At 43.5% G+C, this 60,948-nt stretch overlaps 1 protein-coding gene across 1 annotated transcript; it reads right to left on the reverse strand.

The window, feature by feature from the left end:
• Positions 1–20,397: 20,397 nt before the first annotated feature.
• On the reverse strand, positions 20,398–56,075 carry KCNK17 (potassium two pore domain channel subfamily K member 17). Its single transcript, XM_090046707.1, has 5 exons — positions 55,750–56,075; positions 35,198–35,312; positions 25,527–25,693; positions 23,775–23,943; positions 20,398–21,664 (listed from the first exon to the last, which is right to left on the reverse strand). Exons 1-5 carry the CDS (start codon positions 55,954–55,956, stop codon positions 21,402–21,404), a joined length of 921 nt encoding a protein of 306 aa, XP_089902833.1. The 5' UTR covers positions 55,957–56,075; the 3' UTR covers positions 20,398–21,401.
• Between the last annotated feature and the right edge of the window lie 4,873 nt (positions 56,076–60,948).

The following is a 60,948-nucleotide window of genomic DNA, read 5'->3' on the forward strand; positions in this document are numbered from 1 at the left end:
CACAACGAACTGCAAGCGTGCTGTGAGCATCCAGCAGTTTCTAGGCAGTTCCTAGCCATGATCTGCTGCTGCCTAATGAAATGGCAACTAAAGCAGAGTTTGCGCACCTCCCAGGGAGTGCAAACAGAAGTGCAGCTCCAAGTTGTAACTCAGAACCATCTCTGCAAAGTATTCAGAGTTACAACGTTTCCCCAGACAAAACAGAAGTTCACTATTAGTTCGGGGGGGGGGGGGGGGGGGGGGGCAGGGGGGAAAACTAGCTGTGGGCTGGGAGCCTGTAGCCAGGTTCCCATAGCAATGGCTGGGCTCTCTGCCAGTGCTCCTGTTTTCCAAATGGGAGCAGGGAAAGGCAGTATAAGGAGCTTGTTATTGAGGCTCCCCAGCCAGTGCTGATGGATGGGGTGGATGAGTTGGAGCCCCCACACCTCGGGGTTGGGGAGCTCCAATACATCTGCTCTAGTGCACCTTGTCATGCATCCAAAGTTGCATCTCAAGCCGGTCCAGAGATGTGATACTCCCCCTCTATGCGACATTGGTCCGGCCTCAATTGGAGTACTGCATCCAGTTCTGGGCGCCGCACTTTAAGAAGGATGTGGCCTGCCTCGAGAGGGTTCAGAGGAGGGCCACCCACTTGGTTGGAGGGCAACAGGGCAGGCCTTATGAGGAGAGGCTGAGGGACCTGAACCTGTTCAGCCTCAGCAAACGGAGGCTGAGGGAGGATTTGGTGGCTGCCTACAAACTCGTTAGGGGAGATCAGCAGCAAATAGGAAGGGCCCTATTCCCCCCAGCAGCACCTGGGGTGACAAGAAATAATGGCCACAAGCTGCTGGAGAATAGGTTCAGGTTAGAGATTAGGAGGCACTATTTCACTGTTAAGGTGGCTAGGACCTGGAACCGACTTCCTAGGACAGTGGTCCTCGCTCCTACCTTGGGTAAATTCAAAAAGAAGTTGGACGAACACCTGTCTGGGGTCATGTGATCCCAGCATGTGCTCCGGCCAGTGGCGGGGGGTCAGACTAGATGATCTATTTAGGTCCCTTCTGACCAGCAACAGGCTGGGAGCTTAACAGACACACGTTACAGAAAATGCTGCTTTTTGAAATGTCTTCATCTGATACTTCATGCAATGAGGGGTCAGAGTTTCACCTTATTGGCCATTTTTGAAGATGTCTGCAGCTGTGCATTTGTGCTTGGTCCCAGCTATAAACTGCTTTCTGACCAGACCTGGCAAAAATTAGCACTTTTGTCTGCACCCCTGTCATCCTGGATTGTGGGCAGTGGGAGTCAGGTGCCTTTGTGGCCAATCTACATAATTTCTCAGTCCAAGTCTTGGAGCTGAGCAGGTATTTTTAGGCCAAAATAGAGATGCTTATTGAAACTAGTGTTGAAGCAGTTCTGCCACTGCTGGAGTGGGGCTTTTTTTCTTGATCCCTTTATCTTAATTCTGCCTAAGTCTTGTTTAGGTGTCTCCAAGAAGGATTTGGATCTGGCCCCAAGTCATTTTGGGAAGTTGGAAACAACTTTCTAAGTCACTAGACTCAGATCCTTAAAGGTATATAGATGCCCAATTCCCAGGAATAGGGTCCTCAGTACTGCTAAAATTGGGGCCAAAGGCACCTGACTTTTAGAAAACCCTCCCACCCCCTTTCCTCCTTTCTCAGCTTTCCGTTGGTTTTGGACAAAGTGGTAAAACTTATGGGAAAAAGAAATACCCACAGGTCTAATATTGACTTGAGTAAAGCCCAATGAGATATTTGGGGAAAAACTTGGAAAAGAATCCAGCCTTTTGCTCTAATAGGCTAAAACATACTACGAGAGGCTAAATTGCCTCAGAAAAGAAGCTTTATGTCTGTGAACTTAATCACACTACTTGTGAAAAGGAGTACCAACATCTTTGTCAATGCTTGAAGATCTATTAAGTGTAAAAATGCTATGAACAGGCAAAATGTTTCTACAAGGCTTCCTTTACAAACAGGAAATTGTAGACAGTGGAGCTGTTTAGTTTGCATGGTTAATAGGATGGACTAGTGAGATAAGCTTTTCCCTATGAACCAACATACCTAGCCTCATGTTTCCAAACCCTGACACTTTAAACCCAGAACCTACATAGTAACTTCTTTGTGCTCAGTATATTATTCCTGTTGAAAACATAAATTACTATTTCTCTCACGGAATAATGATAATTACTTGGGTTTTTTTCTCCCTTAGAGATTGGAATAGTGAGAATAGAAGAGCTCACTTAATCAGCAAGTGCTCCTAACTGGCAACTTTTGTGAAACAAGGAAACAGCTTGTTGCTTCTAATTATTAAAATGATGTGTGATCCACTCCTTCCTGAAGTTATTTTTAAAATGTTGTTAAAGGTGGATAATGTGCAACTAAGGGTAATAATAATAAAAAACCCTGAGGGTGGGAAGGCATTGACTATCCTGGTAGGTAACTGGTGATAATTACTATTTCACAAGTCTCCTGGCAACTGGCAAGTACCTCTAACAACTTTAGCAACTACCTTATAATAGTCTCTTAACAGAGCTTATGTTTGTATAAATAACCATAGATTTTGATGTGCATATTCATGGCCCTTATTTTTGTATTATTATATGCCTAACAATCACTGTCAAGGATCAGGGCCCCTGCATTGTGGCAGGAGTTAGATGGACAAGTAATAGGATAGTCCCTTCTCTAGAGAATTCAACAAAATTCTATCATTCAATGAAAAGCAATAGGCAAAATAAAGAAAGAAATACAAATTCTTAGAACTGTATTAATCTCTTGGCTACTTTGCCTATGTGGGCAGGCACACAAGAACTCTTTCACTGTCTGCATGAGTGTTAATCTATCTGTGCTAGTTTGTTCATACACAGAAGCATAGATGCTGACTAAGATCATTTAAGTTACTGTGATAACTACATTCTACATCCAGGTCTACATTGTAGGCTTCTAGGCTAAGTACAGACATTCAAAAAGCCTGAGACAGAATTTTTCTAAGTTAGGCAGTTTTATGTAAGTGGCATAGTTTAGATTGGTAACGAACAGAACAAACATTCATTCTTCGGTCCATGGTGCAAATCTTAGACCAGGCTCTGCCATTTGTAAACCACCTGTGTGCTGAACTTCTGTTGTGTTATGGGTATAGACCAGTTTTCAATTACATATACTTGTAAAAGTGTGCCTGCCCCTATAGGAATACCTTTATTGGTTAGAGATGTGAACAGATGTGATCTCTGACACAGCTGTACTGACAGACACCTGTAACATAGATGAAGTTTATTCAATAAAGCTGAATATTGTTGATTTACTTAAGTGACCAAGCTTTTATAAAGTTTGGCATTCTCAGCATAACTGCATCCATACTTAGACTATGTTAATACTTAGGGACATTTCTAAGAATATATCAGTAAAAGTACTCTGTGCTACTCTAACACTGTTAATGGCTATGAAGGAAAGCATATATAAATTAGCGTCAATATAGCTGTACACATGTATAAATTAAGTTCAGTGTAACAAGCTCAGGCAGAGTTAGGAGTGTATAGTTACTCTGTTAGGCTACAGACTTCCAGTTAGTTTGTTTCTATGTGAGCTGCTGTGTTTGTTATGACTGAAGTGTAGATAACATGTACCTAGATGAAGGTGTGTACCAACACAGCATACTGGTATTCCTACAGGTATCTCTAATATTAATCTCTTCTAGCCATAATTTATTGCAATGTAGGAAAGGATCACCCTGCTAGACCATGGTGGTTATCTTAATTCCCACTGCTTGAGTTTAGAGGCTTCTCTCATACAGAAAGGATTTGCACAAAAATCAATTTCTTTTGAAGCACAGAAAGTATTATGAGAGAAGAGGTAAGATTTTTACCTTGAGATAGAGAAAATGGAAGGGAGGAAATGTGAGCCCAACATACAAGATTCACAGAGTACCCTACAAGTCCAGTCCTGCTGAAATTGTCCTGAGACGTTTGAAGAGAGACTCATCTTGTGTGTGGGCAGGGGTGAAGGCTGCTCACACAGTAAGAGTATCACAACCTCCCATATCTGGGATCCTTGCACTTTTCTGGTGACCATGAGGAGGAGGCCTCCCTGGGTCCACAGTCTCAAATGGAGCGACCTTGTCACCTACCCTATATCTTGCCTGATCTTATGCCTGCCCATATATTATACCCACTTGTCTAGTTTGGCAGTCTGATCAACATGAATAGAAATATGCCCTACTCTGACTGTCAGGATTCTGCCATTGACCTTTGCTTTTCTTGTTAGTGAGCTGACTCAGTGGATAACCAGAGCCCACCCAGCCCAGGCCATACTTTGCTTTGCCAGCAAATAGCTTATACACCTTCCTATCACCATTTCCAGTAAAATCTTCCAAGCTTACCTGTATTTGTGTTCACATCATGTCAGGACATAGTAATCACCACAGGCACCACACCTTCTATGAGATATAAAAGTAATGCACGGTCCAGCTTTTACTCAGATAACACTTCTGCCTCACTGCAGGTTTACTGTGGAAAAGATGGTTTGTGGTGCTAGAGTCCATCTGATGGGTCCCATCCTCCAAATTAATAGAGATGCCCAATTTTCAGGTTGGACCTCACCGTGCGACTTCCCTAGGCTGAGGTTATATCTTCTCATCATCTAGTGTTTTCTATACATGTGGTCATTGCAGGGCAAGGAGTGATGCATTATCATTTTTACTCTGGGAGCAATTTTTGACCATTATAATAAAGGCTGCATGAGTAATTTCTTCTAATCTAATCACATACACTCATTCTCAACATTTTGCAGCTTTCATAATTCAAGGTAAGCTCTTCTGATTTTTGCCCCAAAGTGTTTTATTTTGTTTTTAATTTGAAAGTCGGGGGGGGGAGGGGGAAATCAGTTAAACTACTTCTGAGCAAAGGACAACGATACAGAGGAAAAGCTTCCCATTCTCTTTTTTTTGAAAAAAAATCCAAAAACTTAGTTGCAAACTTTTTGTAGGAGAACAGTTGACAATGCATTTGTACTGAAACATAGAGTACTAACCCCCTTTTCAGGGATGTGATTTAAGAGCTTCCCACTTGGAATTTAATCTACATTTGGCCTAAATATGATTCTTTGAAAATCTTATGCCATACATGTTCTGGTCATGGTGCTTGAGGCTAAGGGAGGTTGAGCTGTACATATTCTATGTAAGGCTCTTGTACAACAGCTTGGGTCAGGCCTGCCAGGCAGACTCCTGCCCTGAAGCCCTTGTCCTGACTCTGTTGCTATGAAATAAGTCCATCTGGCCTTCAGCCTTTCCCTCTGATTGGTTCTGGGGCCGCATTTAAGGACCTCCTGATCTGGACTTGGTTTACTCTTAGGCTTTGCCCTGTGGATTATCCTTCAGACTTAGTAACTAGGTTTCTGATTTCTGGCTCCTGACTCTGGCTTGGCATTTTGGCTCCCGACTTGTTACTTCTGACCCTTACCCCTGTAACACCCGATTGTACACCTGTCTCTACCCACTAGGCTGGCTGGCCTGGGGGGACGTGACAATCAACATATCAGTGCACTGAATAGGTACTAAGGCATGGACAAGTCTGGGAGCATATCTGTGCAGTTCCGCAACATATGAAAGGTAAAACTTTTAAAAACACCTATATGATGCAAGAACCAGTCTTCCACTTCAACAAGACATAGGCTCTTGAGAGCTAAAATTAGGATTAGGCTCATAAATCACATGGGCATTTTAAACAATCTTACCTACAATTCCTCTGAACTGTGCAGCACTTTAGGCTTATGGGAGAAAAACAATTTACCATAGATTTCTTAAGGTGCATAGATGGGCAACTCCAGTGATTTGCAGCCAGAGAGTTCTCAAGTCTGGCCTTAATATACCCTAAACCTAGTTCATGAAGAACATTTGAACACCGTGTCAGGAGTAGGACCAGGATGTGGGTGACTGGGGCTTGGCCAGAGGTTCACAACCCATGGACTCTGGGACAGATAGGTCAGGAAGCAAGGGCCCCAACTAGAGTCAGGGGATCAGGAGGCCAAAGTTTGTAAGGAACTCAGACACAAGTAGTTACCACAATAGAGCTTCAAGTCAGGGGAGTCATGAGCAGTAAGCAGGGATACAAGGGGTACAGAGCAGGCAGCTCTAGTTGTAAGGGACTGGAACATGAGTGATGCCTAAACTAAAACCATGAGTCAGGAGCTGGCTGTCAGAAAAATCGGGTCTAGATGAGACTCAGTCTGGAGCAAACAGGGTAGGAGCCAGTAAATCAGCATGAAGAAAAGAGGTCAAGAGGCAGGATACAGGAACCAGGAACAAACAAGCAGAAACCAGAAGCAAGGATAAAGTCTGGAAGCCAACAAGCAGGAACAGTAGCCTCCTGGGCATGGAAAGTGCTGGCTGCTTATAAGCAGGCAGTTGCACCCATGTAGGCAACTTGGTCCATCTGGAAGCAGTTAGGCCACTTGGGTAACCAGGGCTATCTAGGGGCAATTTAATTTGCTTGCTGACTTGACTCCTGGCTCCTGACATACACAGTCATATATAAACTGTCCCCATTTCTGAGTGCACAGGCTCTTTTCTGCTATCATATCTCTGATGTGACTATAACAACTGCTGAGTTGCGGTAATAATGTACCCAGTAGGAAAGTTTCACACTCTCAACATGAAAAGATGATTTTTCTAGTTACACTAGGGAAAGTATATTGCAGCACAAGACAATCTGTTAAAAAATGCAACCTGTCCATATGTAAGCTGGGCCTTTCTAGCTCCTTCCCATTCTTCACTGAACTCTGGTTTTGAATGGTGTAGCAGGACTCTATAAATTGGTGATTCAACCTTCTGGGCCAGAAAAGAACACAAAAAACCCCACAAAAGCTCCAGGGTCAGGGGAACTTTCTGCAACACCACTCAAGAGGAATGAGGAAACCTCATTTTTTTTCCTTAGCTCTTTGGACATTGCTCAGGTTCCTGGTTCATACTCAGGATAAGGGTTAAAGTATAATCAGGGGCAAATTACCATGAAAAGGATGATTCAGCCCTCTGTTCTCAATAGCCAACATTTGTTTTCCTGAACAGAACACAAAATTGCTCAGATTAATAGGGAATCTTAAATTGTTTAGGACTTCATTTAATGGTGTCAGGAACATCACCTGTTGTTGAAAGGACTGGGGTTGAGTTATTCTTACATACCAGTTGTCCAGCAAAGACAGTTTTGTACAAGAAAGGACTTGAATGACTTGTCTATGACACAAGTGTGGCGCTCCTATGCCTGTGTTATTCCTGTGACAGCCCCAATATTCTTCTACTCAAAGCCTGATTCCCAATGTACCAACATATAGTCCCAGCCCCTCCAATCATCAAGAGAGTCAAACAGAACAGGCTCAGTAGCCTGACAGAATTGGGACAAGGAAAAACAGTATTGCTCCAATCACATGGTTAAACATACCAGGTAGGTGAAATCAAAAAGAAATGTTATTGCTAATAATGATTAAATAATGAACTTTGAATGAACTATCACTCAGATAAAAACACACAGGCTGCTGTAAGCTGTATCAACAGAATCTTAGTTTAAATGAGTCACAGGACAGCGATTCTGCTCTGCACACTTCCTGCACTGGGCACAGTGCCCAATTGTTCTACTAGCCCCTCTGGTCATATGACCAGTGTGGCTAGTAGGACAATTTGGGACCCCTTGGAAAAAATCTACTCATTGGAACTCTCCTATCATTTTGAACCATGGGTCATTTAGCAGGACCACCATTTTGGATGGCCAAGATTAGGACCATTGGAGGTGGGGCTGCCTCCCAGATCTCTTCCACATAATCTGACTGCCTGACATGCTTATAGTGCCAAGCATCTTGGTGACTCCAGCAACTATAATATCCCCCCTGCAGAATGCAAGTAACTGAAGTCAATACAAGCTTGCTGATCTACAGCTCTCAGACCCTTGCAATAACAACTCCAGTATCCTAGATCCACTTTGCCTCTCCTAAATCATCTTTTGCATCATTAATACCAATGAATTACTTTGTACTATACTGGCATCTACAGGATCCAGCTCAGGATAAATCTATGCTGCACAGTGTAGCTTACCTTGAGTATGAGTATTCCTGCAGCAAAATGTTACTGTGGCTTGTAACAAGAAGACAGAGGCTTCTGTACTTAAAGAGTAGCAGTGGGCTAAGCTTTTGGTGTGGGCAGGCAGCTGGGCAAAATCTAGCTGCACTGCAATAAGCAACTAAGGGGAAGCTGTCCAGGCAGCTAGGAGGTATAAAGTCTGCAGGAAGCTGGGTTAGGAGACAGCAGAGAAGGGCAGGCTGGCCTTCAGGCAAAAGGGGAAATCCCGGTGTCTGTCTGGGAAGCTACATGACTGGAAGGGGTGGTGGTTTATATAGAAAACCAGTGCCTGAAGCAAGGTGGGGAATTTGGTCTGGCATACTGCCAGATACTGCCAAGGGATGGGGGAGATGGCCATAGGAGACAAGCTACCCAACAGAGCTTGAAGGAGAAGCTATGGGAGGAAGTACAACTTATGATATGGCATTTGCCCAGAGTAGGGGTGAACTTTCCATTTGGAAATGGGTTTCTTGTATTTGTGTTGTGTTTAAGTCTGCAACCAGACAACTGGGTTGTGAATGGAGGGGAGGATTGGAGGCCATGCAGGGAGGCCTGGGATATACTTTGGGGTCTGAGCCCCAAGAAGGTGCAACAGGGTCAGGCTGAAGCCATGGAACATGTGAGAACTGAGGGGGCCAGAACCTGTGCCGTGAGATACAATGAGGCATGACCAAGAAGAAGCTGGGACTGAGAAACCAGACCAGAGCAAGTGAACTGAGGCTTAAGAGTCCACAGCAAGAACAATTAGCAGGCCAAAGCCAAGAGGGCTGAAGTCTCTAGCGGTGACTGGGAAAGCTTGGCTAGACCTACGCATGAAATTTAAACGACCAAACTAAAATAACAACAATGCATCTTGCACAAGAGTGCAAGATTGTGACTAGGACCATGAGAAATAAAGCACTCGCAATTGGTTTCATCTCCTGCACTAGTTGCAAATGTATCCAATGTTTTATTATGCTAAACCATTCAAAAACAACTACATATCTCTACGTGACTGTACTCCCCTTGTTGACACATTCTCCCTTGATTAAGACATATTTATCAGAACAGGCATTTAGTGTCTCTGTGGGGTTTTGCACATGTGTTCATAGACCATCACTATTGCAGACTATTGTAGGTTCAGCCCCATTGTTAATACAACTACCCAAAGACAGTGACCTGTGATCAGTGCCCCAAGGTATTCTGTTCAGTTAATCAAGACCCATCCCATTTGACTGAAGTGTAACCTCTGTACTGACCAAAAGCTTGCAAAAACAAGCTTCACACCTGGACAATCCAAAACAGGATCTGAACAGTTAGCAATTATAATATGATGGTGCCTTCCTACCTTGCTTTGTTCAGACTTTAATTGACCAACTATCAAGGAGGAATGCTTTTAAGTTACATAACTGAACAGTATAAGAATGAAACAGAGTTGCCAGCGAAGTGTGCTCTCCAGGAGAGAGAAAGAAATCATTCTGCACCCAAATGATTACTCCTGCTCTGTGAAGGCTGACAAGACTGAAAAGCGCTTCCTGCTTGCACTGGTGAGAGAGACTTTTGCAGCTATGATATACTAGGACTTTTGTGATAGTTCATTTATTGAACATTGGGAAGGAGTCTTTTTCTGTCATTTAGTTATCTAGCTCATTTGTAGTATAGTTATTAAAGCCTTTCTGTCATTAATCGAACAAAGTGGCATGTCAATCCTTAACTGCATTAGGTTCAATTCCTGCTTTTGACTGCAACAGTACAGGCTTGGATCAAGAGTAACATCTGCGAGGCATGGGCATGACTATAGGGGAGGACAGAGACCACAGTTACAGCCAGTAAGGTGACTGGTGTCCTAAAGCACTGATAGGTCCAGGGGGGACACAATTTAGTGCCTGAGAGTAAGAGTGGTGCCAGCTGGGCATGTGAAACACCAGACAGCCAAACGACTGAGGCTCACTCTGGGACCCTGGGGCAGCCTTTTCAAGTATTACAAGATCCATCAAGGTATAGTAGGAGAAGTAAAAAAGGGAGGATACCCCAAAGAGTCAGTGGGGCAGCAGCTGCTTGGCCACCAGAGGGTGCCATGGCCACCCTCAGGGCCAAACCTGCAACATGGCCTCATTGTTGCTTTATTTGTCCATGTTTAGCTTATGGGTACTTTGTGCTGATCTAGGATTCCTTCCAAGTGAATTGTGGGAGAACTTGTTTATGTGTTGGGGTGAGAACTGCATGAAAAGCATACATAATCAGATGATCTTACCGGCATCTTTGCTGCAAGCTGGGCAGGTACCATCCTGAGCTAAAGCACAGCTGGAGCTTTTGACCACATGCCCAGCACTGCAAAACAAGGGCTGTGTGTATGGATTGTACAGGAGTTTGGGGAAAAAAAACCCATATTGGAACACAGGTGAGGACCACAGTGTAACAGTATCCTGAAAGTGAGGCCTCATCTAGGCACTGTAATAATCATAGTAAGAAATAATTCTTGCCCTGAAGAGCTTCAATTTAAATAAGCAAGACAGACAAAGGGAGAGAAAGGCTAGGTCAGTGGTTCCCAAACTCTAACAGACTGCACACCACCAATTTAAAATGATACCTTTACCACCACCAAGTACCACCAGCAAATTTTTGTTATATAAATTATAATAAATCCATTAATACATACCACTGACAGGTTGTCTGCATACCACTGATGGTACCCATACCACAGATTGGGAACCCTGGGCTATGTGATTGTTTTGTGGTCAAATAGCAGGCCAAGGACAGACCTGGGACTAGAAACCAAGTCTGTTATTTACTAGCCTAGTGGGCTACTCACTGGATCACACTCCCATTGCCCTAGCACAGCCATCTGAGGTCATGACTCAAATAATCGACAGTAAAAGTCACCATTTAAAATCTGGATGCAAATCTTTTCATGTAGGGTTGTATTCAGACATACACAACTTATCTCAATTCATTGCTAGCCTGTGTGTATGAAGCCCAGCACCCAGACATAACCTCAACAATAAACCAACATATGTGAACCCAGTATTCACAAACAGCAAATGGTGCAGCCCAGCACTTCAAAATAGCTCTTCAATAAGCAGTGAATGTGCCTGGCTAAGTGTTCACAAGTGAATTTATACAAAGAAACCAGGGTACCTCATGCTTTTGAATTAGCAAACTTGCCCAGGCAGCCTCTGCTCTCCCAAAGAACCCTACAATAACAAACAAAAAGAGTGCCCATATAAGGTATCAGGCACTGAGTAAGGAATATTTTTTTGCAAGTTTCTAAACAGTTATTTAGAAAGGAAAGTGCTAATGGAAGTGATGGAAAATCCCATTTCGGCTCCTGTTCCAAGGAACAGTGTTTTCTGTCCTGTCTTTTCTCTCATTTCAGAATCTCTGAGGCCAGTAACAATAAGAACATCAGCCTTGGGTCTGACAGTGATAAACGAAGTGATGAAGAATGAAAGGCATGTTTAAGGCAATTACACATGGGAGCTGTTCAAAGAGGATCTAGGAATTTTACTGGCATTTGTCTTTGGCTGGACAATGCTGTTAGCCTCTCCCTTCCACACTCAACTTCTAACGCCTGCAAGGGGTCAATCAGAGTGAATCAGACTTAGTCAGGGCCTAGTATACTTTAATGAGATTTTCCATGTGCTTTGTTTCACCTGCCTCTGAGGCAGGTGAATAGCCTCTTGCCAGACCAGAAGTTACAGGATGCACGAGAGCTGGATATGACATAGCTACAGCAAAGATCATTCTGGGATGGACTGCTTATATAAGCATATGCACTGCTAGTGCCCAGTCTGAGCATAGGGAACGGTCTGCCTTGATAAAGCAGAGTACATTCCAGGGGTAGAGGTGAGAGAGTTCGTAAAAGGGATTTTCATTTTCTAAAGTTTGAATGCAGGGGGCCAGGTGATACCTTTACTTGGTGGATCAAGATGAGAGGGTACAATCTAAAGCTTTAGGGGCCCACCCAGATGGTAGTCTGTCTCTACACCTTGGTTGCAGCTCTTCAGAGGTGTCCAGCAGATCCCTTTAAGCCATTCAGGTGACACCTTCATGAAATGCTGTGTATCAGTTTGCACACTCATTCCCTTTTCTACCAGCTCACCCATTCCTTTCCTCATGTCCTGACCTGGTAACCACTACCTCTCGCTTTTACTCACCCTGTCTATCCAAAAGTCCTCCTGATGCTGAAATAACAGTGTTTACCCAAGGACCTGCAGTGGTTTAACCAAACTGATTTACATTCAAACCAGATTCTAATTTGTGTTAAGTCCATGCTATGCTGCTGTGGCAATCTGAGCTTTCGCCCCCTCTACTTGCATGTTGGCTGCTGCCCTCCTGGCTCTTTTCACCATCTCCAGAGCTTTGCTGACACTATTGATACATTAGTGCACCAACAAGCAGACAAACCAAAGATGCTGACTTGCATCCCCTCTGGCCCCGTTTATATACAATAAGAATGACTCAAGACTAAAAATGCTTTGGCTGTAAGAACAAAAGGGGCCAAGCCATTTTCAAATCTACTTTGGAGAGCATGTTTAATTCCTGGTGGCACACAATGCCTACATTCTACAGTCGATGCTGTTACCTTTGAATAAATACATTCTTCCCTACCTATTTCCCTTTAATAAAAGTTGTCATCCACGTCTTCTTTACCCGTGCAGAGAAATTAAAAGGAGTCTTTTCTCTTCATTATGACTTCGCCCATGCAGTGTAAGCCCATGTTCAGTAAAATACCAGTGGCAAAGCTTTCCAACAATTTTCACAAAGCACGTAGAAAACCCATTTCACGTTGTTCTTACAGTTTGGCTACATGGGAGCCTAGATGAATCAGTATGCTAGGTAATACCAAACAAATGAGATTGCCAAACAAGCCACTTTGCTTTAAACGTCCCACATAACACATTCCAAGAATTACACAATCTCAGCAGAAATCCACTGAACTGATACCAGTACAAAGAGGCTGCTTCCCCAGTGTTTCTGATGATATCTGAAGATCTTTCTATTTACAAAAAGGTGGAGTTTGACCTTAAATTAAATTTTAAAATATTTACTGTGGCCCAGATCCACAGGTGATATAAATCAGCCTAGCACTGACTTCAGCTGATCAGCATAAATGTACACCATTTGAGAATGTGGCCCATTCAAATCTGTACTAATTTACACCAGCTGAGGACCTGGCCTGTTTAACTCTTTTTTTCTTTATCTTACTCCCTAGACCTTTTTCCTTAGCATACAAATTCTACCTGTGACCTGCCTCCCAGATACATCAGGCTTGGTCAAGAGTCTTTCCGTGAGAAAACAGTTACCCTGATGTCTGACAGCACCTTTTTTCAACAAAGAATTACTTGTTGTCACTGCAGGATTTAAGCTCCTCTTTGCTGATACCATCTTAAGAATGTATGAAACACTTCACCTTTAAGTCAGTTCAAAAAGACAGAGCAGTCCAAATTGCCAGGCAGGAAAGATAAATGATAACACTATCAGATGAACTCCACCTCTTCATCAGAGGACTAGGCTAATATAAAATAGTTCAAAAACTCCACATCAGAATAAAAAAGAACATAAAACTATCAAAAAAAGTTCTGAGATAAGAGGGATAAGAAAAAGTATTAAACTATGGGGGTCAGGTAGTTTAGGCCTGAAGGGTAGGCAAAAGAAAGGCACAGTGGCACCTTAGAGACTAACTGGTTCAGAGAGTTATGAGCTTTTCTAGGCAATCACCTATTTTGTTAGATGCTATGAATAGACTATTGGTTGTCGCTTAAGAAAATGCATGGCTTTCTGAACCAGTTAGTTTAACGTATCACCCTGCTCTACCTTCTGCCTGACTTCAGACTTCAGCCCAACACTGATTTTGGGATAGGAAAACAGACCATATGTTATAAAACCTACAGTCAAAAGAAATCATTTGCACTTTTAGCATTTTGTAAGAGAAATAATTAGCTTGGACTGAACCCATCCCTGGGAGTGTTTGCAAACCAAACATTGCAGGGTTGGCAAGTGCTTGAAAATCAAAACTTGAAACTGATCTAAAACAAAAGCAAAACTGACTGGTCTATGTCCATCGATGCAGAAAGAAACCATTTTAATTATCCTGGGGATTATGGATACTACAGCTAAATAAATAATTTTTAAAAATACATCAGGCTATAAACTGATACGCTTTTCTGTTGAATAAGAATTGTAAATAAAAAAATAGAACCAGAAACAGAAATAAAAGTGGGTTAAACCTGTTTTTCGAACCCTTCCTGGTTACACAGAATACTGATTTACAAAGTTTACATTTATGTTTTGTTTGCCACTGAAGTGTGTCTGAGACTCCATATTCAGCCACATATAGCCTAGACAGAGCCTAACATCAGCCACCTGCTGACATTTTAGATACATGCAGGTATTTTTCAGAGCACTTATAGAGATTACTGCTCAGTTACTGGCAGACAGTGTAAAGTGTCTTATGTTTCTCAGCTGCAGGTTGGCTGCTGTAATCAACAGGAGACAACACCCAGTTTAATTGACTGTAAGGGTGTTTACATAATGCTAATAATATTCAGTAACACTTACATAATACTTTAAAGATCTTTTTAAAAAAGACTGCACTTGCACTAACTGAAACATGCTGAAATCACTGCTGTGATACATAGAGAAAAAGCTGATGGACTGCATTTTACAGAAGGCAAAATTGAGACTTAAAGAAGTTCAAGGACTTGCCTAAATGGAACCCCAGTCTACATTCGAAATGAATAAATACCTCCTCTAACCACCATGGGCTTGCCATTTAATGCCTTTATTTAAGCACACAGCTACACATGTCTTCTTCTGGTGTAGCTTATTCTCATTGGGAAACTGGTGTAAGTGGCATACATATATATGCATATCCACTACAAGGGTTTGATGGTACAAATACTGGGAAACCCAATCTAGGACAGGCAGTTTGATGGAGCTAGAATTAAAACCCAGGGTTTCCTAGCATGTGGTCCTATGTTCCATCCACTGAACTTCACTGTTCCCCTCATAAAAATATGGATCACGTTTGAAGTGGTGTGTAATTCTGTTACTGGTTTATTATATGCAACCGTGTGTGTGTGTGTGTGTGTGTGTGTGTGTGTGCGCACGTGCCTGTGTGTAATTTCACATAACATCCAGCATGTTCCCTGGTGAGAAATACTTTTTGCTCATGATACATTCCAGACCCTGCAGCAAACCAACCAGTTTTCAAGTGAGATCTAAACAAAAACATAAATCTTCTGCCTGCTAGTGAGTGGCTCTCTGGATACAGACTTTAAAGCCAGCAGGTGTGTCCATCAGTCACACTTAAGCACCATGTCACACAGTGCTGTGTACCTCTGCAACCAGATGTAAGGTCAGTCACCTCAGACTCTTCTTTAATCAGCTGGCTTTGCTGAGAAATTTGATGAGAGGGCAAGGTTATTGGACTCAAGTCTCATTGGTGGCCTCTGACAGCTCCCCTTTAACTAATGAGCACACAGCATAGAAGAGGCTGGGTAGAGAAACTTGCTCTGCCACCTGGATAGTGCACAACTTCACTGCATGCTGCATTTCATTTGATTCATGAGGTCTGCTGGGCCAGAACAGTTGTTTGAACTGAATGCTGGCAGCTGTCTCCACTATGACTAGCCAGATTCTTGTCTACTTAACTACAGAGAACTCAGTGGAGTTGCACCAAAAATGAATTTAGTTCACTGAACTTTGGCAACAATTGCATGTCATGATTAGAGTGTCCTGGATCCTTCACTTTTAATTCTTCTTTAGGTGCCTTAAGCCCAATATTTAAGAGCCACTGGCATTCTCAAAACCACCACTTTGCTATCCCCTAATGCTGCAGGCGCCTAGTTTTCTGATTTGTGACATGTGCATCTGTCCTGGTGGTCTGGGAACTCATCTGGGATGTGGGTGACCTTGGTTCAAACCCCTGTTCTTCCTACTTCGTAGCAGATGAATTCCAAAATACCAAGCTATGGGGTGTTCTGGGCTGAGACTTCCCTGGGGGAGATGCTCTGCTTTGTATATCCACTCATCAGAACAGGCCTCGATTCCAATAGTCCCACGTTCCAGGTAAGTGCCCTCACTGCTGGTCTACAGCGTGAATGATTCCCTCATGACCAGGGCAGCTCTCCTCTACCTTCCTCCCCCCCTGTGGGTGAAGGGACTCTTTTCTCTCTGCTCTTCCTTCCCCAGTCTTGTCCATCCATGCAATGCCAGGCCTGAGAAAGAAGCTTCTGGAGCTATAGGAGGTGAAGCAAAAGGGAAGAACTGATGTGGGCAAAAACAGCACATGGAATCTGGGCAGACATGGCAGCAGAATTGATGGAAGGGCCGAATTAACTGGTAGGCAGTGGGGACAGGCAACTACAGGAGCCAGAACCACATGACTACATCTGAGAGAGTTGGTGACAATAGGACACAAACTTGCAAGGGGAAAAATCAGAAAAATTAAAACACAGATCAAAAATACAACCTACCATCTCATTTTAAAAAGAATGCCTCATGATTTGTGTATCATTAGTTTTTAACCTTTTGGGAGGTAGCAAATACAGGATCTTAGAGACTTCAGATCTCCCATCCAGACGCTGTTCAGGCCTGATTCTGCTTAGTAAGCGAGATCTGATATGGCACACCATTTGGGGTGCATCCAGACATATTACATTCATGAAGAGCCTGAGTGATATTCATTGCTTAGCTTGGAGCAGTTCTTCCTTAGTTTGAAGCCCAAACCCAATTAAACGCCTAATTATGGTCTGTTGACAGGGACCAAATAAAAACCAAGCTGCCAGGAACTGTTTAAAAGAGTCGTTGTACAATGTGCTTGCTTTCCACCTTATTTGCCTTGCACAATTACTTTCTGACTGGGCTTATACCTCATGGAATCTGTTACCATTTTAACATCCTAACCCACAGCATGCTGATTTAAACTTGTGTTTGGAAGGCATCGTGCTTATCCATTGTGTCTGCAAGATTCCTTCACAATGGGAAACATTGGGAAAATGTTCTAAATGGGAGGATCCAAAAGAGGCACTTGAGAACATGATTTAACCAGAGAAAAACTGAAGCACTTTAAAGCATTGGTTTCAGACCCCAAAGTTTTGTTTAAAAAAGAATCTGAAGATCACACATACAGTTTAAAACCAAGTACAGTATAGCTCTTATTTTCTGAACATCAGTTATCCAAAACTAGGGTATGCCTCTTGATTATAGTCACATTCAAAATTCTGTACATTATCTGTACTTACCCATGGCAGTCATACGGTTAAGTGCTGCACAGCTCAACACCCACTTAGTCCATACAGTATTTTCCCAACTCCCTCAATCTCATATGCCTTCTCCTTCAATACTCATCTGTGTGCCTGCTTCAGCGGGGCCCCTAGGGCTTCATACCATACCCCTGGTCTTGTGCGTCAGCATTTTTCACTGCCCGCCTTCACACAAATTTCTGTGAAGTCTTTCATGTCCCTCCTCAGATACATTATTGTTTCAACTTTGTCCATGAGCTCTGACCAAACATAGAATGTTTAAAAAAAATTAAAGACAGTATGTTTAAAAATATTTACCAGCAGATATATGTGATGCTAACCAAGATCCATGAAGAGCAATAAAGCAATAAAGAGTTGTTCCCAGCCCCTTCTGTCCACAGAAATACTCTTTCTTAGGGGATTATGAGGGGTGTCTTCTTCTCAATCCTTCCTTTCTCCACCTACAATTTTTCAGATGGTCTTGTTTTAATTTAGGGGTTTAGGAAGCTGAAGGCCCTCAGCCCCTTCTAGGGTTCACTTCCTAGCTGTAAATTCCAGTGGGCAGAGGTAATGGGCTCAATTTTCTGTTCCAGGAAAGCTCTGCTGAACATAGGAACAAAGAATAGGGGGAAAATATGGAGGAAGGTGGATTAATATTAACTGCCCTGTTTAGAGAAGGCTGCCTTGTGTTGCTGCAAACTTCTGCAACTGCATAGCTGTTAATGAGGTGAAGTCTCTATTAGGAGTGAAAGTCCTTTTGGACTTGTTGAAGGAGCTAAGGTAACAAAGAGAAGAAACTGAAGCCTGGTTCAGTTGTGGAGTAGAGGAGTCTTTGGGACTCCTCTGTGCAGAAGAGGAAATCTAGGCCTTACCATGGAAAAAGATGCAGTCCCTGGAAGACTGTAAAAAGATTGGAGGCAAACTTCCTCCGTGGCTCCATGACAAGGCTTCTGGGCACTGAGATAATATAAATACTGAATAATGACAGCAATAATATGGCCTGTTCCCCCCAGAACAAACAGAAAAAAACCCCAAACCAAAAACCCAGGGGAACAGAGAAGAATACACTTATGAAAGACAAGGTTAAAATCACTAATGGAAACTTCACAGTTATTTGGAAAGAGACTAGCTCAAGAATTCAGCCACTGAGAATTCAGGACCTTTTGGAGGCATTAAAAAATAAAAAGCAGAGAACATCTGTAATTTTCCAATGCAGATTATGGAAGACCCCGAGTCAGCGGTGACAAGAATGATAACAGCACAGTGGTTTGTTTTCTTTATTTTACCCTTGAGCAGATAACCTTTCATATTTTAGTAGAGCAGTCTATTTTTTAGACACTCTGATGATATTTTTCACTGTGTTGCAAAACTTCCCCTTCTTTTCTCCTCTCTGGGAACAAATCCATCCATATCATTTGACCACAGCATAGTTTCAGAGAAGGCTGCACAGGCCAAAGACATGGCATTTTGTGAGGGACTCTCAAGTATGATAATATACATCATATGCATTGAAAGCTGGCTTGCCTCTAATAATAATGGACAGTGTATTGAATTGGGAAGGAGGTGGAGTGGGATGCTACTGGGAAGTTCTCAGATACAGTGTTGATGTGGGGAGTCATAAAAGAACACAGACAGATAGATGGTGTTTGGTCATGTATGTATTAGTAAACCAGAAGATCATTTCTGGGCATCTTGTTACTAGAAAGAGTGAATACAGGTTAGGTGTGATGGCTGCCCATTGGGGATGTTATGATCACAAGGTGGGATTTCTGAAAATACCTAAAGCAGCAAGGCAGCTGACTCCTATTGAAATTCAATGGGAGTTGGATGCCCAATACGTTTAAATCTTTTTTAAAATCTTACCTAGAGGCCACAAATATTGGAAGAAATAAAAAGGGAGCACAGCTAGAAACAGCAGGATAAAAATGTTTAAAGGGATATTTAAAACAAAAAGCAAGAAAATCTCCTTCAGATGGAGCTCCCTTAGGCTGCTAAGCAGAGGAATGGTGGAACGCCAGAGCCTATGATATTTCAAATTAGAGTCAAGAAAGAGCTTGTGACATGGTTTTTAGCCTTCTCCAAAAGGGGTTCTCTACTTTCTCCCATCTTGTTTTACATACTGAGGTCATGTGCTTAGGGAGTTTTGCACTTGGAAGAAGGGAGAGTAGACCTGCTAGTGAAGTAAATTATTATCCTGGCTCTGACCATACTACTTAAGGGCAGACAACACCCTTGAAATGTAATTCTAGACCAGCCCATTATAAACAGCAATAAAAACATAACATGTGAGGATCAGTGAAGAACACAATACTAAATTACATGGAAAACACAGAGAGGTCAGACAGTTTTAAAAGCCGCTACAGAATGACCCAGTGCCCAGTGAACTTGAGCCCACCTATTTGATACCATGGTTCCAGTTATACATTAACATTTTCAGTCAGTTTCTAACTCCTGCCTTGATGCTCCCGCCTACTGAAAAAGCATTTCAAAGAGCCTACACCAAAGGTATGTCTTGATAATACCCTTTTGCCAAGCAATCTAGCTTCAGCATGAAAGATTCCTTTCCTGAACCTCCTTATGTCACTGATGCCAACACATGCCAGCACCTCCACCTCTCCCATTGTAAACTGTAAAATCCTCACACACATTCTACAGTCTTTGATCCTGGGAGACTGTGAACAGTCCTCTGAATTGTCATGCACTCAGCTATCAGTATTTCTAAGTAATGACTCCTATTTCCCACCTACCCCACCAAATCCCACCCCCGTTTTGCCTCTCTTCTTTCCTTTGTTCTTGTGGAATCTAGATCCCCTGCAGACAGTAGGTGGTTCTTCCAAAAGTTCAAAACTGGTTTATAAGGTCAGATTCTCAAAATCCCCAATCCAGGATGCTGCCAACATGAGAAACGCCACTTGTGAGGATCATGAATGGGCACGCTGATACTAATTATATCAGGTACTACAAGCTATGGACCTTTTTTAAACAGCTCAGAGTGCAAAAGACTTCTGAGAAATTATATTAATTAAAAATGCCATTGTTCAGGATCAGATTCAGCATTACATACAGCAGGACATGCTGCTGCTTAAGCCAGCAAAATAAAAAGTAGCAGATCGCTGTCATCTCTGTGCAATGAGAATATCACAAGAATTTTTTTTCTCTATATTCCCATTAAGCTAAATCAGCAGCAACCTCATCTATTTCTGGATCAAATGTAAGTTTTGTTATCACTGGGCCATGGCCAGGCTCATAACAACTGGCTTCTGGCTTCCACTTCTGGCTTCCAAAATGTTAAAAGGAAAGTTTAACAATAATAAACCATTGCATTTAACTGGTGACATTTGGGGACCAGACTAAATTCTTTAGTGGATGATACCACAGAAGGATTCTGTAGATGAATAAACCAAATACCATAATAAGAGTCGTTCATCTTTAACACTGATATAGCTCTTTGATGTGGTGGTTTCCCTCGTCCCACTGGATATCCAGTTGCATGCTACGCCTCATTGCCATATATTAGGATCTGGTAGCAGAAGAATGTTATCCCTTTTGGCAGGTACAAGCATGAAAGTCATGGAGCATAACTTGTGACAACCGATGAATTGTTTGCTTTTAAAGTATGTTCCTCATCGGGCATTTGAAGAATGTGCTGTGTGGTGACCCATATGCTATGGCACTGGCGGGTGCAGTGATGATATGTGAAGTGGCATGCATGAAATGGGAGACTTCTGCATGTGAAAGAGAGAACAATGGATCAGTGCCGTGTACCAATTTCAAATGCAACTTATACATGTGGGTGGGACCTTAAGTGAAGCCTAAAGAAATCTAAATGGGGGCTTGGAGTTTGGATGAGGTAATGCCTTATAGTGCAAGAAACTGAGCTTATAGTATTTCTCTACTACTTGATTCACAGTAGAGGCACTCCAGGCCCAGTACTCTAGTTTCCATTCCTGTTTGACTGAAGTACAAGGATTTCCACTCCAGCTGTTCTACACAGTCACCTCTGCTGGCACATACACATATGATGCACCAAGGAGGTATCCCTTGGGAAAAGTCCTTCTAGAGGAGCTGCGCAAGTGCTGTTCAGTCTGGGCCTTTTGACTTTGTGTCCTTGGTAGTGCAGCTCTCCACATCATCCAGCCCCAGAGTACTACTTTTGTTGCTGTCTCTTAAATCCTGCTCTACCTCTTTCTTTTTCTTCTTGCAGCACTGGCAGAGGTCATTAGAGTTCTCTAGCACATTGATACAAATGTTGATGACCAGTGCTAGCCAAGCCATGCCAAAGAGGATCCACAGAGATATCACATTCTTGTACCAGGCTGGATAGGTACGGTCTGGATTCATCCCTAGAAAAAAAGAAACCAACACACTTAAAGATGGGACCAAAAGTGCCTTAACGCTCAAGCAGAAGCACTGGAAAACAAACCTATTTCATGGATACATAAGCAACAGACCCAAAACATTACAAACAGTAAATGTTACCATAAAGAAGAAAAACAAACTTCCATAAGATCCAGTATAAAAATAAATGGGCATGAATGTGGTTAAATTGATATAGTCCTGTTCCAGTGATATTTGTTAAGAATTAGTTTACTGTAGTAGGATGGTTGTGCATGCTTGAAATACCCTGTTCCATTGACAGGTGTTTCTGCTGGGAAAAGGCTAAGAGGTTTATGCTTACTAGGTGCAGAGAACTTGTTCAGTTTTCTAGGATATATCCAAGCAAGTCTTTTGCAATGAGATGGGATCTCAGGCATGAATTGGGCAGTGCTCAGAGGGGAACTGCAGGCACAGCCAAGCCAAAGGAGAATGTTTGAGCTGAATGTTATGTTACCTTTGTTTGATTTATTGCTTACTTAAAATTTTTTTTGGGGGGGGGGCAGGGCCTGCCTTTATCATCTGTTGCACAGTACCTAGAGTAATAGGGTTCCCATTTGTATTACTGTACAATCAACAGATATATTAAAACCAAACTCCAAAGTCTGGCTGTAACCAATGCATGAAATATAAATGAAAAGTAGATCGGATATCTGCTTACAGATTCACACACAAACAAGATGAAAAGCACAGAGAACAAAGTGCCTGGATTAATGTTTTCACTATCACTGCTTAGCTTTTAGCTTTCATTTTTAATGGGAAGGTTTGTCATTTTCAGCACCAATGATGCAAACATGAGTAAAAAGAACCCAAAATGTTAGAATTAAATTAAAGACACCAGCAGAGGAAAGCTGTCAGGAACCTCTCACCTGTGACAATATCAGACATGGGACTGAAACATGTGCACACATAACTGAACTAGTTTTTAACCAGTTAGAGCAGGTACTGAGAATGGTGTAGCCATGGAAGCAGGGAGCTTAGTGTGAACTGCAACATCCATCCAAAATATTGGGTGCATACCCTGGAGTGAGACTGTGCTGAGCTCCCTGCTGTTGCAGTTCCACTGCTACTGCTTCCAGAGCTAATCTGCTGAAAGCTGTCTCAGGGATGCCTACAACAAACTGCCACCATGCCTTTGCCTATACTTTTGTCAACAAAACCTATGCCTAAAGATTTCCATCACTGAGGTACCTGAGCACAAAACAAGAGTTATAAAGAAAAGAAAAATCCAGTGTATGCAATAAAGTGTTTTTCTGTTTTTCAAGGAGTGTGAGTGTATGTGAATGAACATGCCCGTGTGTTTCTATTACCCATTTGTTTTTAATGGGAAAGACTTTATCCAAAAGGTGTGCCCCGTGTTTTAGTATGAACACAGTTAGACTTGGGTTCAGTCCCATTTCTTTTGGCAAGGGGCTCTGGCTGCTGGGAACACTCTACCCAGTGACTGGCAGTCTAAAACTAGATGTGTCTTGACCTACATTATTGAATGCAGCTGTCTTGGGTGGAGACAGGTGGAGGTGGTCACAGTCTCTTAATGGCTTTGCAGATTAGGATCATGATGAGGCAGAATGCTTCTGATACTAAGCATCTGCACTGGAATGCCCCAACATTTCAGTCTCCAAACACTAACTACTAGCAGCTTGGCATTCTGACTAGGTAGGATCTTTCAGAGGCACATCTGCACCTCAGCAGCAGCCTATTCCAGCCAGGACAGCACCAAGCATGACCAAGTCACTCACCCTTCCAAACTCAGAAATTCAGTGTGGAAGATGCTCCACAGTCATCCTGCCAGGGTGGAGGTCTCAAGAGCATCAGCAGAGGGAGGCCCTGAAGCAGCCTAACTGGTATGTTTCTGGGTTCACAGAATGGGTGCCAGGACTTGGGGGATGTCACTGTTGTAATGTACACCTGCCCTAATTCACACTAGGGTCAGAGTGGCTAGAGGTCAAAGGGTTGCTCACCCACCTTGAAATCATTAGCTGCCTCTTCCTGCCATGCAGAAGAATCACTCTATGCAGCCTGGTTATTTCAGTTCTATGACTTGTATTTGGCATGAATGATGAAATCCCAGTGACTTACCAATCACGTAATCTCCAAAGCCTATTGTGCTGAGGGTGATGAAGGAATAGTAGAATCCTTCTTCATAAGTCCAGCCTTCTATGGCAGAAAACAGTAAAGGCGGTAGCAGGAGGAACAGCAACAAGCCAGTAACCAGTGCACAGGTCCTTGTCAACAGGGTGGCTGCCTTCTGGTATGACAGAAAATTATAAAAACACCAGCTATAAGTCTGGAAGGGTGGAGCACTCAGAACAGGGAGGGTGAATTTGTTCTTACTCAGCATGATGCTGGAGTCAACAGAAATATAGATCCTGTCTTGATTGGGCACCGATGCTACGAGATATACCTGGCTTGCTTTATTAAGCACCAACTCCAGTGACATCAGCTGAGTTTCCTGGGCCAGGGGCAAAGAATTTTGTCCATGCTAGGTAAAAGTAACTTTTATATAGAGACATCACAGACCTTCTGCACAAATTTCAGTCCAGTTAGAGCTGTATAGCATTTATATCCTTTGACAGGATTACAGTGCCACCACTCATGATGGCAAAAATCCCTTTGAGGATATTATCCAATACCTCTGTGACATCTACAGCTGTTACTTACATAGGAAACTAGTATTAGGAATTTATTTAATGAACTGTTAGCTACTTTTACTGAAGTTTAACAGCAGGTGACAAGAAGTAGCAGCCAGTACCCAATGACAAGTCAGACTGCCATGGCTCACCAGCGGTCCCTTGACCATAAATAGAAAAAACTTTTCCTATGCATATCATGGTTGTCAGAACTTATCACAATAGTTTCCTGTTGACAAAATTTATACTTTTCAAAACTCATTAGGGCTGGGAGAGTAGACTCTGCCTCAGAGAAAAATTCTTTTCCACCCCAAATATAAGCTGCATTTTTAAGATGTTTGGATATGAAACTTCTGATGTCCATATGAAGGATTCAGTACCTGCATGTCAGGGAGGAATGGCTCTCTACATTAGCTGGTAAGCAATAGCAGAGAAATAAATAGCAAAAGAATAGGCAGAATTGGATTTTATTTAGAACAGTACATACTATACTTAATGATGTAAAATGTTAGTTTAATTTTGAATGAAAAATCTAGAAACTAAAACAAAGCACTCAGCTCATGCCCTAGTTTAGGTCAAATGAGTATCTTTGCAGCTTCACATCTGTGTGTCACTGAAGCACAGATTTTGGCACAGTTCAATATGATTTGCAAACCCTATGCCAGTAAGACTCAGAACAGGAAGAGTGGGGTGTGCCACTGCTGATAAATGATATTGACAGAGAAGTGGGAAAAAAGGTGGAAGCAGGTCCAGGTCAGATCTGGAACAGCATGTTTTGCTGGAAGTCAGAACTGTGCCATGCTAGCAAACCTGGAGAGGAAAGACTGTCCTGTCTTTGGCTTAAGCCAATATCTTGTTATCAGGAGCACTAAATTCACAGCCACTTTCAAGCTTACTCAACCAATGCTATCTGATTAGTCTGGAATATAATTCCAGTTGAAGTTAATGACAAGCAGTTCAAATGTCAGGGAGTGTGAAAAGCAACTAAACAGTGGCAGCTTTATTGCCATGAGGGAAACCATTCATCAGAATATTATACCTAACTTGGCTGCCATAAACTAAGATTAAGGCATACTAATCAGTGTTTCCCTTATCATTCATGTAATTAGGCAATGTATCCTTGCTAGCAAGAGCATCTGAAAAACTAGACAATGTCTTCACCTTAATTTATGGCCCTCATGCTTATGGCCACATTGCTTACCTTCCAGTGGAACTTCTCCTGCAGATGCCTGGCACATTTGTGAACACCAGAGAGCATCAGCTGCCCAATTCGGTTTAGAACAACCAAGTTCAAAGGGATCCCAAAGAGGGCAAAGACAATGCATAAGATTCTAGCAATTGCAGTGGTGGGGCTCAGGTTCCCATAGCCTGCGGGGAAACGAACAAAGTGGTAAATCCTGTGCCCCTCCACTTCTATTGTTCCCACTCAACTAGACCTCCATCTTCTACAAGAGAAATGGGAGAAGGTCACTGCTCCAAAGGGACCCTTCTATATATAGCTTTTATTACTACCCATTGTTTATAACATCCTCTCAGAAGCTGGAAAATAAAATTTCTTTCCCTGCCAATTTCTATTTTCCATTTCCATGTGCCAGTCACTGAATTTCCCGCCCTTATCCACCACCTGAGCCAGAACATGATATAAACATGAAACTTCTGTTTACTTATTTGAACTGCAAGCATTATTGATATCAGTGTGGCATTGGGAAGAAGGTTTGTTTGGCTAGTGCCTCTGCAGAACCATGCAAAGGTGATCAGGATCATAAAAGTAGTATTTTTTTCTTTAGCCCCTATACAAAAAGTGGGCTTTTTTTGTTTTAAAGATACAAAAAAAAATCTGGCTCATATGGTCTTTGCCTCATAAAGAAAAAAAAAAGACAACTCACTTGTGCTTGCCTTTGCAGGACTCATGTAAAAACCATGAAGGAGGGAACAGGGCAGAATTTTCAGAAGCACCTATGTGCCTGAGGAACACAAGTTCCAGACATGTAAGGCCTGGTCTACAGCTAAAACATTGTCAGAAATTGCCCTCTCTCCGCACAAGTTTGCATGTATCCACACAAATATTTGATGGCCACTGGCAAAACCTAACCGGTGTTGGTGAATAAAGCCATCTGCCTGAAGAGTGCAAAACCTCTAGCTGACACAGAACTGCTGGCTCAGTGCCACTGTGGATATGCCCCAGTGATACAACAAGTGGTGTGCCCAGGGTTCCTATTCATGGTGCACAGTCCCTTCTTCCAAAAGCCTTCTGCCCTATGAATGTGTGCCACCAGCAGAGCAATGAAGTGTGCACATGCTCTGACAAGACAGATGACGAATGCTCTGATGGCAAAATTATGTACTGTAACTATGGCCTAAGCCTAACTGAAAGTCTTTAAAATACCCTGAATGATTCGCTAAATGATTTGCTTTTAAATTACACTGCAATTGACATCAATTGAGACTACAGGTAAGGAACAACTCTTTAAAGAGAGAACTCAAAAATTCCATTGTGGTAATGAGACGGGGGTCCCACAGAAGCAAAATTATACGCAATTGTGTAATGCACTCACATAAGGGGACAAAGTTACAATCATCCAGGCAACTTTAATCGTGATGTTGTTTAACTTTGTTGTTGTTTAAATTTGTACCAGTGGAGTCACAGCACTGTTATTACCTGATGTAACCCCCTGAGGCAGGTGTGCTGCCTTGCACAATGTGGGATTTGGTCCTTCAAGTAGGTTGTATTACTATATTCCTCTCTGAATATTAGGGGACTGTACCCAAAGGATTTGTACCAGATCCAAAAAACCAAAGCAGAACACAGGATAGGGAAGGCACCTGTCCTAAACAAACCTGCTCCTGGCATCTCACAGGGACATTCAAGAGGGTTAATCCATGTTAAGTGAAGGTCTAAATTTGGAGTGCCTTAGTTAAAACACATCCCTGTGTGGATGTTCTCATTCAGAAGTAAAGTTCACTGTAGCTTAATTCTGCTTAGGAGGCGCATGCTAAGGCCATTTTACTCAAGACACTTTATTTAACTTGCTTTAAATTCACACCTTCTGGTGACTCGATTAAACTTGTGTGTCCCTGTGTATACATGTGCACTTACACTGCTTCCGTAAGGGATGCATTAGCAATGGGGGTTCCTCAAGAAGGAATGAATACAGTAATAAGTGACCCTCCCATTTTCACTATAAAGCCCAGCTGCAGTTGGCTGTTTTACACAAATGAACTGAAGTCTAACTGGGTGAAATTCATTCTGAAGAGCAATTTGGAGGAAAAAAAGTGATTTTGTTCATCCCAAAGCTTTCTGTGAACTGCCTGTGCATTCATGCAGAAGTTTTAACTACAAAAAAAACTAGGGATATGGTGAGAGGTTAGCTTTTCATAACAATGTCGTACTTCTTTCCAATAGAGCAGTAGCTATCTGAACAAGCATCTCTCAAGAGTGCAGTATCCAGCTTGTTACAGGTCGCAGTCTATAAAGAGGTGGGGAGACTAGAGTCTCAGCTTCCCCTGCTGCCACAGTTACACTGGAAAAGAACTGGATCTCAGGTGTCTGGCCTCCTGCTTGAGCTATACAAGTACTAGACTACTGAGTATTCTGAGACGCGGCTCTACTTCGTATAAAACAATAAAGTAATGAGAGAGGAAGAGAGACTGAAAGACCTTCTTAGCTTGGTTGCTGAGGAACTTGCATGGAAAGTGGGAGATCTGGGTTCAAGTTCCCACTGGCAGAGAAGGAAATTGAAGACAGATCTCCCATATCCAAGGTGAGTTCTGTAGACACTGTATTATTGGGTAAAAATGAGGCAACGTCTCTTCCTCTGGCAGTTTTATGGAAATTTAGCTTCTCATTTCCTTTGCTTTTCTTACAAGTACCCAGGGCCATTTCATTTTAGGTCAAATGAAACGTTTCAATCCAACACAATTTGGGGGATTTCTTTAATTCTATGTGGATGGAGAGAACTCTCTTCTTAAAAAAAAAACAACAACCCCCTCCCCCCCCCCAAACTTGGTGACTGAACTGAAAAACACCCGCACTTTTGCACAGCCTTAATCTGGATCTCACAGGTTCCTGGCAAGTTGTCTAGACAATGGGAAAGATTTTCAAGTGCACAAAGAGCAAGCAGGAATCCAACTCCCAACCCTAGTAGGAATTAGGTCCCTATTGTCTCTTTTTACCTTTAAAAAACTCTCTTAAGACTACACGAGAGAAATAAATCCCACCATCTTTTCACATTTCTGTGTGGCTCTTCTGTGCCCGGTTGTCACCAATGCCAAGTCAGCATTAAGAGGAGCCATCTTTAGCATTTATACAGCTATAGAAGTTGAAGTTCTGACATAGTCATTATCACTATCTTTAAGCAAGGATTTATACAGACTGTTGTGTCAGTAACCCTTATTTGTTGCTTCTGAAGAAATGAAACAATGTTTCCTTTGAAAAGAAGTGGTGTATCTGTCTGGATTCACATTGGTCACTGCTTTTAAAGGGAAGTAGTGCAAAGGCACCCAAATATAGCCAAGCCTGCCAAACAATCGTCTTTAGTTGACAAAAGATCAAGGAGGATATTGCAGATATAAAAGGAAGCAATTAAGAAAATCCAGGAGCACAAATGTACAAAGGAAAATAAAAGGATGAGGTTGGGTGGTAGAGCTGGTCAACTCTGCCAACTCCAAGCAATCAAAAATCATGAATCAATCTCCAAATATACCATGAGATTGAGCTAAAAAATGAGTGTTTTTTAAATAAATTTGGGTTCTGTACCAGTCTTCTGGTCCTTCATAATTCAAGTTTTCAAACCTTTATGGACAGGCATGAGCACTAGACACTTACTTTTGGGGAAGAAAGAAAAAAGGAAGGTGATATTCTCATATAATCACATGGCTCCAGAAGCTGGGACTTTAAGACACACACTAAATACAAGAAAGGACCAGGAATTTGAAGCAGGTGCACAAGCTGGTACAGAACCAAAAGAGGGTCTCACACAAGAAAGAGAAAGTGTGGTGGGTGAGGGCAGTAGATGTGACGGTGGAATTTTGCACACATGTGAGAGAAGCCAAGAACTGACATGAAAGATAGCAAGAAAACAGTATTGCAGATAGGAGACCATCAAGGCCTAAACTGGGAGTTGGCTGCAGGGACAGAGCGTGGAGAGGCTGGAAAGGATAAAGCAGCAAGGTCTAATGGCAGCCTGCATCTGAGGGGCACATTGCATCCAACTTCTACTCTCATTCAGTATCCTCTGATCTCTTAGCCTCATGGCTTTTTTCATGCTACTGCTTCTTGGGACAGTCCCTACCTATCTTGTCTTCCTAACCCTTTCTTAATCCCCTCTTTTTATGGAAAGCCTCCTACACTAATCTCCCCATGCTGGTGTCTAGTACAGGGGTGGGCAAAGTCTGGCCTGCAGTGGCCTCCATTTTCTAGCAGCCCTGCACACATTCCTGCAGCCAGCAGAAGCCCCCTCATCAGTGCCATGACAGTGTGGGGCCAGAGTTTCCACGGGAATCAGCTCCAGCACTGCTGGCAGGGCGCAGCTGGACAGGGAGCTGTTCTGGGGCTGGGAATTTGCGGTGGTGGTCCAGAGCTGTCACCACTGCAAAATCCCAGCCTTGGCCCTGCAGCAGCTCTCCACCCAGCCACACACCCTGCCAGCGCTGCTGGGGCTGGTGTCCATGGAAACCCTGGCCCTGCGCTGTCATGGCAGCACTGCTACTGGGGTCTCCATGGAAACTAGCTGCAGTGATGTGGGTTGGGCTGCTGGAAAATGGAGTCAGGCCACTGGCCAGATCCACCATTTTGCCCACCCCTGGTCTAGTAACATCCTCCTAGTGAACTCTCAACCTTGTGAGTCATACTCCTCCTCCATTTGACTAAAAGTTCTTTGGAAGGGACCTTGTCTCCTTACACATTTTGAAGAGTCATCCTCATTCTCCGTATGTAGTGATGTCCGGGGTGATGCATCCCTTCTCCAGAACTTCCCATAAACAGCAAGAACAAGGGCTCTCCAACAAAGGATTCTTGAATGAGATTTCAGAACCATTCTCTTGTATCTGCCCCTAAATCAGTGATTCTCACCCAGGGGTCTGGGGTACCCTGGCACTCCATGACATCCTGTGAAGGGTGCCACCAGGCATGAAGAGATAGTTTAGGCATGAAGCTATAAGGTGACAAGTGCAGGCTCAGGCCTGCCCCTTTGCGACTGTTCCCCTGTCCCCCCTGCCAGCCTCTGTGACAGGAGGGAAGCACTGTAATAAATAAATTCATTTTTGAAACAGGGTGTGCCGCTCAATTCACAAAAGTTATGGAGGGGCGCCTCAAACCCAAAAAGGTTGAAAACCACTGCCTAAGGTCAATACACTACCACCTAATGAGCACTGATATACTAACACTCATGCCATAGTGCCAACACGATTCACAGGGCTTAACCCAGGGATGAACAACATGCAGGGTGTGTGTGCTGCAGTTGGCTTCCTAGCTTCAGTGGTGCACCGTAATTCTTTATTAAATCACTTTACTACTTGAGGAAGGGCTTAAAAAGCAAAACAAGGATTCCCGTGTTATTGCTTAGCAGCAATTTGTTAATCTGCACGCATGCCTGCATGTATGGTTGAGTTTCCTGCTTGCAAATGTGCTGGGGGTTCACAACTAAACACAGCATATCTCAATGGGGGTGGCCATTCATTGTACCTTGCAAGTGGCCCTCAATAAAGTGTACTCCTGACCCAATCCCACCCAAAGCCATTTATATGGACAGCTGTTATAGCATTTGCCATCCACAAACATCCAACACTCATGAGCCAGGCCCTTAAAAATAGTGAAAAAATCTCAGAGATTATAAGATTTCAACAATTATATAAATTAGGGTCTTCTTGTTAGGGTCTGATGTTAAAAGTCATGTTTTAAGTTTTCCTGCACAATCAGGAAAGGTACTTTTTTATAAAACCTGAAAGCTGAGCTGTTTACATATTGAGCAATTTCCATCAGACAGAACTTCAAGAGAACACTAGCTATTACAAGAGTCACTTAAAATCATGTGAGACAAGGATTTCTTAGAGTGATATATTTTATTGGACCAACTGCATGGCTGGGATAAAGTTAGACAAGCTTTTGAATGCAAGAGGAAGTGTGTCTTGCATTTGAAAGCTTGTCTAACTTCATCCCAACCACACAGTTGAGTTGGTCCAATAAAAAAGATACGACCCTTAGAAATCCTTGTCTCTTGCATGATTTCTGAACCAACACAGTTACAACATTACTCTTATACTACCATAAAATCATGAGCATGTGCAACACTGCTTTTGTCTGTGGAAGAGAGCTAGTGCATGATTTCAGATTTCACAGAATCATAGAAGTAGGGTCGGAAGGGATCTTGTAGATCTTCAAGTCCGACCCCCAGCCTGGGCAGGAGAAAAACTGAGCTCAAATGACTCCAGCCAGGTAGGCATCAAGCCTCTTCTTAAAGACCCCCAGGGTAGGAGCCAGCACCACTTCCCTTGGAAGTTGGTTCCAGAACCTAGCCGCCCTGATTGTGAAGTTCTTACGGATGTCTAATCTAAACCTACTCTCCAACAATTTGTGGCCGTTATTCCTTGTTATGCCAGCGGGTGCTAGGGGAAACAAAGTCTCTCCCAAACCCTTCTGGTCCCCCTAGTGAGTTTTTGCCACATCAGATGCCAGATTTGCCACATCAGGTCCCCAAACATTACAGAACATGAATTATAGACACTACAATCATCCATACTTTGGTCCGTCTTGGAGGCCACAGGCCAAGGGCTTTTCTACACATGGACATTGCTGGTACATTTGAAGAACTATATGCCTCCAGTGTGGATAAAGCAGCTCTATCACTATAAAGGTATTTAATACCAACACATCTATTCCCATGTTGGAAAGGCAATGAGCTACACCAGAATAGGCACCTTCATAATCAATATACTGGGGGAGCTAGGGCAAACCTATAGGAGAGGAGACACTCTGGCTGGCAGCCACAGTCTCCTTGGAGGGCCCAGCCTCCAGCTGCTCCAGCACACAGTCCTGTAGCTTGTCCCACACTGCTTTTTGTTGCCATTTGTTTTTTTGATACCAGGAGTCCCTTGTGCCAAATTTTGGCACCATGTTGCAAACTTACACCATGTCTAGCGGTTGCACATACACCTCAAACCGTACATCCACACGTCTGGACATGCCCCATTAATTCATTCATATTCCCCTGGAGCCCTCCCACCATAGGAGGCCTCTGGCTCCAGCCGCGATTCAAATGGGGCACTGCTTCTGTTAGCCTACTCTCATTTACAAAAAATAAAACAGGGAACAGATTTAGTTTTTAGGCTTTCTCCTCACTGGTATTTCTCTGTTTCAGAAAGAATGTAATGTTACAGTCATTATCTGATTAAGAGGAACTGGCTCAACCTAATTTAGGTCATGGGGTTTTGGTTAAAATATATATTTTTTAACTCTTAGGTCATAACAAGCTGGCATCCATAAATAGATATGGTTTCTGTTTAACACTGGACCATCCAGTGTTTTCACAAAGAGTTATGCAGACTTGTTCTATCCATTGAAAGTACCAACATAGTGTATAAGTAGCCACAGTACCCAAGCCCCTCACAATCTTTAATGCATTTCTCTTCAAAACATCCCTGCAGGGCAGGAATGTACTACTGCCTCCATTTCATACATGGTGAATTGAAGCACAAATAAAAGAAGTCTGTAGTGGAGCAGAGACTTGAACTGAGGTCTCCCATCACCTAGGTGGGTGGCTTTAATCAGATCTCTCTCTGACCTTAAGGAAAGTGCAAGTGCCCATGTGCGTAACAAAGGAGAGGCAAATGCACACATACAAGTGCACAGTCAAAGAGAAAGAACAGTGCATGTACTTGCATCTCTGTTTATAAAACAGGCTAGCTCACTCTTACACTTCAAGTGTTCTTCTGAACAGTCATGATAGACAACGAAAGTGTTAGCATGGCTGTACCCCTAATAATGCCACTATATAAACCTTAAAAATGTTTCAGTCTAGGACGCTGCTGACCTTTCTAAAAAGACCTTACTAGAAAAGGCAAGTTAGTTTTGCTGTGTGCGGCTAAGCTCAATGTGGCTAAAATAGTTAGGAAGGTCAGATAACGCTCTTCTACTGAGATAACTGCTCAAAGCCTCTAGCAGTCAGAATACCCAAAGATCTCTAGCCCCGAACTGTTGATTCCTCAATCTAACAATGCTATGTTGCCCTCTTGCGGTATGTGTGGGAATCAACACACTCAGAAGAGTTTTCAACCTCATATTTAAAATGAGTGAAAATAAAGACATCAGGGCTCAGATGAAGGCTTTAGTCAGCCATGGGAGTCCTCTTTATAACACGTAGAAAAGCATTCTGTCACTGCCCTTGTTTTAAAGCTTCAATATTTCTGACGTCAATGCATTTTCAGTAATGAGCAAAACAGTCACAACAATGCCCCCCATCTGCGTGACTCATTGATAGATCTGGGTTTAAAAATGACTCAAAAGCCAAAGAGGGATGAGAGAATCAATTTAAAGCTGAAAATATGGACCTCTGTGCAACTCCTTTGATATTTTAAATCCTATTTCATGGCTACTGAAAAACCAGCTCATAAAGTAAGAACAGGACTTACATCCACTTAATAACACCTAGACACAGGCCCACTGTCATTTATTAATATATTTATCATCCCGTGCATGAATCCCATGTTCTTTTCCCCATTCCTATCCTCTCTCTTTTCCTTTCATTTCTGTGAATATCTTTGTAGTGCATCATGTTTTAACTAAACTGCAAAATCTTCCAAGTATCTGCTCTTTTTTACTAAAGGTATGGATACAAGAACAATTCTTCACAGTGTAAAAAGGGGTGTTGCTTTATCTTCTGCCAGCTGTTCTAGGATAAAAGTACACTTCTATTCTGTGTTAAGTGTGGTAGCTCAGATATTAATGAAAGAAGGATAAATTATTTCAGATTAGCTTACCATAAGCTAAGAGCGTGTATACAGGCACTTACGCTAGGGACAGACTTTCAAAAAGCCTAAGCCTGAATTGATTCAATCTTTGCAGGTTAGTCTAACATGGCTCAGCTAAATCAGTTTTGTAACTAGATGGACATCCCAGAAATGCAGGCAAATGCCTGCAGTAGCTCAGGCTAGAAGCTAGGGGGCAATAAACAGCCCTCCCTTCCCTTCCACAGAACTTTGGTGAGGGGAAGTATGGCCAGGCTCTGGCAGGATGCTCTGAATAGCCCAGCAGGGAATTGATAACAGTGTTTATCACCCCATTAAGAAAACAACAGAAGCACATTACCAGCTACCTGTTGATGCAGCACAACATGTGGTCTGCTAGCTAATAAACAGATACCTCTCAGCAATGTCTCCTCCTCAAAGCCCACTCTGTTACTTTCCCTTATTTTCTGTTTTGTCCCCCTTCAGTTCATTCATTCGCACCTTTTGGTAAGGGGTTTAGAAATCAAATTCATATCACCCATTCTTTAAGGTGCCAGAATTAAATGGGACCACATAAGAATAGTGGGGGCACAGAAGATGAGACTTGATTGGTGTTTGAGGGGGCTATACAGTTGCCTGAAAGAGCTGATAGTTCAGGAGGCCTCCTTTCCAGTCCTGTGCTTCTAAATTGCTTGCATCTCTGCCACACAGATAAGCAGGCCCTTCCATGCAGCTGACCTTGTGAGATGGACAGAAGCTCATGACAGACAAAGGGACTGGGGATCTGCATACGGTATGCTTCTATTTAAAAGCAGTGCCTGGGGAAGAAAAGGTCTTGCAAGGTGAGAGCACTGTGTATTTCTTTGACTGCTCCACCTTATTCTGTCCATGTTCCACCCATGTTACCCAGTGCAAGCAGCAGAGCAGTCTTACCAATGGTGGTTATTGCAGAGATGGAGAAGAAGAAAGAGCCCACGAAGTCCCATCTCCCCAGACTGGTGGTGTTGCCCTGAAGGGTGAGACCACTCTTGTAGGCTTGGATGATACCCTACAAAGAAACAGCAATGAAAATGGGAGAGATCATGAAGAGGCAGTATGAGCTGCACCTTTGTTGTGACTGGTATTTATGTGATGAGGATTTAAACTAGGGCCCCCTTTGCCCCTGCCACATTTCTCTTCCTAAACTGCCTCGGCGTGGCTATAAGCTCTGAGGGCTGCAAGGTTGGAGGCATGTCCACAGTGCCTCCATGGTGGTGCTTGGTGCTGCAGAGAAGCTCACCAATATCTGCCCATTCCCTCTCCGCATGCACCAAACCTAGAAATGCAAAGGGCAAGTTGCCTCCACTCCTTAGATCTCTGCCTTCAGAGGGCAGCAAGGAGTTGGCAAGAGGAGGTAGAAGGCAACCTCAGGATGTCTTTGCAGACTTAGTTCTGGGTTTGACATGTGTGGAGCAGGAGTGGGAGAGCAGGGCTGTGCTTCTGCACAACAATGCTCTCAGGTGTCCTGAGAAGCAGTATAGGGAGGTTATGCAGACTCTGAGCAAAACAGGTGGGAGGGGATTTTAAGGCCATGCCCATTCTCTGGATGGTTCACCAGTCACCCAGACTAGAAACATGGACTTTCAATGTGGGCTACAGCCTAACATCTGTGGGAGAGATGAAGACAGGAAGTTTTCAGACACAAATCTAACTAGGAAGTTTTCTTGCAGTTCAACATTCCTCGTCAAGCACATTCACTTTCCTACCCTTTAAGTAGGGGAAAGGCAGGGGATTCCAAATAATAGGAGGTATGGAACAATAAGGATGCAAGTACATGCACCTGATACACCTCAGATCTGTTTCTCCCCACATCTGGGAGGAATTCATATAACATAAGAAAGCATAGTATACTTGCAAGAAGGAAGCTATATAGCAAGACCAGTCCTATGATACGGGGTGGCTTGTCACCACATCAGACACTGAACAAAGCTCCTGTTGTAAAAACTGTCTTGTTACCTTTGTTAAATTAGTCACATGAAGAGTATGATTCTGCTCGCACTGACACTAATGAGAATAAGGACTAACTATGCTGAAGTCAAAAGACTTATGCCAAGTACATCTTGATACGTTAACTGTATCAGTGAGTACATCTCGGCATGCCAAAGACAAAAATGCAGCTATGTTTTTGATAACATGATTCTTAGCACCTACCTAAAACGCTTTACAGGTATTACTTAATCCTCTTAGCATATCTGCGAAATGGATTTCCCTCAATCGCACCATTTAATTCAAAACACAAAATCCATCACCCTTGAGCCAGGCAGAGTAGATCTCTAGGGTTACCATCCCCTTTACCTGCTCACAGTGCAAAGGCTGGTAATAATGCTCTTACTGTTCCCTTTCAGTTCAAATTTGGGCCCAAATTTACTTTTTATAAAAATAAAGCTCTTTTAAAATAAAAATCTGTACAGGTCCATTTATTTTTCCTTCCCAGAGCCCAAAAACCCCTTCCTCAGCTTTCTTTCTCCTTTCATAAAGGTGACAGTTTGGGCATGAACAAAGAACAACTGTTTTAAAAATACAGTATGCACTAACTATAACAGAAGGGAATATTAGAATTTTGTAGTAGCCACTACATTTTAGCAGCAAAAAAAATGAGTTTTAGTCTGCTGTAAAAGCACTTAATTGCTAACAGAATCAGAAATGCACCAAAAGCATTTCCTGAGCACACAAATAAAGTAAGTACAGCATTTTAAATAATGTGACTGGCCAGCCAAAGGGCCTGATTTATAAGGGTAAAAAATTTGCAGATATGTAATGCAAATACTGCAAACAGAAGTACTTTGGTTTTCAAGCCCAGTCTCCCAAGTCCAAAACTAATCACTCTTGTGCTGTGCTTGGACAAAAGGAAAAGAAAATGGGAGGGCAGTGTTGTTAGCTCAGGGTGGTTTGCTTTGCTTTGGCTTGTGGAGCTAGGCCACTGCAATGTGACATCTGTTCTTGAAAAGATTTCTGTTTCTCTATGTGTGAGCTTCTTTTTCATCCTCTGGAATGCTCTCAGTAAAATCTTCCACTATTTCTTCCTTTCCTGCCCATTTCCAGGAAGGGTGGTTTTGTTTCTTCACTCCTAATACCAGTCTTTTCCAGGCCCCTCTGTGATAATCTCTTCTGGCCCCAGAGCTGTGAACTAGGAATGGGAATGTTTCGGATAGCAAACAGTTTGTTTGCCAACAAAAGCGGTTTCAGATGACCTGATGCTATTTGCAAAGTTGAAAAATGGTTTTAGACTAGATTTGTAAAGAGTGCTGCTGTTCCTACTCCCTTTTAATTCAGGGATTAGGTCACTTGTCCTCTGGGAGACTCAGTTCCCCCCTTTCCTTGAAGGGACATGAACCATCACCTACCAGGATAGTATCCTACTGGCATATATCTGGCATCTGCTTTCAGTTTCTCCTTTTGACACCGTGCTGCTTTGAATCAAATACAAGACTATTCACTGAAGCAGAGAGAGATCATTTGAGACTGAGTCTGAAGCCTGCTTAATATCATCGTCTCATCTTGTTAATCCCCCACAGTCAGGGATGACTGTCTTCCATGCCTGTCTTATCTCTGTGTCTGAAGATGGCTGATGAGGCCTATCTAGGATCGACAGACTCTACTGCAGCTCGGAAAAGAGCGTCAGCTGTCAGGAATGGGACCCATCCTGATGGGTCCTGCTCAATAAGGCAATCTCTGAAGCAAAGTGCCCTATTCCAGAATGAAACCAGGAGGTGGATATTCTTAGTTTGTAGCAATAGAATTTTTGGTGCCAGCTTGTTAATAGTTCGAGCTGATGTCACAGTTAAAGTTGAGCACGTGCAGATACAATTTCCAGCAGAAACCTCTGGAACGTCTGCCCTGCGGCCCTCGTTAGACACCACAAGCACGCGCAGATGAGTCAGAACGCCTGGTGGGAAATGTGCAAGTCCCAAGGTGAAGGTGAGTGACTGGCTGGAGTGACAGGCGAATGTATCAAGTGAGACAACAAATTGATTGGAAGACCTGTGATTGACAGTGACTGACCCAGGATTGGTTGGTTAGGGAAAGTGGTGTGATTTGAGTGAATAAAACCAACAGTTTGGTGCTCCTGAGGGGTTCAAGTGTGGTGGTTTGAATGTTGTGTGTTTGTGGTGCTATGTGTTGTCTGGCATTTGAGAGAGAGCTGCATGTGCCCCGCGTGTGTGCAACACTAGATCGCTCCCTGCGGAGGGTGAACAGCAGTGTTGCCGAGTATCCCAGTTTCTGGTGACCTTCCTGCCCCTCAAACCATTTGGAATTTTTTACCTTCTTGGACTGATTGGCATTTGGATTGCTACTGTTTTAACCTTGGCTACCTGTTATTCCAACCAGTTCTTCAAGTTGATTGCCGTTCGCTACTAGTTGATATTTAGTAAAATATTGCTGCTATTGTCGTGTGCATTTCCTGTTGTTTCCCACCCTTTTTCCCCTTTTATTTTCACACTCTGTTGTTCTTAATAAATTCCTTTGTAATTTTGTACCCTTAGCCTTGTGCCCTTGTGTTTTCTATACCAACGAAAGTCAGGCTGGGTTCCCAACTGGCAGTGTTCCGGATGCCAGGACCGCTAATCAGCCTGATTTAACCCAACCCTCACTATCCATCCAAACCAGAGCCAAATTTATCTTAGCTGGCTCAGGTCTTTGAAATTTGTCTTGCTACAAGCTGAGTTTTCTAGCTACTAACCCACAGTGCACTCAAAAGAGGAGGCTCTATTCCTTTCTATAATTGAAGCACTGACCCTTGCTGAAGCACTGGCTGTCCTGCTTCCCATCTGAGTGGTCACTCTCATTCTTGGGCTATGAAAATTCATTACATGAAAAATGAAGCTGTGTCAAGAGGAAAGGCTGAGAATGTCCAACAGAATGACAGTAAGTTTGGGTCTCCCAGAATCACAGTTTACATGGCAAATTGGGTAAGGAATGCATCGAAGGTTGACGTAAGTGCCTCTACCCTGTATATATTCTCCACTACATAAAGAGAGGAATCGTACATTGTTGTAAGTGTATAACTAAAATTAATAAAAAAGTCTGGGTTGACACTGTCTGTTGTCAGACTTACAAAGCCAGATTCCATTTTTTAAGATGGAGTTAACAAGAAAACACATAGGCAGACACATGTACACACACATGTTATTTGAGCTGGTCCTGATTGATCCAAGTCAAAACCCAGCACCAAAGAGGAGCAGCACAAACCCACACATAGCCCTTCCAGGCTGTACTGGTACCCCTTTGGTAGTAGGTGGCCATGGAGAGTGCAGTCTGACAGGCCTGACCATGTAATGACCTGCAACTAACTTGAGTGAACCAGGAAAGAGCACAATTTATCTCACATACCTCACAAGTACTAAATCAGGACAATAGGTTGTTCTGTAGGATCCCAAGGCAGAAGACCTTCTCAGAGAAGAAATGTTCCATTTCTCAGAGAAGAATGTTCCTGGCAAACTGGTACTGAGATCACAAATTTATTCTACACATTTGGAGGAACGAAGAGATCCCAGGGACCTGAGGAGTGCCAACGTGGTAATTATCTTCAAGAAAGGAGATAAGTCTCTGTATGGAGGTACTGCCCTCTTTTCCACAAAAATGACTGCCATCCTTGCAGACAATGAGGAAAAACTCCTGACCATGTTGGATCTTCTCGGAGATGCCTACTGAACTTTGGGCTGCTCTCTCAACTTCAAAAAGACAAAAGTGATCTATCAGCCTGCCCTGCAGGGGCCATGAATGTGACCCCCCTCCCCAAATGACCATGGAGGGAAAGACCCTGCAGGTAGTCAAGCACTTTTCTTATCTCAGTAGCCACTTCTCCCACAGAATAAACATTGATGAGGAGATCCAGTATAGGACCCAGTGTCCAAGCACCTCCTTTGGGAAACTGCTTTGGTGTGTCTTTATTCACTGTTATCTACAGAAAGACACCAAGATCCAGGCCTACAACACAGTCATTATTCCCACCCTCTTCTACAGATGAGATGACAGTGATAGGTCATCCATGTTTCACAAGAGCCTAGTGAAATATCACCAGCAATGCCACCAAAAATCCTCCACATCAAATGGAAATATGACTGCACAAATGCCAGCACCCTTGCTGAAGCCAAGGTTACCAGAATTGAACTGGAGATCCTTAAGCATCAACTTTGCTGGAGCAGACATTGTGTGAGGGTGCCTGACTCTTGACTCCCAAAAAAAGTGTTCTATTCACAGCTTAGTAGCCTGACATCTTGTGGTGGCCAGAGGACATGCTACAAGGACTCATTGAAGGCATACCTCAAGAAATTGGGTGCTGGTATCAAGAGCTGGGAGGAGCTGGCTGCTGACTGATTCCAGTGCTGCTGCAACCTCAACCAAGCAGAAGCCCATTTCAAGTTCAAACCTCTTGGACTCAAAGCAAAGGAGAGCAGGGAGAGGAAAAGGAGAAAAATCCTGGCCTATGGCATACCCTCACCTGTGGAAAAACTGCAGTTTCTGCAGATGGGTCTGTGGCTCTAGGATTGGACTCTTTAAGACACCTCAAGACTGAACAATGAGCTGTGATAGAGATCATCCTTGAATCAAGGGACTGCTAATGTCAACACTCCATTTACATTCTACTAAATGCTTGATTATAGTAACACAAGTAGTACAATTAAAACCATTTATCATAAGTCCTATCCAGGGTCCAAACTAACTGATAAACTCTGAAGAACATTGACTAAACAGTTCTTAAAACCATAAAGGTGAATGAAGACAGGACCTAATAACCTAATCACCTCTGGGCATCTGAATGAAATTCCTTATCATAAAATTCTTTACTTGGCTGCAGAGTCTTCATGATCAACCCCTTTCATTGACATGTACCCAATCAAAGTGTAGATAGAAGATGCCATTAATGATTGTATATCCATGATTGTGAACCCAGAAGTTGAGGAACTGAGGAACTGGTGAAATGTGGAACTGAGCAACCACCAAGAACTGAGAAATTCTAGATATGGCCTACATCCTCCTCCTGAGCAAGAGTATGTTTTTGCATTGTCTGATCCAAATGCTAGTGAAGCATTTGTTTAGCTTTCCAGTAAAGTGATTCTCTTGAAAAGGTATGTTCTCTCTCTATGCTGAGACTCCTCCTACAAAGTATGTCCCTTTTGTCCTAATTTGGGGATAAAGATCTTCCTATCAGTGTGCATGTGCTGTGAAGATCTACAGAAATTGTCTCTGCTTACCGCTTTTAGGAAAGATGCAAGCATCTTGCACTTTTCTCACCACCCAACTTCAGTGTCAGTAAATTAATCCCAGTGGCCCACTGGTAGCTGCCTAACCACAACCCACCCCCCTTCCTCTTTATGTATGCACAGGCAATGTGTAGTGGGCCAAAACTGAGATGTCCCCCATCTGTTGCCCCACCACAGCTCAAGCAGAACATCTATTATTTCCTGCACATCTTTCAAAGTCACAGTCCTATGCAGCTGGACATGCTTAATGGTCATACCCAGCTGACTGACCAACGTCCCTACTGTAGGTTTTCCCTCATTGAACCAACTGTCCACTGACTGATTGCAATTTAGGGTTGCAATTTCTCAAAGCATGATCGCCGCACACTTTTCCACTGACAAAGCGGCTCTTGTTCTGCTGTTTGTGCTGGAGGAATGGGAAAAACTTGGCACGCCCTTCTACTTCTGGAAGTTCTGCAGCCATTGCCATTCATCCCAGGTCTACATCATGAGTTCATCCTACCCATCAGTGCTTTTTTAAAAAGCCCAGATGTGTAGCTTTGCCATGTGGAACCAGTCAATGAATACCAGCAGTGACTTGTGATTATCATATATCCTTCACTCCTCCTCTTTGATCACCTACTCTTCATCACAGCACCCTGACTACTGTGGTAGTGGCTGAACGTCCTCAAATGCTCCCTGTCTCTAGAACAGACACAAGAACTCTGTTGCTCTGGATGGGACCAGCATTTTGGATGGTGAAATAGCAGTAGGAGCAAACAGTGGCATCAGGTTTCATGTCTGTTTTGAAAAAAGGTTAAAAACTATGGAATGGAAGAGAGGGAAGGGTGGGAACTTGAGTCGGAGTGCCCATAAATGCCATAAACAGTGCTTGTAACCTGTACCACTTAAAAAATGTTTCACATGGCAGGGCATTGGTCTGAGCAGTGGTTCTCAACCTTTTTTGTACCAGGCACCCATTTGTAAATACTGATGGCTAGTCCAGAGCCAGTGCCCCTCACTCCCAACCCGCTACCTTCCCCCCACCCCCAGTGTGGGGGCAGGGAGCAGGTATGTAGGGCAGAGGGGATGTATGCCCCAAGCAGTCCCTTGCAGGCTGGAACTCTGCCTCCAAGGGAAAAGCCACAGTTTCCCAGTTTTTTCTCCTTTAAAGGAAAATCAATTTTTCAAGTTTGTTGATCCATTTTTTAAATTTGTTCGTGACCCTTTCATATATTATTGTGACCCACTTTTGGGTCGTGACCCACAAGTTGAGAAACACTGGTGGAGGGGACCCTGGGATGATCCCTACTCTTGGTACACCATGTCTTTCGGTTTCATAACCTCTCCAGCTCAGAATGTACATTGTTGGCAAAAGCAGACAAATGCTATAAGCTTAGCAATGTTGGCAGCCATCTACTGGCAAAAATTCTGCAAGCTTCACAGCACAGACATGGCCTCAGTAATTTTCAGCAATCGCTCTAGTGAAAATACATGAGCACCCTGTGTTCACACTATTCTTGGAGTGTGTAATAGTACAGACACGTGCTAGGTGTCACTCTGTAAACAAAGAACAGCTCCAAGATCAATACAGATGCTTTTCCAAGGAAGATATACTGTTTACAAGTTGCGTATTTGGAGACATCCTTTTATTTTACTCATAACTCAAGCTCATTGAAGTCAAGTAGAATTACAATTAGCAGCTGCTAAGGTCTAACAATCTGTCCTCTGATGTTTAAGATGTTGAAGGCTGGCCCTTCTGCCAAACAGTTGGCTTTCTAAGGGCCAGATTCTCTTTTTTACACTGATTCGTTGCTTACACTGTGAGCAACCTCATTAATTTCACTGGGATAACTCAGAGTACATTACAGTTTCATACTTTACTGCTCAGTACATGTAATGATAGTAGGAACTGGCCCTGTAAGAAGGAACAGAGACAAAATGACAAAGGTAGAAGCTTAATAAAAAGATTAATTTTCAATATATATGTTATTTCCTGGTTCCCTGCTTTCCCCTCATTTCCCGGGCATACATCCACATTGGGATTTGTCAGACTGTAAGGAATGGAGGTCCTAAACATTACATAATTTTTTTATCTTTAATGTCCAGCTTCCTGACCAGAGACTGACAAGAAGAAGGATAAGAAGTTGTGCTCAGGACTTTCAACACCACAAGTGCACTTCTGTTTGCCCCCCTTTCAAACCTTCTGGTCAAGGAAACTTGGAACCTGGCTGAGTGACAAATCTGTAAATGTTTCTGTTCTTCTGAGAAATGAAGAGCTAAATTTAAAACAAAAGGCAAAGCTCTTCCCCTTCTGGCTTTTGCTCAGATTCTGTATAGTATGGAGCACTAAGCAGTGGATAATTTTGTTGCAAAGGAGAGTCTGTATGACAGTCTTCGAGCCATGAGGTTCCCTGATAGTACGAGCCAAGCCCAGGACTGCTTAGTTCAGCTGCTTCCAGAAAACCTAACAAAGAAAACTACTGACACATCTGTACACTGTGCTTACTTCCACCTTTCCTTTTCCAGCTGTTCCTTTGGTGTAAGTTCAGCTGTCATCAAGAATTTAGGTAACACTGAGCTCAGAAAGCTAAAAAATACCACCAGAAAGACAGAAGCAAAGTGTGAAGAGCTCCAGAGAGATGACATTGGAGAGGGCTGTGAGCAACAAAGGCACACCCCATTTTAGTGATGCTGAAGTCTTTCATTCTGAGAGGAAATAGCAACTCAGGCAGGAGACGAAAAGCAGCAGCAGCAGCTTGAAATAGATTGTCTATGAAACAGATACTAGTTGATTTGCATCTCATTTCCCTAATTCTCTCCTAACTTTCCCCAAGGATAAGGGTGCTAAGAGAGGATGTGCCCACAGGAGTTTTGAACTCTGATAAAAAAGTGATCTATATTATAAAATTTGGAAACTACTGCCTGAGGTTTCCCTGAGGAGGTGATAACATCAAGTACAATGAGACTGTTCTCCTGAAGTCCTGCAGATTTTAGTTATACTCCCATCTCAGTCCAAATCCAACAGCCAATTCAACTCCAATTCCAAATGAGGAAACCTCAGTAACTATGTAAGTATCCATGGGTTGTATCTTTTCAACTAGGCCAGCACCCTACTTGCAAGTTCCAGGTCCATGGGCATGGGAGTTCAGATGCCCTCCCCCCTGCCATTATGCTTGACCTGAACCTACAAAAAGGCTGAGAAGCCTACATATTCACAGGCTAAAATATCATCCTTATGAACCATGATCTATCTCCACTCTTCAGGGTGTGAGAGTAGTGGGTATCCCTGATCAGCCGTTTGAAAGCAAGTGCTGGATCTGCTTCTGCTGTCTAGGGCACTCAGCAGCCTTGAATATTGGGCTCACAGTTAGTCGCTTCCTTGCTATGCCTTGTTTTCAAAAGCATCCAGATGACATACTTATCCAGTGCGCCCCACTGTACCAACATGTGTTATTTATTGGATACATAGGCAAATCAAAATCACGACTGGCACTAAAACTGATTATTCAAGTTAACAGGTTTGTTGCTTCCTTCAAAACCTAGGAGAAAAGGAGTGCTTACTTGGTAGTCAAATACAGTATTTCTATAGGGTTCAGCTCAAGATACAGCAAGTTTTCTGTTTATACATAGCCATTTTTCAAAATAAGCTGATATTTTTAACAAGTGTCTGATAATGCTATTTGTTACCAATGTACAAACCAGAGGGATAAGAAAAACAGAAAGCAAGACAAACAAACCAAAATCACCACCCTATAGCCAGTCATGCAAAAATACAGAACTTCTATAAATATGTGGATGAAAAGCTCGGAGATCTGACTTGGGATTTTTGCACTTCCCTTGCTTAAAGTAGAAACTTACTAGATCTCTTTTTCAAAACCTGGTATTTTAAAAATCAACTAACAGGGGAAAATGTTTCATCTGCTTTTCCCCCCAGGTACTTGAAGCTGAAGCCAGATCTATGAAAACAGATTGGAGACATCCATCAACCAAGCCCAGTCAAAGCCATTGCACTGTTGCAATGATGTTGTGAATAATTCAACTGCTGAATTAGAATGTGACATCTTGAGACCCTGAAAGGTAATGTGTAGAGGTCAGGGGAAAATTTCAGTCAAAAGAGGAAGCACAAAGAGGAAGCAGAGTCTTAGTGTTTAAAAAGAACAGCAGAACCAGATCCGAGTTCTGCTCTCGTCTCTGCTGACAAACTCAGTCTGGGACTCCAAGGAAGTCACCTCACTTCTCTGTACACCATTTCTCTACCTCACAGGGGGTCTTAATCACTAGTATTTGTAAACTGTATTGAGTGCCTTAGACAGAAGGTTCTATAAAAGTGTAGTAATAGTAGCTACAATAAGATATATTCAGTGATACTCTTTTGACATCTTGCCTGGATTTATCAAAGTATAACTTTATTTAGAAATTGCCTCTCTCTTACCTAGACAGCTCATCCCGTTTGCTTAAAGCATCATCACCTTGAGGCCAACCTCATCTTATTCTGTACTCTTCTAAAACCCACTTAAATGTTCCAACCCCGTTGTTTCAGATACTTTAAGAGTGGGCTACATTCAAACCACACTAATGAAAAGTGGATGTCTGTCTCCTTGTCTTTGTGTAATACTGCATAACACATCTCATTACCTCACACCACGCAAACCATGCCCCTTGGTGTCTTGGAAAGGAACTGGTTCCATTTTGTTCAGCCCAAATCCTGAAATTTGCAAAAGAGAATGGGTGAAGCACCTGCCACCAGGTCACTAACTGTGCTTCATGCCTCTAGATCCTGATACAATCACAGCTGCATGTTGTGCCCTGTTCCACATTACAATACACAGAATCTTCTTAAGTCAAACCCTTTGGCAGCCCATGAGGAGGTTCTGGTGTTATTCAAAGGTCACTCTTTGAAAGAATACCTAGAAAGTATAACTCAGGGGCTACCAAACTTCTTTTTGGGAAGTAAAGACCTCATTTATCTGCTTAGTCATCATCACACCTTAGTGCAGTGCTGACTTGCTCATACTGCTTGTGCTTCCCAACAAGGCACCGTTCTGATCTGCTGTCCAAACTCAGCCACCTTCATTAGTTGCTTCCCCACCTGACTTTCAGCCTTTCACAGCTCTTAGACAGCCCTTTCACAGAGGACAAACAACAATGTAGCCTTTGATACTACAGCCAGGTCAACACTACAAATCTTGATTGGCACAGCTACAATGGTAAAGGGGTGGGTAGAGGTGTGATCCCTGCGCCTAGAAAAGCTATAGGGTAGAGATGCATTTATACTTGCAAAAATAGTGCTCATTTCATTCAGGGAACTAGTTTAAGAGCCACCAACAAACCCTTTTAAGGGTAGACAAGGCTGTGACCTCTGGAGTATGCTTTCTCCTGGACATTTTTAAGTAAAAATCTCTCTTGGCCTTCCTTCCTTTACAGTGTAGCACTGGTATACCACAGGCCTTCTGATATGGAATCCTTCCCCCTCCTTCTCTTTGTCTTCTTCTCCTTCTGTATTTCTCTAACTTCTGCTTTGGTTATCATTTCTGGACATATGGAAGATCCACATTCCACAGCTCCCTCTGCTCAACTCCTCTCCCTCCTTATCATGAATGTGCTATTCAATTGTCAGTTCCTTGCCACAGCCCAACTTCCTTTCACTGACTGCTCCAAAGATTAGAGGCCTCGAGTCTGCACCCTAGATTCTGCTTCTCCTTACTTTTAACTTTAAATGTGTTCCCAAGTCAGAAACACTTAGCTTTCACCTGAAGATTGCAAAACATGTTCCAAAGACAAGTATGTAAAATTAACTCAATTTTTCATTCATCCTGAGCTTTTAAGAACCAAAAGGGTTGTCGGACTGACAGTCCTCAAACATGGAGATGTCATGGATGGGATGTGAGGGACAACTCATAAAACTGGAATGGGGAGGATGCCAGTTGCTACTCCTAAACATTCCTGGTGCCAAGCAACTCTGCCTGTTCCAGCTCCAGTATGGGAAGCAGTATCTCTTTAAAATAATGCTGCTGTGGGCAATGGAAGTATTTGGAAGGAAGATTACCCCTCTGCTGAGCCCATTAACTTGCATTTAACTATAGCATCCAGAAAAGAATTTAGAAAGCATGATGAAGGCACATGTGCATGTGTAATTGAACTAGGACACTGCTTTCTTCACATTCTGTACCTGTGGTTTTACCTCCTTCTTTAATCTTCTTGGCAGCACTTCATGTAAATGATGGATACTCAGAACAGCTATTTCTTTCTACAAATTACCTCTTCTCCAGTCAGGCTTGGGAAAAGCCTGGGCTCGGAGAAGAAGTGACTTGCCCCAGGTGACTAGAAAAAACACAGATAGATCTTCTGACTCTCATTTCTCACTCCTATCCACTGGACCATACTTCTAACTTTATTTCTTCCATGTTTTCCCCCAACCACTTTTGAGGCACAATATTATAGACAGTCATGATGATGGCTCATGAAAAATTAAAACTCCTTTGCTTTTGTTACACTGTGCTTTTTAATAGCTGCACTATAGCCACAGTTCACAGTAATAATGCAACGTGGAATGTTGCTTCACCCTCTAAAAGTGAGTATATTTCAGATATCTGCTTGGGAAAGGCAGAACAGGAGAATGAGGACCAGGATGTCACAAATAGTGATGGTTTGCCTGGTCTCAGAAAATTCCATTTCTACCCCAGTTATTAATAAAAGGTATCTCCAAGCCACCAGACTTGTGATAAGGGACTAATTAAGAGATATAAATGCTATGTGCTGGAAGTCTTTGAATGATTAATAGAAACATTCACTTACATCTTACAGGATAAGAGAAGCAATAAGAAGGAAGTTTTGTTTTTGTCCTAGATTAGGAGGACAAGGGTCAGTAAGTTTCAAAAGAAAACAAAAAGATCTATAGTTCAAAGCACAATGATCTGTTGGCATTGACCTCAGTCCATGCTGGGATAGGACACTGTATTTGAATTCTGACTAAAGAAGGGAAGTTTGGAGATGAATTAGATGTTGGATAGATTCCAGCTGCTGTGCCAGCTTAGAACCAGTGAAAAAGCTGAGACATACTGAATTAGCTTTCTTCTTTTTACTCTTAGTTGTATGTATTAAGGCCTAGTGCTTTTGCAACTAGAGTGCATGCCATTTCCATTGGCTAATTATTCTGTACTGGCAAAAATACTTTTATCCTGTTATAACATGAGGTAATAGCACAAGTGCCAGAGCATTTATGGTTCAGGGAGAGGTTGTAAATTCAAATCCATCTATTGTTTTTTCTGAATTGGACAGGGTGTTGGATTAGACAGCATCTTGAAATCCCTTCTATCCTTATTTTTCTAAGATTTTCTATGATTCTATAATTGTAGGTACACTAGGACTTTTACCACCATAGAAATGGAATAGAACAACCACAAGGCATACTGCTGCCAGATAAAACTTGTTCCTCATTCCCACCTGATCTTTTATGTACACCTCTTCATAGTCAGCCCCTGCTCTGTCACCCTCAGAATAGCCCGCTTCAGTGCAGGCCACTTAAAGGGATACATTTCCTGACACTGGGCACTGATCTCTGCCCTGCTTTTTTGTTCACTTTTAGGTGCAAATCAAGGTGTTGATGATGATATTTAAATCCTTTAATCACCTGGTACCTACCTGTGAGACTGGCTGTCCTGGTAATCACCAGAGTTAAGATTATCCATGAGGCTCTTGTTGTTGACTCTGGAGTTAAGCTACCCTAGGCTGCCAGGAGGCTTTTAGCTGACAGCAATGCCTTCAGAATTAGCTCCTTTTCACAGATCACTAGCACTCCGCTCAAGTGAGATTCAAGGCATGATGCAAGATGTACTTATTTTATTTAGCTCTACTTTGATTTTCTCCTTCCCAATCATGCTACATATAATTAATATGCTTCAAGTAACACTGTGCTGCTCCAGTGACAAAGAATGGGCAGACCAATATACTAAATACAGGAAACAGCTGCAAGGAGGTATTAAGAAAGAGGTATCATGTGATACCTACAAGGAGGTATCACATGATATGACATGAGAGGGATTTTTTTAAAAGGGCAAACTGGGGAGAGGACAGAAAACACAGTGCAAAGAAGGAAGAGGGTTAGTGCTAAAACCCTTCTCTGAAATGGCGTATTTCCAATTTTGCAGAGATTGTAAGCCAGAAAGAGTCAACATGTGACTATGCATCTGGTTTCAGGGATTCTGAGGAAGTGTAGCCAGTAGCTGCAGTGGAGCCCACAATCTTTGTCTGCACGACAGCCAAAGAAGCAAGAGAGTCTGAAGAATCAGTCAAAGAGGACTTTGTGTTCAGCCACGACAACAATCAGCCATCAAGGGACAGATTTTTCTTACATACCATGAGTGAAAGAAGGCTCCTTCAGGTGTTTTTGCATCTGAAAGGAAAACTAGCCACAGACACAAGCCACATAACTCAGAAGCAAGTTTCCATGGCAAGTGGGGTATTTACATCTGGAGCCTTGATTTGGGTGCTTCTCCAAAGAAACCCTCTTTTGAGTTAAAGTAGCCTGCTGTACTCTGGTTTTCCTAACACAACTCAAGTTCTACCAGCAAAAATGTGGTTGTGTCTACACTCAGAGCCCCTGCCCTCACAGGGGAGCCATCAGAAAGTGTGCCGGTCCCTAACCCAATCCAGCTTCATTATATTAGTCCTTGCCTAGTGCTGAAAAGTGCAGAGTAGGCCGGGGGAAGAAAGGAGCCTGGTGGAGCTGAGAGAGGTGGTAGGTACTTTCAGTAGAATGAAGAAAAATCAATGGGACCCTAACAGCTAATGTCATGGAAAGTGAATACCAGCTTATATTAGCCTGAAGCTTAGCCACATAAGCTACCCCCGCTTGACGACAAAGCCCTTCACATCTCAACCATCTGTTTGAATCCATTGATTAAAAGGTGCTACAGTATTATCTAGTGCAATTCTGGATATATCCAGTGGTATCTTGTATCTCTTTATATCTCCATCTTGTCTCTCTCTTCAGTTACAGGCTTGGTTTCCTGCTCTTCTCTTTGGGTGTAACCATACAGTCCAAACACTCTGAGATGGGATCTCTGGGCTTCATTCCTAAGCCTGCCAGCAACTCAAGCCAAATTTAGTTCTGGCATCTGTAAAAAAAGCCTCCCTCAAGAAGCCTATGACAGAACTCTTTGCAGTGACAAATAAACTGCATTTTCAAAACAAAGTGTTATTTATCCATCCCTCAAAGACACAAACAATAAAAAGAACAGGCCTATATGCGTGGGTATTCCTTACACCTCTGAAAGTCCCTATTCAGCCAAGCTAATGCCATTTCTGGCAGGAAGAAATGGGCTTTTCTGCGTGCATGAGAGGCAAGGGTTTTCTGTGGTATCTTTTATTAGACCAGCTGTATAGCTAGCTCAGAGAGAAGCTGAACAAAGCATTGGGGCAAAAAGTGCCCCAGCACTTTAGGTCACATCTGCATGCAGCTGGTTTGTTCTCTCTGTGCCTCCCAGTCAGCCCCAGACTGGCAACTTTTCACTGATACGCTTAAGGCAGACAATTCCATTTACCCAAATCACTGCCCTTTTCTATGGTCTTTCAGGTTTAGGAGTTTCTTTCATTGTTCACTTAGCCTTGGGAAGAGTCAACCATTCTAATATGGATGGAGCCAATCAGGTAGGTTCTCCTTCATGGATGGTCCTGTCCTCATTACCTTCCTCTGCTCTGAAGGCATGGACTGCTGACTGCCTTACCTTTGCTATTGTCTCATCTCTTGTGAGTTTCTTACTGAGACACCTACCTTGCTCGTTAAATATAACTCAGATATTCCTCAGTTTGTTATACTATCTAATGGCTGTTTACTACTCTCAGTCCTGTTCCTAGTAGGCAGATGTCCCCATCACAAACAGCACCTTTGCTTGCAGTCTGAGAAGTATGGCCTAGGAAACAGCACTATTTTCTCTCTGAGATAGGTTTCCCGTGAAATTTTAGAGGTGCCCAGGCAGGGATGTGCACATGGGCAGAGCCTAATCTGCTCATCCCAACTGTGCTAATTTTCACTACAAGAAAGCACACATATTTAAAGGAACTACACATTTTTACCCCTAATTACCTGACCTTTGCTAAAGAAATTGCAAGGAAGTGCCCTCCAGAGACTCAAGTCAGGGGAGAAGCTAGAGAAAGCAGTCCAAGCAGGGACCCACAGACTGGGATGTCATCACACTGCTTTTTAATCATTCTCTCCCCTGTCCTCTTTGACTGCTGCTTCACCCCTCCTGCCCGCTCCCTCCCTTTGCTGCTCCATCCAGCTATACCCCTCTTCCACTGACAAGATTCAAACACAAAGCAACCTACAGTTTGAATTATGGTGATGTCTGCAGCCAGCACACTGCAGCATTCACCTTGCTGTTCCCCTTCCTTGTGCTCTCTCATCTATAGCAGGAACTGTCTACCACTGTTTATTCAGAACCTAAAACAGTCGGGTCCATTCTTGGCAGGTTACTAGGAACTACTGTAATAAATGTAATTTAATCACAATAATCATAAAAATCTTAAATTATGTTTGCACAGTGCTTAGCAAAATAGGACCCCATCCTCTGTTGGCTCCTAGGCTTTCCTGGAATAAACACAATCAATAATAAAGTTTAGAATTAGTTTTGATGGAAAAAAATAGTATATTACAAGACACTGAAGGACTTCAGGTTATAAATGATGTCAGAATAATTAAACAGTCCATTCATTGAGTTTGCATTTTCATAAATAGTCTTTCACCTCTCTTCTAATTAAACTCCATATCTAGAACACAAATGCGATAACTAGGTAGGACCAGTGATGACTTTGCCAGGTAAACAGTAGGTGGGCAGCTGGCTGGGGACAAGGCCATTTTTTGAGCATATGCACTGTATCCAAGCAATGCCACAAAGGAAAACAGTAAGGGACCTAGAAAAGAAGTGGACTCACACGTGATTTATCTTGGACTTTAAATTCTCATCATAAAAACTGATATAAAAAGAATAGTGTAATTCAAGAGTAGGTCAGGGTTTCACCTAACAGGAGAGAGAGACACATGGCAGTTCTCATTTCTAGCAACAATAATTAAAGAGGGGGGAAAAAAGAAAGAAAACCCCACTTCCTTCTTCACCTACATCCTGTGCAACCCATAATTCTCTTCAGTGTGAAGTGCAGCAAGTGTGGTCACAGAACACTAAAATGGCTCCAAAACTAGCTTCAAAACCACACCAAGTAGGCAGAAAGCAGAACTAAGAAATGACCCAAGGTCTCAGACCTCTTATCATTCCACACAGTCTAACAGAAAGAGCTTTCTTCTGTGCTGTGACTATCTTATCATCACTCCTTTTGATATAACCTTTGTCACCTTCCTCCCCCCTAGTTCCTATTACTGGTAGCTACTTCTTTCATGGACTCATCTAAAACTTGCAGTGTAAGCTCCTTAGGGTAAGAGCCAAGACCTTGTGCTTATCCTGTAAAGCATTCCAGATGTGTTGCAGAAAGCAGCAACGTTAAGTGAGGGCGCACTGTGAAACGTGTAACTGGGTTCATCAGCTCTATTTCTTATATCTCTCCAGCTAATTAATTCAAATAACATTTCCCACTAAATGGTTTGAAAAGCACACAGTATGGATAATATTTATTGTACTACTGTAACACCTAAGGGACAGAGCAAATGTCAGGTCCTATTGTGCTTCTAACTCTCCCTCACCAGAAAGAGACAGCCCCTACCCTGAAGAATTTAACAGTCTATCGCATCCAGGACTGAGAGAGTGGGATTGTCACCCTGACAGCTCAGTCTTCAGTTTCTGTTGGGAGTCCTAATAAGATGATAATTTGTGATGATTGTTCTATATGCAGCTGGAACGGACTGGAAGACTGTACCTAAACTTCATATTGCTTTGAGATCAGGTATCCAAATCAAGATCCAAACCACTACCAAACGTTGGTTTGCAGAAAACTCAAGCCATCTGTATTTTTGTCTACATTAATGTGAAGCAGACAGAGGCTGAAAAAGGAACCATTGACTAGTGCCTGCCACTCTCCTGAACTACAAATGTTCACAGGGCCCATCATCTTAGTTTGCATTTTGTTCTCTAAACCGAAATTTGATGGAGAAGGAGACTGCACCAAAACTGCACTAATTTTGCCCATCTCTCTCATATGTGTGGTCTGCTGGAGGTTTCAGCGAGACTAAATTTGCCCTATGCACAGTTGTCAGGCAAATACCCTCAGTGCCACTTTTTTATGTCTATATTTTAACTTTTTTTAAAATAATGACTAGAAAACTGAAAAAAAAGCACTGAAAGAAACCAATTAAGCTTACTGGAAAGAAGGCTTTCTATTAATTATTATACTAAGTTATATTGCCAATACGATACTATGGGTGGTTATTCTGAATAGCTTCTTCAGTGAAGCAAAAATTACATGCAATTAACCCTTAGAAAACTGACCAATATAATGAAACTTTCTACCATGATATCTCTTCTAACTGAATGACTTGGCTTAAAGATTAGCAGCTTAAAGACTTGCGAAGGAAAAGAGGGGGAAAAGGTATTTAAGAATTATCATCACAGTTAAGACAATCTGACCAGAGACACTGGGAAAACAGGTATATTAAAAAAAATTAAATTAAAAAAAAATTCAGAGAAAATGCAGAGGCAAAACAGCTATGTTTTAATGTTCTGCTAAAAGTTATAAAGGTTGTGACTACACCTTCTTAATGATCAGTCTCAAAACTAGCACTGGACATACCAAAATCAACTTTGTTAATAAGCAGCATTTTCAGGATCCTGAAGCAAATAGGAAATACAAGCAATTCAATTTTAATTTAAATATGTTGCTCTAAGAAAAGGATGAAGCATAGGGCAAGACTTAAAGTAATGCTAAATGACTTTAAATGTGAACAGATTCTTTCCAGGTACAAGATTATCCTCATTTATTATTTGCATCTCAGTAGTGCCTAGAGACTCAGTTATGGATCAGGACCTTACTGTGCTAGGCCAGTGATTCTCAACCAGGGTTCTGGATCACGCTGGGATGCTCCCAGTCCTTTGATGGGAGACGGGAGATGGAGGTGTGAGGAGATAAGCAGATAAAAACCAAGCAGATAAGCCACGCTCAGCCTTATCCCTGCCTGGAAGGTCCGTCTCCCTTACTACCCAATGTCCGCGTAAGGAGGTAAGCACAGTAGTATAGAAACCAGTGTTTGAAATGAAGTGCCACCCAATTCACAAGTGATGGAGGGGTGCCTCAAGTCCAGAATGGTTGAAACCCACTGCACTAGGCCCTGTACAACATGAAAGAGAAAGGATGCCCCAGCTGAAACAGTTGACAGCCTAGGTAAAACTAGCATTGTTACCATGGGGACTTTGGGGCTACAGATCAGCTGACCGGCACTGACAGCTAACACCTAATCCCTGCAGGGATGTACAGGCCCTACTTAAACATAAAGCCCCAGTGCATAAATGAAACCCAACCCACTGAAGCCTGCTGGAGGCTAGTGCAGAGGCCAGAGATCATTGTCACAGACCGTGGGAGGGCCGATGGAGGGTAAATTCCCCAGTGATGTGCAAAAGGTATGCGCAAGCCACAGGCTGGAGGCACCTGGGTTGGCCAGGACCATGCAACCCTCCTGGGTTGGATTCCTCACAGCTTCACTGCCCCCCTGCTCAGAGTCAACTGGGGGGTAGGAGCAAAAGCAAGAGCAGGACCAGCACCCCATGCCTCTTAGGGCCCCTCACGTGGGTGAGGGACACACAGAACTGCCAAGAGGGACTGCTGGAGAGGGGAGAAACAGGAGGCACCTGGCCCTGCCTGTCTGCCTGCTCCACTGCACCCCCATAGGAGAGGGGCAGGGCGGCTCAGTGCCCACCCCCATGGGAGAGGGATTAGGATTAGGGTTAGTGCCCTAGGATTAGTGCTCAGTGCCCAACCCCATGGGCTACAAGTTTTAGTAGGGTAGGCTGGAACAGCCGTTCTCCTCCAGGTTTGTATAGCGCCTGGCCCAGGGCTCAGTGCCAACCCCCATGGGGGGGAGGGGGAGTGCCTGCTCCCATGGGTGATGGATGGGTTCAGCACCCACTCCCATAGTAGAGGAGCATGGGGGGGGCTCAGTGCCCACTCCCATGGGAGAGGAGTGGGAGGGAAGTGTTCAGAGGGGCTGTGCCCACCCTCACACCAGAGGGGCGGGGGAGGGGGCGCTCAGTGCCCCTATGGCAGGGGGCAGGAGCGGGGGTGTTAGCTCCCCTCCCCCCGGGCGAGCCCGCGCGGCCGTACCTGGATGAGGTGCTCCAGCGCCGGCCCCTGCAGGCACGTGTAGTTGCCCAGCAGGTCCCACTTGCCCTGCAGCAGGCGGCGCGCCGCGTCGCGCTCGGCCGGGCCCTCGAGCGCCCAGAAGGCCGCGCTGCCCAGCAGCAGGTAGCCCAGGTAGGCGAGCAGCAGCAGCGCCGTGCGCGACCCGCTCATGGCCCCGGCCCAGCACATGGCCCCGGCTCCGCGCCCGGCCCGGCCCGGCTGCTGGCGCGGGGCGGGGCCAGCGCGGGGGCGGCTCCCGCGGGCCCTCCCCCTGCAGCCCCCCGCGCCCCGCGCGGCAGCCCCGAGGGCGGCGGTTTCGGGCAGGACGTCGCCTCATGAGCTTGGCTCCGGGCTGGACGCCGGGGCTCCTCTCACGCAGCGCGTGTTTGCTGGGCAGCCCGGGCTCTCCTTTCTTACCGCGACTCAGCAAGCGGTGGGTGTTGCCAGTTCTCCTAACCTTCGGCGTTGTCCTTCCAGTCTGCGCTGCGGGAAGGTGATCAAGGTCGCTCTTTCTTCCAGCTGGCTGTACCTCTATCAGAGAGAGAGCTCCGCTGTTCACAGGCGCAGGCTTTGAGAACGACGCCCAAAATCAGGAGAGTTGGCAACACGGAAAGAGTTGGAAAACTTCTTCTTGGGAAGCTTTCAGGTACAACCGCCCTTCTTCAGGCACAGGGCGCGTCTGCTTGGTGAAACACTTAACTCTGTAGCATGCCTCGTTCATTGCCGGCCACCTTGAACCCTGGCAAGGTCAGCTTCAAGAGAGCACCCAGGAATAAAGAACCAATTTCAGCCCCATAAGGGGAGCCCCCATCTCCTCCCTGTGGTCCCGCAGCTCCCCCTGCCCTGCCCAGGCTCCAGCATGGCCTCCCTTCCCCCCCCTCAGCTGTCTGGTCCCAAGGGCCCCCACCCTGCACCCATAGTCTGTGACCAGCGGGATGCCAATGGCAGCAGGTTGCCAATGCGCTTGGTGGAGCATGGCCTCCTTTCCCCCCCAGCTGTCTGGTCCCAAGGGCCCCCACCTTGCACCCATAGTCTGTGACCACAGCAGGATGCCAGTGCACTTGGTGGAGAATGACAGCTCCAGCCCCCTGAGCCGTGGCACTCCCATGTCTGGAGGGCACATGGCCCCCCAAACAACCCCATGGGCCTTTTCTAAACTGCCTTCCTGGCTTGCCAAAGTGCTGGGTCCCCACGTGCTTCCCGCGTACAGACTTGTAGACCTTCTGGGTAGGGTTTGCCAGCCCTCCTGGACTGGCTGGGAGCCTAGCAGAATCAGCATCGATCCCCCCAGTGACTACTGAAAGCAATCTGGGAGATTTTAATAGGATATTTTAAGAAAATAAAATGAATGACATTATGTCATGTTGGGGGAAAAAATCTCCTAGAATAACTTCAATTAGAGTTGGCAACCCTACTTCCCAGACAGTTCTTGCTACCAGCTTCTGGGTGGTCCCTACTGAAGCAGTTTACAGCCTAGGTGAAATGTAATATTGTTACTATGGGGGCTTTGGGCCTACAGACCAGATCGCCGGCATTGGACAGCTACACCTAATTCCTGTCCGGATATACAGGACCCGCTCAAGTCTATAGCTCCAGTTCTAGAAATGATGGCTAGTGAAATGGCACTGAAGTCTGCTGCAGACTGCACACATACCATCTAATTCTCTGTAACACAGTGGGTGGGAGGCAAATTCCACAGCGATGTGTAAGGGTGGGTGCAAGCCACACACTGGTACCTGGGGCAGCCACAGTGATGAAGTGATGAAATTCACAGCAGCTTCACTCCCCATCCTCCCCTCCCAGAATCAATTAAGGAGGGGATGACCAAAGCAAAGGCAAGTGGTGCCACTGCCTGACACCTCTTACTCCCTGGCTCAGAGTGGGTGGGGAGATACTGAGGAGGAATCAAACTGCTGAGAGGGGTTGCTTTAGAAGAGAGAAATTCAGAGGAAAGTGTCAGCTGGGGCTAAGCAGGCTCTCTTGTGGGCTTTACTGATCTCAATCAGCCGGTGTGCTTGGGGGTCTCTTCTTCCCTGTGTTGTCTAGGCAGGGTGTGATTAATGCACATGTCTTGACAGCTCATCCTCATTATCTCATTACCTCCTACCTATTCTGGTAATTGTGGCAGCCCATCCAGGTCTTTCTGTGTTTGGTCTCTGAGGCCTATTGTGTTAATGGTTCATCTAAGTCTCATTCACAAAGCTGCAGACAGGCTTGTTGACACCTCCCTATGAGTGTGTTATATTTCAAGAATGGATAGCATTGGGCATGTTGCTGTTTTCCAAAGGGTTCTGTTTCATCTGCCAATATAAATTGACCACAATCATTGAACCCAGAGATATTCAAACTGTGGTCTCTGAAACCCTTAACAGTGTTACTGGTGACCTGCAGAAAGGCTGGTGACCCTGCCTTCCTCATTATGCCTAGCTAGGAAATCACAGTACATAGCAGTTTCAGATATTGTCTTGATACAGTTTAGCTGTGTAAGCAATCACTGGGGATGCTCCAGGACTAATATTTGCAGGTGAAGGGGAGAGAAATGAAAACATGAAACCACATCTATCCTGAGCTATGATCCATGCTTTAAAAAATTGAAATCTCTTGATCTAATCAGTGCCTTTTCCTAGCAGGGCTGGTGCTTTCTACACTTGTTAGTAGAAAAAAATTGTTAATTTGATGGATTAGTCTGTTGTGCAGAACTGCATCAAGTGCTTCTTTAAGTCTCAAATAGTATAGGCCTTATCACTTCAAGCTTTTCCTGCAACAAGAAACAACTGTCCCTTTCCCCTCCTCCAGCTGAGACACCAAAGATGTACTAAGTTAAAGCTTGGACCAGAAACCCATGCAGGGACAAGAGAAGAAGTAAAAAGTAGCCTTTTAATCCCTTAGCAGGGTACCTGGATCTTGTGTCTGTTTATACGCCAGACACCAGAAGAGGAAAAGTGGGTGTAATTTGTTACTGGCACATGGGGTAGAATGGAGAGTACTGTGCCTTTCTTAGCCTGTCATTAAGGCTTCTATCTAGATTTTGGAGTTAAAGTTGCTCAAGTGTATTTCCTTGTAACACAAATATTACACATAAATATCAGTTAAAGCAATACTCACACAAAGTGTGTGGTTAACAAGCAGTAGTGGTTAATAAGTCACTTTCATCATAACGTTCAACCACACTAGTATAGCGACATCTTCTCACATATCTTTTGTGAAAATGTTGTTGGAAGTCCATTTGCACTGGTATAGATTATGTAAGATCTATACAGGCCTTGACCTGATAGATCAGTGCCCTGGTGGATCAGTACTGGCAGACAAATGACTTACACTGCTCAGGGAGGTGTTTGGACCTGCCCAGCATAAACCCAGGTTTTTACCAACAGGATTCAACATCACGGGCAGATGCATGTAGATGGTAACTGTCAATCCTCTGGATCATGGTGTACACGTAAGAGGTCTAGTCAGGTGTCTGATTAATCTGCTTGTGGCTGACAGTCCCAATTCGACACAACTTGTTACAAGTTTCACAAGTCCTTGTGTTGTGTGATTAGAGTTCAAGTTTACAGTGTGCTGTTTTCTTCTTTCTCACTTCGCTTTTGTGCACCCAGTACCAGACATTCCCTCCAATTCAGACAGGAATTTACACACTTCTCCCAGCTTTCTACATCGATGTTGAATGACTTCATATAATTTTTGCACACATTGTGGTACCACCATAGGGGGTGACCCCACTTTCCACAGCTGTCTCAAATCTCACTTTACAAAATATTCGTGAAGAGGTGATCACCTCCCATTCTTCTGACATGACTGAGCCATCGCAACCTCCTCTTTTTGATAGTTGTTTCCAAGGGTGTTTGCAAATGTAGCCCTCCCCACCCCCAAAAGCACTTTATTTAAACTCGGTGCATTCCCATGCCAGGCTCTGTGCATGCCCAGAAGCGGGAGCACATTACTTTAACCCTGCTCTGCAGCATCTGTAAAGATCAGGTGCTTTAGTGGGGCTTTTTTGGCACTTTTGTCTAATAGCTGACTGAATCAGCTTTAGCTAAAAGCGCCAAAACCCCCCCGCTAAAGTGCCCGATCTATACAGATGCTGCAGAATCAGGCTGAAGTAACATGCTGCTGCTTCTGGTAAAGTGCAATTTTGTTTTGGTTTTTTTAACATCTGAAAGCAGCCTAGGTGTATCAGTCTTACATGCTGCAGCACCTCTGTATTTGGTATTTTGTCTTCCTGTGTTATTTTAGGGATCTTAGGCAGGCATGTCACGTGCAAGCAGTTCAATCTCTTGATAAGCCTAGCATATGTAGTCCACATTTCTGAACCATGAAACGGAGAACAGCACACAAGCTTCATAAATTCGCATCTTCACCTTTATAGGTTGCTATTATTCCATGGACATTTCTGTAATAGCCTGAAATTCTTAGTTGCTTTTCTGATTCTGTTAGTTCAGTCTGAAGGTCAAGATTCCTGCTGATCATAGAACTGAAGTAGTAAAAGCTGTCAATGACACCAAGAGATTTACCCTCCAGAGTGATGTATTGGTTTTTCTACCCCTTGGTACATGATCACTACAGTCTTCTTGAGACTAATTGCCATCCCAAAGCTCTTGCATGATTTTGAAAATCTGCCCATGAGATTTTGCAGGGAAGATTCACTGTGGGCAACCCAGGCTGTGTCATCCACAAACAGGAATTCTCCCAGTACCAGCTCTTTCACTTTGGTTTTTGCTCTAAACCATGCAATGCTGAACAAGTCTCCATATAGTCTGGTTCAAAGATAAATGCCATCATTGCTGTCCTTGAGTGTATGAAGAAGTAAGAATGAAAAGTAGATGTTAAAGAGCATGGGGGCTAAGCCACAACCTTGTTTCATCCTGTTGTTAATATCAGACGCATTTGATTCTTTGTTTTCATATACTACAGTTGCCTTCATACCTTGATGTAATGAATGAATGATGTTCAAGAATTTGGGGGGACAACCCAGTTTCTTCAGAACAGTAAAAAAGCTGTGTCTTTTCACCATATCAAAAACCTTTGTCAGATCAATGAAGGCTATGTACAGTGGCATCCGTTTTTCTCTACACTTCCCTTCCAGTTGCTTGACTGAAAATATCATATCAAGGGTGGAACATCCTGAGCAACAATTGCATTAACTTTCATGATAGATTCTTTCATGTAGAGACTGCAGCC

This window comes from Crocodylus siamensis, chromosome 1 (genome assembly GCF_052110815.1).
Source record: "Crocodylus siamensis isolate JL-2025a chromosome 1, ASM5211081v1, whole genome shotgun sequence".
Classification (NCBI taxonomy): domain Eukaryota; kingdom Metazoa; phylum Chordata; order Crocodylia; family Crocodylidae; genus Crocodylus; species Crocodylus siamensis.

What these genes read in the sequence shown, in the direction of transcription:
- KCNK17 (XM_090046707.1), bottom strand. Translation starts at nt 55,956, where the DNA reads ATGTGCTGGGCCGGGGCCATGAGCGGGTCGCGCACGGCGCTGCTGCTG. An exon ending in CGCTGGAGCACCTCATCCAG is followed by an intron (nt 35,313 to 55,749) that starts GTACGGCCGCGC and finishes GTTTCTTTGTAG; the next exon opens with GGTATCATCCAAGCCTACAA. An exon ending in CTCTGCAATAACCACCATTG is followed by an intron (nt 25,694 to 35,197) that starts GTAAGACTGCTC and finishes GTTTCCCCGCAG; the next exon opens with GCTATGGGAACCTGAGCCCC.